Here is a 72,089-nt window from a genome sequence, read left to right on the forward strand (position 1 = left end):
GGGGGGGGGGGTGCTGCCTTATTTATAGGATCTGTCTATTGGGGGGGGTGCTGCCTTATTTATAGGATCTGTCTATTGGGGGTGTGTTCTGCCTTATTTATAGGATCTGTTTATTGGGGGGGGGGGTGCTGCCTTATTTATAGGATCTGTCTATTGGGGGGGTGCTGCCTTATTTATAGGATCTGTCTATTGGGGGGGTGCTGCCTTATTTATAGGATCTGTCTATTGGGGGGGGTGCTGCCTTATTTATAGGATCTGTCTATTGGGGGGGTGCTGCCTTATTTATAGGATCTGTCTATTGGGGGGGGGTGCTGCCTTATTTATAGGATCTGTCTATTGGGGGGGTGCTGCCTTATTTATAGGATCTGTCTATTGGGGGTGTGCTGCCTTATTTATAGGATCTGTCTATTGGGGGGGTGCTGCCTTATTTACAGGATCTGCCAATTGGGGGGGGGTGCTGCCTTATTTACAGGATCTGTCTATTGGGGGGGTGCTGCCTTATTTATAGGATCTGCCTATTGGGGGGGCGTGCTGCCTTATTTACAGGATCTGTCTATTGGGGGGTGGGTGCAGCCTTATTTACAGGATCTGCCTATTGGGGGTTGCTGCCTTATTTACAGGATCTGTCTATTGGGGGGGTGCTGCCTTATTTATAGGATCTGCCTATTGGGGGGGTGCTGCCTTATTTATAGGATCTGTCTATTGGGGGGGTGCTGCCTTATTTATAGGATCTGCCTATTGGGGGGGTGTGCTGCCTTATTTACAGGATCTGTCTATTGGGGGGGGTGCAGCCTTATTTACAGGATCTGCCTATTGGGGGTTGCTGCCTTATTTACAGGATCTGTCTATTGGGGGGGGGGTGTTGCCTTATTTACAGGATCTGTCTATTGGGGGGAGGGGTGCTGCCTTATTTATAGGATCTGTCTATTGGGGGGGTGCTGCCTTATTTATAGGATCTGCCTATTGGGGGGTGCTGCCTTATTTATAGGATCTGTCTATTGGGGGGGTGTGCTGCCTTATTTACAGGATCTGTCTATTGGGGGGGTGTGCTGCCTTATTTACAGGATCTGCCTATTGTGGGTTGCTGCCTTATTTACAGGATCTGTCTATTGGGGGGGGGGGGAGTGCTGCCTTATTTACATGATCTGCCTATTAGGGGGTGCTGCCTTATATATAGGATCTGTCTATTGGGGGGGGGGTGCTGCCTTATTTACATGATCTGCCTATTGGGGGGGGTGTGCTGCCTTATTTACAGGATCTGCCTATTGGGGGGTGCTGCCTTATATATAGGATCTGTCTATTGGGGGGGGGGGTGCTGCCTTATTTACAGGATCTGTCTATTGGGGGGGTGTGCTGCCTTATTTACAGGATCTGCCTATTGTGGGTTGCTGCCTTATTTACAGGATCTGTCTATTGGGGGGGAGTGCTGCCTTATTTACATGATCTGCCTATTGGGGGGGGGGTGTGCTGCCTTATTTACATGGTCTGTCTATTGGGGGGGTGCTGCCTTTTATACAGGATCGGCCTATTTGGGCGGTGCAGCCTTATATACAGGATTTGCCTATTGGGGGGTGCTGCTTTATATACAGGATCTGCCTATTGGGGGGTGCTGCCTTATATACAGGATCGGCCTATTGGGGGGGGGGGGTGCTGCCTTATATTCAGGATTTGCCTATTGGGGGGTGCTGCCTTATTTACAGGATCTGTCTATTGGGGGGGGGGGTGTGCTGCCTTATTTACAGGATCTGCCTATTGTGGGTTGCTGCCTTATTTACAGGATCTGTCTATTGGGGGGGAGTGCTGCCTTATTTACATGATCTGCCTATTGGGGGGGGGGGTGTGCTGCCTTATTTACAGGATCTGCCTATTGGGGGGTGCTGCCTTATATATAGGATCTGTCTATTGGGGGGGGGGTGCTGCCTTATTTACAGGATCTGTCTATTGGGGGGGTGTGCTGCCTTATTTACAGGATCTGCCTATTGTGGGTTGCTGCCTTATTTACAGGATCTGTCTATTGGGGGGGAGTGCTGCCTTATTTACATGATCTGCCTATGGGGGGGGGGTGCTGCCTTATTTACATGGTCTGTCTATTAGGGGGGTGCTGCCTTTTATACAGGATCGGCCTATTTGGGCGGTGCTGCCTTATATACAGGATTTGCCTATTGGGGGGTGCTGCTTTATATACAGGAACTGCCTATTGGGGGGTGCTGCCTTATATACAGGATCGGCCTATTGGGGGGGTGCTGCCTTATATTCAGGATTTGCCTATTGGTGGGTGCTTCCTTATATACAGGATCTGCCTATTGGGGGGGTTCTGCCTTATATACGGGATCTGTCTATGGGGGTGCTGCCTTATATACGGGATCTGCCTATGGGGGGTGCTGCCTTATATACAGTATCTGCCTATGGGGGATTCTGCCTTATATACAGGATCTGCCTATAGCGGGGGGTGCTGCCTTATTCTACAGGATCTGCTTATGGGGGGAGTGCTGCCTTATATACAGGATCTGCCTAGAGGGGGGACTGCTGCCTTATATACAGGATCTGCCTAGAGGGGGGAGTGCTGCCTTATTCTACAGGATCTGCCTATAGGGGGGAGTACTGCCTTATTCTACAGGATCTGACTATGGGGGGAGTGCTGCCTTATATACAGGATCTGCCTATAGGGGGAGTGCTGCCTTATTATACAGGATCTGCCTATGGGGGAGTGCTGCCTTATTCTGCAGGATCTGCCTATGGGGGGAGTGCTGCCTTATATACAGGATCTGCCTATAGGGGGAGTGCTGCCTTATTATACAGGATCTGCCTATGGGGGAGTGCTGCCTTATTCTGCAGGATCTGCCTATGGGGGGAGTGCTGCCTTATTGTAAAGGATCTGCCTATGGGGGGGTGCTGCCTTATACTACAGGGTCTGCCTATGGGGAGTGCTTTAAACTACAGGGTCTGCCTATAGGGGTGCTGCCTTGTGCTATATTGAGGACTATCTGGCACATTATACTATATGGCGTTTATCTATGGGGCCATCATACAGTATGGGGATTACAGTGTTGGAGCCATCAAACAGTTTGAAGGCTACTAAGGCGTCAGTATACTGTGTGGGTGGTACTATACAGTTAAGGGGCATTATACTGTGTATAGGGGAGCTGTACGGGGGGGAGACTCGGGACATTATTAAATGTAAAGTGGGCACTTATTGAAATAGGGGAACTCAGGTTACTGTGACTATCAAAGGGGCACACAGAGGGCATTATTACTTTCTAGGGGGCAAAATGTGGGCTCTGTTTTCTAGGGCACTTGCACCCGGCATTACTATATTATAGAGGGGTGCTTTAGAATTTAGAGGGTACAGAGAACCACAGAGTAGGTGCAGTAATAGGGTTACATACGGCAGCAGCGGCTCAGTATTGGGGTATCAGGTGCAGTAATAGGGACACATACGGCAGCAGTGGCTCAGTATTGGGGTATCAGGTGCAGTAATAGGGACACATACGGCAGCAGCAGCTCAGTATTGGGGTATCAGGTGCAGTAATAGGGACACATATGGCAGCAGCGGCTCAGTATTGGGGTATCAGGTGCAGTAATAGGGAAATATATGGCAGCAGGGGCTCAGTATTGGGGTATCAGCAGGATTAGGGGTTTGTGCTGGTTGAGAATAGATGGTGATGGCTGGAATGTGAGAAGTGAAACGTGTCTGTTGTTTTCTCTGCAGACAAGTTGTAGCTGGAAGAAGTTGTCATGTCGGTCTGGGCTAGATGGAAAAGACGGGAAAAGTGACGATTCCATCATAAAGAACGTCAATGGTAAGTCCTTATCTGTAACTGTGCTGTGATCTCTTATATGCTCTGTAGGGCTGGTATTTACCACTGACCATATGGCGGTAATATCCATGTTGGTCATTATATAGAGATTATCTTCAGTAAAAGCGCGGTCATCTGCTGAGGTTCTCCACTATTAGGGGGCGTCATCGAGTTGTAATCAAGGTTACCTGGTTAGGGGCCCACTCAGAAGCTTCGCCCCCCCTGGACCAAAACCCTAGCTACGCCTCTGCTGAAGGGGTTAACTAGTGGGACAGTTTTATAGGTTGGGTCGTTACGGACGCGGCGATACTAAATATGTGTACTTTTATTGTTTTTTTTTTATTTAGATGAAGAAATGTATTTATGGGAATATTTTTTTTTTCTTTATTTAGGAATTTTTTTTTATTTATTTTTTTACACATGTGGAAATTTTTTTTAAAACTTTTTTACTTTGTCCCAGTGGGGGACATCACAGATCGCTGATCTGACAGTTTGCACAGCACTCTGTCAGATCAGTGATCTGACTAAGGCTAGGTTCACACTAGCGTTGCGCCGCCCTGCGTCGGCGACGCAACGCGCGACGCACGTAAAAACGCGCGCGTTTTGCGACGCGTGCGTCGTTTTTGACGAAAATCGGACGCACAGAAAATGCTACAATGTAGCGTTTTCTTGCGTCCGACGCTAGCGTCGGAAACGACGCACGTGGCAAAAACGCCACCAAAACAACGCACGCGTCCCCTATGTTAAACATAGGGGCGCGTCGCCGCTGCGTCGCCGCTGCGTCGCCGGCGCAACAGCGACGCACATTGGCGGAACGCCAATGTGAACGTAGCCTTACAGCACTGCAGGCTTACCAAGCGCCTGCTCTGAGCAGGCACTTGGTAAGCCACCTCCCTCCCTGCAGGACTCGGATGCCGCGGCCATTTTGGATTCGGGCCTGTTGCAGGGAGGAGAGGTAAGAGACCCTTGCAGCAACGCGATCACATCGCGTTGCTGCAGGGGTCTCAGGGAAGCACGCAGGGAGCCCCCTCCCTGCGCGATGCTTCCCTGTACCGCCGACACACTGCGATCATGTTTGATCGCGGAGTGCCGGGGGTTAATGTGCAGGGAGCGGTCCATGACCGCTCCTGGCACATAGTGCCGGATGTCAGCTGCGATAGTCAGCTGACACCCGGCCGCGATCGGCCGCGCTCATGGGGGGATCGCGTATGACGTACTATCCCGTCGGTGGTCATACGGGCCCACCTCACCTCGCACCTCGACGGGATAGTACGTCATATGTCAGAAAGGGGTTAATGCGGATGAGATTATTGCCCCCCTGAGGTCCATTTTAGAGAACCATTTTGCCCCAACAATTTGATTGAAAAGGTCAGGGATAAGAGGTAGAGGATACGGATCATGGACCGTGATCACATTAAGTTCCCGGAAATCCAGGCAAGGAGGTAACCCGCCATCCTTCTTCTTAACGAAAGAGAACCCTGCAGCAAGGGGAGAAGAGGATGGTCGGATATGGCCTTTAGCCAGACTTTCCATAATATAGTCCTTCATGGCCTGCCTTTCTGGACCTGAGATGTTATAGAGTCTGCTCTTGGGCAGCTTGGCACCAGGAACCAGATTGATGGCACAATCATAAGGACGATGAGGAGGGAAGCTCTTGGCTCCCCTGCTCAGAAAACACATCCAGGAAGTCTGACAGGTAATGGGGCACGGACTGGGTATCCACCCTTGCCAACCGGGTACCCAAACAGTGTCCTTGACAGTATGTACTCCACTTTGCCACTTCTTGTGTCTGACAATCAATTACCGGATTGTGCAGAGTGAGCCAAGGAAGTTCCAGTACCTCAGGTAAGGGCAGGCCCTCAAGCACATAACATTTTAACACCTCAGAGTGTATGGCCCCCACCTGTAGCCGTAAGTCACGGACCACCTGCGTGAAGTGCCCCTGTTTTAGAGGGCCGGAATCGATAGCTATAATGGGTATCGGTCTGGACAAGGTTTGTGAGACAAGGCCTTGGTCCTGGATGAACCTAGTGTCGACCAAATTAAACCTCGCCCCACTATCCAAGAAGGCGGACACGTCAACCAACTTATTTTCACCCACGTATACAATAGCTGGAAGGAAAAAACAAGTCTTTCCCACAGTGGTTATGAGTACACCCAAGTTGCCAACCTCCCCGCATCCCGGGCCCTCTTGTTTTCCGGCGGTTGTTTAAACAAGTGACGGGTAGGACATGTGCTCACAAAATGACCCTTCTTGGCACAACAGAAACACATTCCTCCCTTACGCCAGATTAATGCAAGTTTGCTAGGTTGGGACACGCACCCACTTGCATGGGTTCCACAGTGGAATCAGTACTGGTCACGCTCAAGCTTGGACCTCCTGCCCCCGGAGGTGTCCCCTATGCCTCTGGCAAAGACGGCGATCAACCCGGATCACCAGAGACATGGCCACCTCAAGGGGATCCAGAGTCTCATAGAGAGCTAATGCATCCCTTACTCTTACAGAGAGACCCTCGCAGAACTGACAACAGAGGGCCGGGTCATTCCACCTAGTGTCAGTGGCCCACCGCCAGAACTCGGAGCAGTATTCCTCCCCCAGATGGTCTCCTTGCTGAAGTTGGCGCAGAGATGACTTAACCAAGGAGACACGATCAGGGTCATCATACACCAAGCCCAAAGCCTGAAAGAAGCCCTCTACTGTCTGGAGTGAGTGTGAGTCAGATGGGAGAAAAAATGCCCATGCTTGCGGGTCCCCCTGTAGGAGCGAGATAACAATCCCCACCCGTTGCTCCTCTGTACCAGAGGATACCGGACGTAGCCGGAAATAAACTTTACAGGCCCCCCGGAACACAACAAACTTGTCCCACCCACCAGAGAACCTGTCTGGCAGTGCGACCGTGGGCTCCACAATGGTTTGCCTGGAAGGCGAGATCCCCACACCAGATGTAACAGAGTACTGTGAAACCACCGTGCGTAAAACCGCCACCTCCAGACTGTGCTGCTGTAACTGCCCTGTTAGCGCTGTAATAGGATCCATCATGGATCAGAAAATGCTTTCGGTCTGAGATAATGTCACGATTTGACTGGCGAGTAAACTGGGACTAGGGGCTCCTTTCCTGGCCCTAGCTCGCCCTGTTCCCTGGGATACCTAAAATGGCGAGGATGCCAGGGCCTCCGCCCTTGCCCTGTCTCCCAACTGCAGCCCTGCGTCTGTCCCCTTCCCCACCCTGGGAAGATAGGTACTATCATATATGCCTTACACCAACCCGACAAACAGGGGAACCAAGACCAGGTTAAAAGTAAACTCCACTCACACAAAATATGCTCTCACAAATAACAGAGGTATTCACAAGGGTGTGAAGGACGGGGGAAGTAAATAAGGCAGGTAAGGATGAAGAATTTCCAAGTGTACAAAACCAAACAACTGTCCCACAATACCTCCAGCTCTCCAAACACCAGCTCCTCACTACTCCAGGTCTATCAAGCAAGTGCTATTTCAGACAAGGATCTGACCAGAAGACCTAGCTTTTACAGGAGAGAGGAGTGGCTAACCAAGCACAGCTGAAAGCAGGGATTTCCACATGGCCTATTAACCCCTGTCCTGCTGAAAGAAAACCAACACCTTTAAAGGGACTCAGTTATGACCTGGTGGTTAGGAACACCTGGAATGACCTGATAGTTAAACCTCATACAGGACGAGCTCTGGGATGTGGGAGCTCTGCTGACCGCAAGCCCTAATCCTATCACACACACTAGAAATAGCCGTGGAGCGCTCCTGACCAGACCTACGCGCCTCGTCACAGCCTAAGAACTATCTAGCCCTAGAGATAGAAAATAAAGCCTACCTTGCCTCAGAGAAATTCCCCAAAGGTAAAGGAAGCCCCCCACATATATTGACTGTGAGTAAAGATGAAAGTCACAAACGCAGAAATGAAACAGGTTTCAGCAAATGGAGACCAGACTTACTAAATAGACAGAGGATAGGAAAGGTAACTTTGCGATCAGCACAAAAACCTACAAAAGACCACGCAGAGTGTGCAAAAAAGACCTCCACACCGACTCACGGTGCGGAGGGGCCACTCTGCATCCCAGAGCTTCCAGCTAGCAAGACAAAATCATGAAAACCAGCTGGACAAGAAAACAATGAACAAATAATGACTATCAGGAACTTAGCTTCTGCAGGAGAAGGCAGGTCACCAGAGAGATCCAGGAGCGAACTGAACCAATGCAAAAACATTGACAGCTGGCATGGAGTAACGATCTGAGAGGAGTTAAATAGAGCAGTCAACCAAAGGATAAACCACGTCACCTGTGTAAGGAACCTCAGAAGCAGCAGCTTCACTCACAGCCACCAGAGGGAGCCCATAGAGAGAACTCGCCGAAGTACCATTCACGACCACAGGAGGGAGTTCGACAACAGAATTCACAACAGTACCCCCCCCCTTGAGGAGGGGTCACCGAACCCTCACCAGAGCCCCCAGGCCGATCAGGATGAGCCAAATGAAAGGCACGAACAAGATCGGCAGCATGAACATCAGAGGCAAAAACCCAGGAATTATCTTCCTGACCATAACCCTTCCACTTGACCAAGTACTGGAGTTTCCGTCTCGAAACACGAGAATCCAAAATCTTCTCCACCACATACTCCAACTCCCCCTCAACCAACACCGGGGCAGGAGGATCAACGGAGGGAACCATAGGCGCCACGTATCTCCACAACAACGACCTATGGAACACATTATGGATGGCAAAAGAAGCTGGAAGATCCAAACGAAATGACACAGGATTAAGAACTTCAGAAATCTTATATGGTCCAATGAAACAAGGCTTAAACTTAGGAGAGGAAACCTTCATAGGAACGTGACGAGATGACAACCAAACTAAATCCCCAACACGAAGTCGGGGACCAACACAACGCCGGCGGTTAGCGAAACGTTGAGCCTTCTCCTGGGACAATGTCAAATTGTCTACCACATGAGTCCAAATCTGCTGCAACCTGTCCACCACCGCATCCACACCAGGACAGTCCGAAGGCTCAACCTGCCCTGAAGAGAAGCGAGGATGGAAACCAGAATTACAGAAAAAAGGAGAAACTAAAGTAGCCGAGCTGGCCCGATTATTAAGGGCGAACTCAGCCAAAGGCAAGAAGGACACCCAATCATCCTGATCAGCAGAAACAAAACATCTCAGATATGTCTCCAAAGTCTGATTAGTTCGTTCGGTTTGGCCATTAGTCTGAGGATGGAAAGCCGAAGAAAAAGACAAATCAATGCCCATCTTAGCGCAAAAGGACCGCCAAAACCTCGAAACAAACTGGGAACCTCTGTCCGAGACGATGTTCTCTGGAATGCCATGCAAACGAACCACATGCTGTAAAAACAATGGCACCAAATCAGAGGAGGAAGGCAGTTTAGATAAGGGTACCAAATGGACCATCTTAGAGAAGCGATCACAAACCACCCAAATGACCGACATCTGAGAAACAGGGAGATCAGAAATAAAATCCATGGAAATATGCGTCCAGGGCCTCTTCGGGATCGGCAAGGGCAAAAGCAACCCACTGGCACGAGAACAGCAGGGCTTAGCCCGAGCACAAATCCCACAGGACTGCACAAAAGAACGCACATCCTGTGACAAAGAAGGCCACCAAAAGGATCTAGCCACTAAATCTCTGGTACCAAAGATTCCAGGATGACCAGCCAATACTGAACAATGAATCTCCGAGATAACTCTACTAGTCCATCTATCAGGGACAAACAGTTTCTCCGTAGGACAGCGGTCAGGTCTATCAGCCTGAAACTTTTGCAGCACACGCCGCAAATCAGGGGAAATGGCAGACAAAATTACCCCTTCTTTAAGAATACCCGCCGGCTCCGGAACACCCGGAGAGTAAGGCACAAAACTCCTTGACAGGGCGTCAGCCTTCACATTCTTAGATCCCGGAAGGTATGAACTACAAAATCAAAATGGGAGAAAAAGAGCGACCATCGAGCCTGTCTAGGATTCAACCGTTTGGCAGACTCGAGATAAGTTAAATTCTTGTGATCCGTCAAGACCACCACGCGATGTTTAGCTCCTTCAAGCCAATGTCGCCACTCCTTGAATGCCCACTTCATGGCCAACAACTCCCGATTGCCCACATCATAATTGCGCTCAGCAGGCGAGAATTTTCAAGAAAAGAAGGCACAGGGTTTCATCACCGAGCTATCAGAACTTCTTTGCGACAAAACAGCCCCTGCTCCAACTTCAGAAGCATCAACCTCCACCTGAAAAGGGAGCGAAACATCTGCAGGGGCAGAAGAAAAACGACGCTTCAACTCCTGAAAAGCCTCTACAGCCGCAGAGGACCAATTGACCACATCAGCACCTTTCTTGGTCAAATCAGTCAACGGCTTAGCAACACTGGAAAAGTTAGCGATGAAGCGACGATAAAAATTAGCAAAGCCCAGGAACTTCTGCAAGCTCTTCACAGATGTCGGCTGAGTCCAATCGTAAATGGCCTGAACTTTAACAGGGTCCATCTCGATAGTAGAAGGGGAAAAAATGTAACCCAAAAATGAAACCTTATGAACTCCAAAGAGACACTTTGACCCCTTCACAAACAAGGAATTCGCACGAAGGACCTGGAACACCATTCTGACCTGCTTCACATGAGATTCCCAATCATCCGAAAAGACCAAAATGTCATCCAAATATACAATCATGAATCTATCCAGGTACTCTCGGAAGATGTCATGCATAAAGGACTGAAACACAGATGGAGCATTAGAAAGCCCGAATGGCATAACCATGTACTTAAAATGGCCCTCGGGCGTATTAAATGCCGTCTTCCATTCATCACCCTGTTTAATTCGCACAAGATTATACGCACCACGAAGATCTATCTTGGTGAACCAACTAGCCCCCTTAATCCGAGCAAATAAATCAGACAGCAGCGGCAAAGGATACTGAAATTTGACTGTGATCTTATTAAGAAGGCGGTAATCAATACAAGGTCTCAAAGAACCATCCTTCTTGGCCACAAAAAAGAACCCTGCTCCCAATGGTGACGACGACGGACGAATATGACCCTTCTCCAAGGATTCCTTTATATAACTCCGCATAGCGGCGTGCTCTGGCACAGATAAATTAAACAGACGACCCTTAGGAAACTTACTACCAGGAATCAAATCAATAGCACAGTCGCAATCCCTATGAGGAGGTAGGGCACCAGATTTGGGCTCTTCAAATACATCCCGGTAATCTGATAAAAACTCAGGGACTTCAGAAGGAGTGGAAGGTGAAATTGAGAGCAATGGAACATCACCATGTACCCCCTAACAACCCCAGCCGGACACAGACATAGATTTCCAATCCAATACTGGATTATGGACCTGTAGCCATGGCAACCCCAAAACGACTACATCATGCAGATTATGCAACACCAAAAAGCGAATATCCTCCTGATGTGCAGGAGCCATGCACATGGTCAATTGAGTCCAGTACTGAGGCTTATTCTTGGCCAAAGGCGTAGCATCAATTCCTCTCAATGGAATAGGATACTGCAAGGGCTCCAAGAAAAAACCACAGCGCCTGGCAAACTCCAAGTCCATCAAATTCGGGGCAGCGCCTGAATCCACAAATGCCATTACAGAATAGGATGACAGAGAGCAAATCAGAGTAACGGACAAAAGAAATTTAGACTGTACCGTACCAATGATGGCAGACCTAGCGAACCGCTTAGTGCGCTTAGGACAATTGGAGATAGCATGAGTGGATTCACCACAGTAAAAACACAGCCCATTCCGATGTCTGTGTTCTAGCCGTTCAGCTCTGGTCAAAGTCCTATCACACTGCATAGGCTCAGGTCTATGCTCAGAGAATACCGCCAGATGGTGCACAGCTTTGCGCTCACGCATGCGCCGATCGATCTGAATGGCCAAAGACATAGACTCATTCAGACCAGCAGGCGTGGGAAATCCCACCATGACATCCTTAACCCCTTCATGACCTTGGGATTTTTCATTTTTCCGTGTTCGTTTTTCACTCCCTCCTTCCCAGAGCCATAAGTTTTTTATTTTTCCGTGAATTTGGCCATGTGAGGGCTTATTTTTTGCGGGACGAGTTGTACTTTTGAACGACATCATTGGTTTTAGCATGTCTTGTACTAGAAAACGGGAAAAAAATTCCAAGTGCGGTGAAATTGCAAAATAAGTGCAATCCCACACTTGTTTTTTGTTTGGCTTTTTCGCTAGGTTCACTAAATGCTAAAATTGACTTGACATTATGATTCTCCAGGTCAGTACGAGTTCATAGACATCTAACATGACTTGGTTATTTTTTATGTAAGTGGTGAAAAAAAATTCCAAACTTTGCTAAAAAAAAAAAAAAAAAAATTGCGCCATTTTCCGATACTCGTAGCGTCTCCATTTTTCATGATCTGGGGTCGGTTGAGGGCTTATTTTTTGCGTGCCGAGATGACGTTTTTAATGATATTATTTTGGTGCAGGTACGTTCTTTTGATCGCCCGTTATTGCATTTTAATGCAATGTTGCGGCGACCTAAAAAACGTAATTCTGGCGTTTCAAATTTTGTTCTCGCTACGCCGTTTAGCGATCAGGTTAATGCTTTTTTTTAATTGATAGATCGGGCGATTCTGAGCGCGGCGATACTAAATATGTGTAGATTTGATTTTTTTTTTATTGCTTTATTTTGATTGGGGCGAAAGGGGGGTGATTTAAACTTTTATATTTTTTTTATTTTTTTCACATTTTTTTAACTTTTTTTTTAAACTTTTGCCATGCTTCAATAGCCTCCATGGGAGGGTAGAAGCAGGCACAACGCGATCAGCTCTGCTACATAGCAGCGATCTGCTGATCGCTGCTATGTAGCAGAAATGGAGGTGTGCTGTGAGCGCCGACCACAGGGTGGCGCTCACAGCCACCAGTCATCAGTAACCATAGAGGTCTCAAGGACCTCTATGGTTACAATGGAGACGCATCTCCGACCCCCGATCATATGACGGGGCCGGCGATGACGTCATTTCCAGCCGCCCGGCCGGATGCGGTAGTTAAATGCCGCTGTCTGCGATTGACAGCGGCATTTAACTAGTTAATAGGTGCGGGCAGATCGCGATTCTGCCCGCACCTATTGTGGGCACATGTCAGCTGTTCAAAACAGCTGACATGTCCCGGCTTTGATGCGGGCTGACCGCGGAGCCCTGCATCAAAGCAGGGGGATCTGACCTCGGACGTACTATCCCGTCCGAGGTCAGATAGGGGTTAAGGGCTTCAGAAAGACCCTTTCTGAAAATTGCCGCCAGGGCACATTCATTCCACTGAGTAAGCACAGACCACTTTCTAAACTTCTGACAGTACACCTCCGCTTCATCCTGACCCTGACACAAAGCCAGCAAGATTTTCTCTGCCTGATCCACTGAATTTGGTTCATCATAAAGCAATCCAAGCGCCAGAAAAAACGCATCAACATCACGCAATGCCGGATCTCCTGGCGCAAGGGAAAATGCCCAGTCTTGAGGGTCACCACTCAACAAAGAAATAATGATTTTTACCTGTTGAACGGGGTCACCAGAGGAGCGGGGTTTCAAAGCTAGAAACAGTTTACAATTATTTTTGAAATTCAAGAACCGAGATCTATCCCCAGAAAATAAGTCAGGAATAGGAATTTTAGGCTCTAACATAGGATTCTGAACCACAAAATCTTGAATGTTTTGTACCCTTGCAGAGAGATGATCCATACAAGAGGACAGACCTTGAATGTCCATATCTACACCTGTGTCCTGAACCACCCAAAGGTCTAGGGGAAAAGAAAGACAAAACACAGTGCAAAGAAAAAAAAATGGTCTCAGAAGTTCTCTTATCCCTCTATTGAGATGCATTAATAGTTTGGTCCAGCTGTACTGTTATGACCTGGTGGTTAGGAGCACCCAGAATGACCTGATAGTTAAACCTCATACAGGACGAGCTCTGGGATGTGGGAGCTCTGCTGACCGCAATCCCTAATCCTATCACACACACTAGAAATAGCCGTGGAGCGCTCCTGACCAGACCTACGCGCCTCGTCACAGCCTAAGAACTATCTAGCCCTAGAGATAGAAAATAAAGCCTACCTTGCCTCAGAGAAATTCCCCAAAGGTAAAGGAAGCCCCCCACATATATTGACTGTGAGTAAAGATGAAAGTCACAAACGCAGAAATGAAACAGGTTTCAGCAAAGGGAGGCCAGACTTACTAAACAGACAGAGGATAGGAAAGGTAACTTTGCGATCAGCACAAAAACCTACAAAAGACCACGCAGAGTGTGCAAAAAAAGACCTCCGCACTGACTCACGGTGCGGAGGGGCCACTCTGCATCCCAGAGCTTCCAGCTAGCAAGACAAAATCATGAAAACCAGCTGGACAAGAAAACAATGAACAAATAATGACTATCAGGAACTTAGCTTCTGCAGGAGAAGGCAGGTCACCAGAGAGATCCAGGAGCGAACTGAACCAATGCAAAAACATTGACAGCTGGCATGGAGTAACGATCTGAGAGGAGTTAAATAGAGCAGCCAACCAAAGGATAAACCACGTCACCTGTGTAAGGAACCTCAGAAGCAGCAGCTTCACTCACAGCCACCAGAGGGAGCCCATAGACAGAACTCGCCAAAGTACCATTCACGACCACAGGAGGGAGTTCGACAACAGAATTCACAACAGGACTCTGTCACCTGAATTTGGAGGGAACAATTTTCAGCCGTAGGGACGGGATTTTCGGGTGTTTGATTCACCCTTTCCTTACCCGCTGGCTGCATGCCTTTCCTTACCCGCTGGCTGCATGCTGGCTGCAATATTGGATTGAAGTTCATTCTCTGTCCTCCATAGTACACGCCTGCGCAAGGCAAGATTGCCTTGTGCAGGCATGTACTACGAAGGACAGAGAATGAACTTCAATCCAATATTGCAGCCAGCATGCAGCCAGCGGGTAAGGAAAGGCATGCAAGTATTCTTGACTGTTTTCAGTTATTCTTGACTGTTTTTTGCTCTTCTTGACTGTTTTTATTTTGTGTTTTATCTTTACAACATTAATGTCTTTCTTTCATTTCTAGGTTCCACAACGGGATGAAGAAGAATTCATCGACAAGGACCTCCTTATGACATCGGTGCCGGAGCGAATTCCATTGTGGGACACCCGGGATCAGCAGCACTCAGACACTGTGGTGATTTGGCGGCTGTGGAATTAAGTGGTCCAATCGCTGATGGATGACTGGGACAATGCCACGCCTCAAGTCTGAAAGGCTTTTCGTAAGTATTGCAATGTGGCCTAACGTGGCAGTGAACCTGTAGGCCGTGATCACACAACCGTGTGTGATGCGAGAAACTCCTGTGAGGACCTGAGGACAGGAGGTCCAAGTTTGCAGTGGTGCTGCTGCAAGGATCAGGAAATACAAGTACCACAAGATGTTGTCTTTCCTGAGGCCTGTCCTTGCTCAGTGAACGTAAGTATTTTTGTTTTGTATTCTAATGTGTTGTAATCCCTAATCTGGACCACTCCTGAAATCTGATGTCTATCTGGGTTGCCATTGACACCAGGTCATCCAGTGAGGTGCATATATCATGACTGGCCAGCTCGTCCTTGATTTGCCCAGAATGGCCCTTCCAGAAGGTAGCCATCAGAGCCTTTTTATTCCATGTGAGTTTGGACAACAGGGTGCAAAAACAAACAGCGTACTGGCCCACTGTGAGGTTAACCTAGCACAGTCTGAGAAGAGAAGATGCTGTAGAGGAAGCACTGCTGAGCTCGTCGAAGACCTTACGAAACACTTTTAGAAAGGACTGGAGTTGCGGCACAAGAGGGTCCCCTCTCTTTCCTAGGAAATTGAGCCATGCTATACAGTATCTTCACCAGTGAGATGGGACATGAGGATAGTCACTTTCACCCAGTCAGAAATGAACTGGTGAGCCAAGAGTTCGAAGTGCAGCGTGCACTGATTAATGAACCCCCAACATAGGGCATGGTCACCGCCATAATGTATAGGAGCAGACAGGCAGGGTCCAGAGCCAAGCACATAGCTGACAGGCTGTTGAGTCATGACTGAGATGGTCAGTGCTGGGATAGGTGGGGACACAGCTGGAGTTTACAGGGTTTCTAGACTGGAGGTTACGGTCTGGAGGTAGGGAAGGATTTTATCTTGCTTGTCTTTCTGGTGGAAGACCTCCCGGTACAGGTCAGAGATAGAGGAAGCCTCTAGCCTGAGAGCTAGTGGATTCCATGGCCTGTGCAAACTGTAATGGGAGTGATGGAACCACTGTGCCATGGTCTTAGAAGAGCCTGGAAGGGCATGGTTGGTGAGCACTCAACTTTTCACTAGAGCCCCTAATGATGGGGTTACGCTTGGCTCCCGATAAACACCAGGTGCTACTCCAGGACAGACCATGGGCACATGGCAACTGACCCCGAAGGGCCTGGTAGCTTGAACAGTCCAGAAGGAGGTGACAGCTGATGCAGGTAGGCACTGGCAGAAGCGGACTAGTTTTCACGCACATTGTAGGAAAGGCTAAGTGCAACACAAAGGGATAAGGGAAAGGGAACCAAACAATAGGTCAAGGGAGAGTAGAGATCCCTAGACAGATCTAACATCACCCTGTCTGCCCTATCATCCCTATATAGGTTCCGCACCTATCGTCGAGCAGGATATCTAATCCCTGTCTGACCCTGGCAATAAGCCCTGCATATGGGAAGACCGGATGAACTCTAGTCAACCCCCACTACCACTAAAAACAGGTGGGATACACAAACAAGGGGACCACTTAGCTTGAGTAGGCTCAGAGAGAAACACAGACATCCTTCAGCAAAACCAAGAAGGAAGATAGCTGACTGCTATGGCCCCAAGCCTCAACAGGAAATTGGAAATAGAAATATCAACTGCAACTTCCAGTGGCAAGTTGGAAGTAATATACACCCGGGTCCAGGGGTGTCAACCAGAGCCAGGGGGAGGTTCCCACTGGGCCCTAAAGTCAGAAGGACTAGGAAGGAGCCTGCAAAGCCAACTGCTGAGACCTTCTGCAGCTAGATGCAGTGTGACTATCTGCAGTCTCTAATGTCTAAAAAAGGGAGATTTGTAGTTAAAGTTCTGCGCTGCCGCTAAGATGAATTTCAGGGGAGTATAGTTGATTCACAGTGGTCAATAATAAAAGCACTGTGAATCAACTATACTCTCCTGAAAATGTCTTCTCCCTTTGAAGACATTATTTTCTCTGGTCGGTGAAGACCTGTGGATCTGCAGCAGCCGCTATCTATATGCTCTAATCTCATCCTAACCAGGTGAGCAAATTTGGTGTATATTCTCCTCTGTGCAACGTGGATAAGACCCTATTGCGCTCTTTGTCTCCCCATTGTTTTGCAATAGTTGTCTGCAGTCTCTGACACACTTGTGACACTAGTACAGCTGATATACAAGTTGACATGGCAAGTGCAGACGGGTCCGGATAATGTGCAGACTGGAACAGAAGGTTCAGGCGGATCCAGCTGATGTACAGACTGGCATGGCTGGGGCAGGTGGGTCTGGCTGATATACAGTCTGGGACGGCTGATGCAGATGAGTCCGATTGATGTATAGACTGGCATGGCTTGTACTGGCAGGTCCGGCTGATATACCGACTGGTACGGTAAGTGCTGGCAAAATCCGGCAGATGTACAGACTGGCACGGCAGGTGCAGACTGGTACGACTGTTACAGGTGGACAGACTGATATGGCAAGTACTGGCAATGAGGATAGAGACAGACAGACACTAGCTGGAACTAGCGGACTGTGACCTAAGAACTAGAAAGCGTGTTTGGGAACAGACTAGCAATGTTGCACAGGTACCTCAATGCAGGAGGAGGTTGTCACAGTGTGACCCGACCCAACGGGTGGTCGGTCAACGGATGGCACAACTCACAAACAGCAGGATGGAAAAGGTGAGAGGAAGGTCCTACCTGTAGGGAATGGGGGATGGTCACCACCTGAGCTCAAGCCTGCACTCACCTAACGTCCTATGTGGGTCCTTCCCCCCACCGCCGTCAGGAAACCTCATCCCTAGTAGTCATCTATTACTGCCCTGGCTAGTGCACTAGCCTCACCTCTGCAGATAATGCACACAGGGGGAAGCGACAAACACCAAAGGGACAAGGTTAAAAAACATCACACTTAGCTTATGAACATTACTGCTAAGCTCCACACCGCAGATAACAACAGCAACTGGTCTCCAATCACCAGAAGTGGCTGACTCAGAGAGCTGCTCCTGCTAGGCTGGTCTCCAGAAAGAAACTGTATCACCAACAGTCAGCTGATGCATCAGGTGACCTTTTAAAGGATGGTGGGAGTGGTCACCACTTGCATCAGTTGACCCAGCAGCACTGCAGTAACATCAGACAGCTGGTGGGGGGAAAAAAACTGGCATTAACCCTCGATGGTCCAAAAGAAAAAAGTTTTAAACTGAGTGGAACCAGAGCTGCCACAAATCCAAAAATGGATCGTGACAGAGGTGCCTTTAAATAGTAAGTGTCTCCCAGCCATGGCTGGGGACACTTTAGGACAGCGCAGCCCCTTTCAGAGGCAGGGAGTGAGTGCACTAAGACAGCCGCAGACAAGGAAGGAGGAGGAAGTGCGGGGACCGCAGTGGGGAGTGAGGGGGTGGGTATTCCTGCCGGTGAAGAGCAGCAGAGTGTAGGGATGCCAGTGCTACAGTATAAATATGAAAATCAATTGTTGATATATATACTACACTCTGAACTTGATCCTGGTATACTCCTTTGTAAGGACATATTTTATTAGTCATCTATTAACTGATCTATGTTTTTATGGTTATATGTATCAACTTATTTCATTTGCACATTCAGGACGGTGCTCATCACCACGTATACGTAAAATGCAAATATATTATATACCCCATGTATGATCTTACCATAGCACTATTTTGTTGGTTTTAGAATTTTACAAATGTACTCCTGTTTCCCCCTGGATTAATGTTATGTACAGTGTAGGTCAAAAGTTTGAACACACCTGTTCCTTGTTTTTTTTGGAATGTTTGCATTGTAGATTTAGACTTAAGGCAGGAAAACTACGAAAGAACATTTAAGGAAACAAGGAGTAAAGAAACATATATGAAACAAATCAGAATAAATGTTACACCTTAGATTCCTCAAAGTACCCAGTCTGTATCTACAATGTAACAAATAAAGTAGCACTCGGTAGCGCTATAGCATGCAAACATGAAATATGAAAATTGAACTGCACTACAGCACTAAAAAATATAAAAAAAATTGAGAATACTTAGCATATAAAATGTCCAATTCATGTGTACCCGGCAGCCACGATAAGGTGACTATTGTTGCTGGGACTTGTCTAATGTGAATCCTCTCTTAGACTAAAGTCTACATCTCTATGGGAAGGTAGGATCCTGCTGTAATTAGAAATGCCTGAAGCTGAGGGGTGGAGTGCTCAATCAGAGAGCTAATGCATACAAATATCAAAAGACTGACCGTCACTTCCAAACAGAAATGTGGTGTGAACAGTATTCTCAATTTTTCATATTTTCTAGTGCAGTAAAGCAATTCAATTTTCATATTTCATGTCTGCATGCTATAGCGCTACAGAGTTATACTTTATTTGTTTAGTTGTATATGGAAATGGCTGGCTACTCTTAGAAAGCACCTGTTCACACCTGATTTCTGTTGGATGTGACGGTCAGTCTTTTGATATTTGTATCTACAATGTAATCATGTCAATAAGAACAAGGAAAACCAATGAATCACAAATATGTCTAAACTTTTAACTGATCGTATTCTTCTGAAATTTCTGCATAAATATAGCACCATTGTTAATTACGTTTTGCTCCAAAATGTCACAAAAAAGGTTAAAAGAACAAAATAAAGATTATTTTTATTTTGCACAAAAATCATGAAGAAAAAAACAAAAGTGATTTAAAAACAAATGGAAATTGTGAATTGATATCTTATTTTTGTAATTTCAAAGTCTCATCCATGTTTCATCCATTTTGAACTGGTTAATCGATGGATAAAAAACATTCAGACAATTTGCCTCATTCAGTTTATAAAAATGTTTGAAAAAAATGGATGGAAAATAGAGGCAAAAGGATAACAAATTAGAAAAAAAAATCCTTTTTACACGGCTTTAAGTGTAGTAGCTGTTTGGTTCTGACCCAAGTCAGACTACAGGAGGATTATAAAAATAAATGGCTAATATCTTAATTGAAATATGTGTATATTGAAATATTTCCGCTGGTTCTCAAAACTGGAGGTATGTGAGATAATGAGGGGCCCTTGAGACCCCATATACATCAGATAACTAATGACAGGGAGCTATTTCTCCTGACTCCCCGATATACAGGAGCAATGTCTTTGGGCGAATATTAAAGCCATCCACAACCTGTCTCCTCCATACATCTGTGACCTCGTCTCCCGGTGCTTACCTACCCGCAAACTCCGATCCTCACAAGATCTCCTACTCTACTCCCCTCTTATCTCCTCTTCCCACAATCGTATACAAGATTTCTCTCGCATATCACCCCTACTCTGGAACCCTCTACCACAACACATCAGACTCTCGCCTACCATCGAAACCTTCAAAAAGAACCTGAAGACACCCTCTTCCGACAAGCCTACAACCTGCAGTTACCACCGATCGACCAAACCGCTGCATGACCATCTCTACCCTCACCTACTGTATTCTCACCCATCCCTTATAGATTGTGAGCCTTCGCGGGCAGGGTCCTCATTCCTCCTGTACCAGTTATGACTTGTATTGTTTAAGATTATTGTACTTGTTTTCATTATGTATACCCCTCCTCTCATGTAAAGCGCCATGGAACAAATGGCGCTATAACAATAAATAATAATAATAATAATAATTCCTGTGTTCTCTATAAGAGAGCCTCCATCAGACTCCTCTGGTAGTAGCATCTCCAGAAAGAACAAATGGATCGGCCTCTGAAATTCAGAAGGCTGGATTCTCTCTCTCTCCCCTCACATCATCTGTCGAGGGAGAGTTGGGATGCCTCCATATACATTAGATTGTCAGCCGATCCTGCCAATATAGGAGGGATCAGTGTAATATGTATGGAGCCTTTAGAAGACTTTATTCTAGGCTTCTTATCTATAATCCAAAACATGACAATCAGTCTCTCCCCTGTCTTGAACAGCTACATAATGGAAGCAATATATTGCATGAAAATGCCCAATAAATTGGAATAAGATGTTCTATCGGTTTATCGTCTCTTTTAAATATTATCTCTTAGCTTTATGAAGGTCAATCCAGGATCCCCTGATTTCACAGCTAAATCTCGCAATCATCAAGATGTTTGTGTTCCTTAAATAACCATGTCTATGGAAGTTTGACACACTCATACCAAATACCAATGTCTCCTTGACTTTGAAGCTGTCTCTCCTTAGGTTCCGGAAGCATGGATCTGAACCAGTAGACTTCTTCATTAGCCAAAAAAGAAGATTAATACAATATGATGTGGTGTCCTCCATATGTTCTAGTCTCACGGAATATTGGACAAATATAGTAGAACATGAAAATGTTCTTAAATGTGTTTTTGATGGAATAAGACCATGTTTTGACTTTTCATCCATTAGATATTGCTGTTTAGTTTCTAAAGGTATTTTGCTTTTTTCAGACTTCGGCATAGTCCCTCTTTTCAGAAAAGATGTTCTCTTCTCATCATTTAATACAATGGCTTATTCTATCTAAAAAATACTAAAAAGAAGCATTTAAAAAAAAATTCTGAAAAATAAAATTAGTAAATATACACTATATGGGCAAAAGGTTAAGAACAAACCCCTTAATCATTGAATTCAGGTTTTCCATTCAGTCTCATTGCTACAGGGATTTAAATTTCTGCCCCTAGCCATGCAGTCTGTTACTAACATTTGTGAAAGAATGGGTTATTCTAAAAGAGCTCATTAAACTCAAGCATTGTGCAGTGATTGAACGCCCCCTTTGTAACAAGTTAATTTGTAAAATTTCTTCCCTCCTAAAAATTCCACAATCAGCGGTGAATGGCATTTTTAAATGTAGAAGTATTTAGGATCCACAGCAATTGAGTCAAAAAGTGGCACACCACATAAAGTTACAGAGCGGGATCGCCGAGCGCTAAGGTGCATAAAAGTTACCAGCACTCTGTTATCTAAAAAACTGCGGAATTCCAGTCCTCTAGCATTAATATCAGTACAAAAACTATCCGCTGCGAGCTTCATAGCGAAACAGCTGCATGCAAGCCTTACATCACCAAGCACAACGCAAAGCATCAGAGGGAGTCGTATAAGGCATTCTGCTACTGGACTCTGGAGCAGTAGCATCATGCTCAGTGGTGTGAAGAGTTACACTTCTCTATCTGACAATCTAAAGTAAAAAGGTACCGTCACACTAAGCGACCCTGCAGCGATACCGACAACGATCCGGATCGCTGCAGCGTCGCTGTTTGGTCGCTGGAGAGCTGTCACACAGACAGCTCTCCAGCGACCAACGATGCTGGTAACCAGGGTAAACATACTAAGCGCAGGGCCGCGCTTAGTAACCCGATGTTTACCCTGGTTACCATCGTTAAAGTAAAAAAAACAACCACTACATACTTACCTACCGCTGTCTGTCCCCGGCGCTCTGCTTCTCTGCTCTGGCTGTGAGCGCCGGGCAGCCGGAAAGCAGAGCGGTGACGTCACCGCTCTGCTTTCCGGCCGCTGTGCTCACAGCCAGAGCAGGAGGAGTGCAGAGAAGCACAGCACCAGGGACAGACAGCGGTAGGTAAGTATGTAGTGGTTGTTTTTTTTACTTTAACGATGGTAACCAGGGTAAACATCGGGTTACTAAGCGCGGCCCTGCGCTTAGTAACCCGATGTTTACCCTGGTTACCAGCGAAGACATCGCTGAATCGGTGTCACACACGCCGATTCAGCGATGTCAGCGGGAGATCCAGCGACGAAACAAAGTTCTGGACTTTCTTCCCCGACCAGCGATCTCCCAGCAGGGGCCTGATCGCTGCTGCCTGTCACACTGGACGATATCGCTAGCCAGGACGCTGCAACGTCACGGATCGCTAGCGATATCGTCTAGTGTGACGGTACCTAAAGTCTGAGTTTGGTAAATGCCAGGAGAACATCACCTGCCTGACTTCAGTGTGCCTACTGTAAAGTTTGGTGGAAGAGGGAGGATACTATGGCATTGTTTTTAGGGACTGGCCTTCATCTCAGCTCTAGTGAAATTTTAATGCTTCAGTATGCCAGCACATTTTCGACAATTGTATGCTTTCAAGTTTGTGGAAAAAGTTCGGGGAAGGTCCTTTTCTGTTCTAGTCTGTATTTACACAAAGCTTGGTCCATTAAGTCGTGGTTGAATGAGTGTGATATGGAAAAACTACACAGAGTCCTGACCACAACGCCTTCAAAACACTAGAATGTAGACCCTCCCATCTAACATAAGCGTCTGATCACGCAAATGCTCTTCTGTATGACTGGCCAAAAATTCCCACGGAAACGTTCCAAAATCTTGTAGTAAATGTTCCCAGAAGATTAGAAGCTGTTTTAGCTGCAAAGTGACAACCAGCTCAATATTAATGCCTATGGATTTAGACTGAAATGCCATTACAGCTCCAATATATGTAATGTGTATATGTCCTAAATACTTTTGTCCATATGTGTCTTTGTATCCAATCAGCAGAGCGAAGGGAGAAGAGTGATGTTAGCACATACAGTACTTTAGATCAGAATAAAACTTTGGTCTTGACTTCCACTTTTTAATCCTTTTGTTCTACTCTGTGATAGGACAAGACAGACACCAATGGGATCTGAGCGAAGCCGTTTTTTTTTTTGCTAAGCCTCCAATGCAGATGCAAACATTGGCTAGCAATATATAAAGTGAATGTGAGTCACCCAGCCAGGGCAGTGGGGTACTCGGTACCGGGTCTGGTCTCAAGGGAGATGTCATGGTGGCTGCTTGCGACCCAGTCCGTGGCCCTGGGGCTCAAGGTTAAAGGGGAATGGTCTTCAAGGGGAAAATGTTCAAAGTCTGTCGTGAGGACACGTGTCGTGTTCGGTCAGTAGTGGGACCAACGCTGCGTTGAAGGGGTCACCTGGGGGATGTTGTGGCAGCATGGGTGTTACACTTCCTACAGGTGAAACGGGCTCCCCAGGGGTCCTATGGTGTGTGGCCAAGATGATGGTATGTGCCGATGAATAAATGGAGGAGACAAGTTGTAAGTCTTTACCTGGTTTACTGCAGGTGGTAGGCCACAGTCCAGGGCACCGTCAACAGGTACATTAGGAGTCCAGGCAGTCCAGAGACAAGTGGAATCCCCTTGGCAAGTCAGGTTGGGGGCCTTCCACTCTGCGTTTGCTGTGTCTGAGGTCCCTGCTGCCACTAGGTGCTCCAAACAAGGTCCAGTTTTTTCCCCTGTCCTGGGACAGGTACCTGTATGGTAGGCAGCTTGAGCCATACGTACTGGGGGTCTCCGCACCGTGACGCCAGGCTCCAGGGTGCTGCTGTACCACAGGTGTGAATGGGCAATGTCCGTGTAATCCTATGCCCTCCGGTTCTGCTCTGTGTCTTAGAATTTCCACAAAAGCCTCGGGTTCCCGGTACCCGGTTTCTACGCACTGACTCCTTGGAGGCCTACTTAGCCTCCTTGAGTCCTGTATCTCCTCTCTGCTCCCTTCCTGTCTGTCCTCGCTCACAGACTCCCTGTAGAGACTGAACTGCACTCACTGGTGTCCTGGAACCAACTATCTGACTCCTCCTCCAAACCAGGATCTTTATTGAGGGAAGCTGCCCTAAAACAGGGTTTTGAGCTCACCCTCCTGGCCTGGATTTGGAAGGTGTTGTGTGTGTGATAACCTGCCAAGGGGTCTCTCACTTGTCTCCAGGCATAGCACCACCCTCCCCGAGAGGAAGGCAGCACTACTGTGGTACCCGAACTCCTGGGGTGCCACAAATGTGTCATCAGAAAATTACATATTGTTTAAATCTTTAGACTTTTCCATATAATGATCTATATTCAAGAAATTATAAATGTTGCAATTTTCACACTGGCTACTATAAGTCCAAGAAAAACCCTTTAAAAATGTGGGGCTATTAAAAATGACTTGGTAGTGCTAGGACAGTGGGTGTAGCTTCATTCACACACCCAACCTTATAGTGCTGGAATAACACCATGTAGATGAGCTCTGATGCAATTTTTTTGCATTTGACTTGTTAAAGATAAAATCACTTTCTAATTGGCTGATATTAAAAATTCTGTCTGCTGTATTAATTTAGTGCCAATTCTATCATTATTAACAGAAATGTGGCAGTCACACTGAGTCTTTGTCAACAGAAGACTCCATACCATATACTGGGAGAGAGGGCGGGCCATGTGTTGACTGATGCATGACTTTGAATTTTATTTGCTAGGTAAACTCAGAAGTAGTAAATGGTACAGAATTTTTAATAGAATCTCTTAGTATTTCTCTAGTAACATGATCAAAAGAAAATTTGGCCATTGTGTCCCAGTTCCTGTAGCTGCTGCATGTAAAATGCAATATTACATGGCAACAATTTAAGTAAAAGGCTGTCAATTAATACAAGAATGTCTCCAGTTCACCAGGATAGGATCTGCTCATACAGAAGGGTCATGGACTTCATGAGACAATCTCTTTAAGGCAGTGGTTCTCAACCTTTCTAATGCCGTGACCCTGCAATACAATTCCTCATGTTGCGGTGACCCCAAACCAAAAAGTAATTTTGGTGGCTACTTCATAACTGTAATTTTGCTACAGCTATGATTCAGAATGTAAATACCTGATATGCATTATGTATTCTCATTGCTACAAATCAAACATAATTTAAACATAGTGATTAATCACAAAAACAATATTTAATTACCTATATGTTGAGAAATATTTATTATTAATTCCAATAAATAACATTTCACCATGGCATAGCATGGATTTAAATATAACAACAGTAATATAACAGTAAACAACAGTGCAATATTTTGCAACAGTATGCTGCCGCTGATTTCAGCAATTTGCTCATTCAGAATATGGGAAAATAGTGGGAGATATGGGAGATAATTATACATTGGGGAACAGTGTGAACTACATCTCATAGTGGTCTCTTGTAGTATAAGACCGATGTAGTTCACACTGTGTAAATGTATGGTGCTTTGTGTAAGTGTAAGCTGCTTTGTGTACTGTGTAATGATTACACACAAAGCACCTTACACTTACACAGTATTGTGTGTATGGTGTGTGTACTGTTTTTACATTATTAACCTTTTTTACACCAGCAGGCTGTCTCGCAGGCTCTCTTGGCTCTCCGCCTCCTAGGCTTCTGTCCTCCGGCGCTTGCTGCGTCCGCCCACTGATGACGTCAGCAAGCGCCGGACACACGTAATGCGCTGCTATGGATGAGCAGGTGCGCTGCTATGGACTGTGGAGCGTTCCCCCCGCTTCCCCTGCCCCTTAGGCCCCGGACGGATGATGCAATCACGTCTGCGCATGCATTCAGTTTGGAACGCACGTCCATAACGGCGTGCGTTCCAGCTGAATAGCGCTGCTGCAGATGGTAGCGCAGCTTCTCAGCGGCTAAAGCCATCGGAAATATGTATTTTCCGATGGCTTTAGGTGACCCCTGTGTTTTGATCGTTCCACCCCCGCCGGGGTCGCGACCCACAACTTGAGAGCCGCTTCTTTAAGGTGTCCCTCCAGTTTCAATTAACTTTAAGCACATACTATGACAAGTATGTGTAAAATATTACAGGTATTATAGGTCTTTGCCTCAATTGTAAGAGCTGAGTTTAAGATGCTATGTGTAGCCAAAAAAATGGACTTGACTTTCAGGCTCATTACTACAAACTGCAGAAATGCAACAGAGTGCCTGTCACTGATTACACAGTGTTATGCCTCACAGGGCATGGGGAAATATAGTGGACTTACTAGATCACTGAAGGAGCAGTGGTAGCTGTATACCCGGTACATAAGAGACAGGAGAATGTGCTTCCAAAAAGCAAAGGTATTTATTTAACCCTTTCACGACATGCGCCGTACATGTACTGCGCATGCCGTGAATCCCCCTTTGATGTGGGCTCCGCGGTGAGCCCGCATCAAAGTCGCGACATGTCAGCTGTTTTGTACAGCTGACATGTGCGCGCAATAGCGGCGGGTGAAATCGCTATTCACCCGCCGCTATTAACCTGTTAAATGCCGCTGTCAAACACAGACAGCAGCATTTAACTACCGCTTCCGGCCGGGCGGCCGGAAATGACGTCATCGCCGACCCCTTTCATGGTTACTGATGCAGGCCTGCTGTGAGCGCCCCCCTGTGGTCGGCGCTCACAGCACACCTGCATTTCAGCTACATAGCAGCGATCTGATGATCGCTGCTATGTAGCAGAGCCGATCAGTCTATGCCAGCTTCTAACCTCCCATGGAGGCTATTGAAGCATGGCACAAGTAAAAAAAAAAGTTTTTAAAAATATGAAAAAAAATATAAAAAATATAAAAGTTTAAATCACCCCCCTTTCGCCCCATCCTAAATAAAACAATAAAAAAAAAAATCAAACATACACATATTTGGTATCGCTGCATTCAGAATCGCCCGATCTATCAATTAAAAAAAAGCATTAACCTGATCGCTAAACAGCGTAGCGAGAAAAAAATCAGAAACGCCAGAGTTACGTTTTTTTGGTCACCGCGACATTGCATTAAAATGCAATAACGGGCGATCAAAAGAACGTATCTGCGCAAAAATGGTATCATTAAAAACATCAGCTCGGCACGCAAAAAATAAGCCCTCACCCGACCCCAGATCATGAAAAATGGAGACGCTACGGGTAACGGAAAATGGCACTTTTTTTTTTCTTTTTTTTTTTTAAGCAAAGTTTGGAATTTTTTTTCACCACTTGGATAAAAAATAAACTAGACATGTTAGGTGTCTATGAACTCGTAATGACCTAGAAAATCATAATAGCAGGTTAATTTTAGCATTTAGTGAACCTAGCAAAAAAGCCAAACAAAAAACAAGTGTGGGATTGCACTTTTTTGCAATTTCACCGCACTTGGAATTTTTTTCCCGTTTTCTAGTAAAAGACATGGTAAAACCAATGGTGTCGTTCAAAAGTACAACTTGTCCTGCAAAAAATAAGCCCTCACATGACCATATTGACGGAAAAATAAAAAGTTATGGCTCAGGGAAGGAGGGAAGTGAAAAACGAAAACGCAAAAATGAAAAAGGGCCACGACTTGAAGGGGTTAAATGAAGATTAAACAAACAGAAAGAGGTGCCTGAGAGAAGAACCCTCTGGACCACAACACTGAACCACATAGTTGAGCATCGGGCAAGGTGTACCCCTATACAGGGATTTCCCCGTCACAACACCAGATGGCCTAAATGCCGCAGTACCCAGACCAGAGGGACGACCCGTACAGACCGTATTAACAAGACGGTGGAATTCAGGCTCTGTCAGTGAAGAGAATCCAGGAAGCTCTGTGTAGTTTTGGAAAGGCAGATCCAGCCGGCAGCAATATCTGGATGGTTCCGTGAGGAGCAGCTTAGTCAACCAGGAGTGGAAACCGGAGAGTCCAGAAGGATCCAGAATAGGGAACTGCCAGCGGAAGATTCTGAGGAGACAGAGGAATTAGAAAACCAAAAGTAATAAACTACACTTTGCAGAGCAGAGCACAGCAGAGTGTGGCCTGAGCAGAATGAACACATTGCCCAGGCACCTCCCATAATGGAAGGATGTCTTTTATGCACAGAGCATCATAGCACAGAGAGCCTTAGTAGAGAACAGGTGCTCTGCTGTTTTAAGTATGTGCAGGAAGCGGGGCGCGCCTCCTAAGAGCATTTCCAGGAGACCTGCCAAGAGGATGCAGGTTCTTAGCAGAGAAAGGAGCCGCTGATTGTCTGGAGCCACGGACAGGGTGAGTAGTACCAGTGGAGCTGCGTGAAAGGTGCCAGTCTCCCTTCACAGCGGAGACCGGACCTGCAGCTGAGGGCATGACACACAGGTATGTAAAATTTGGATTTATGAAAATGTATTCAAATCCCATGACTGATTCCTATGTTTTCTTATACCCAGATTTAAAAAAAAAATCAATTTTTAACCATCATGTATGGATTTTGCACAAAACATACATGAAATTACGTACAAGTGAGACGAACAAGAAAAATACTTTTGTAGCCAAAAATGTACACAATATTATGTATAAAAATGTATTGAACATTTATTCTGCAACTTTATTGGAAATTAATTTTTGCGCCTTTTCCTTTTCTCTTCACAGTTTCTCTTGATACCTTTTCTCATATAGAAGGCCTGCGGATCTTCTCTGTGAAGCCTCAAGCAGTAGTCCCCCATCATGCTCATGTTACATCTACCTTGGTATTGTCATTCCATATCCTTGATATCCTGATGATATCTTTCTCCTTGCTCTTTGCTAACAGCTCCATGTTTTTGAGGAAAGTAGTCCAAATGGGAATGTAAAAAATGTAACTTCAAATTCATCAGACAACCCAAGGCCATGTTCTCCACGATGGACTTAAAGCTTGCATCTTTGTTGTTACATAGAAATTTCTTCATGAACTTTAAAAGAATCCCAAGTCCCTTTGTCCACAGCTTTCATTTTTGGTTTGAACACGTCATCTTACAAGAGTTTCCGAATATCCGGACCCCAAAAATGCCTTCCTTCATTTTTGCATTGGACAGTCCCTGAAACTTGGTACACAGGTACTTTTTATTATTATTATTATTATTATTATTATTATTTATTTATGTAGCACCATTAATTCCATGGTGCTGTACATGAAAAAGGGGTTACATACAGAGTTATAGATATCGTTTACAGTAAAGATCTCTCCTCCTTAGAGCTTTCAGAAACTACTTCATCAGTCAAAGCTAATGTGGAGTGGTGACAGGAGGGAACAACTAAACTTTCCACAACCATGAGTCCAGGTTGCAAAGATGTTCTCGTTGGCCAACTTTTTTTGCTCCAGTAATGAGTCTATCTCGGCTGGCCCATTCACACAAAAAGCATCAGTACTTTGTGTATCCTCCTTGCTGCCCAATAAGCAAAGAGAGAACTTTCAGGTCACCATATATTGGCCATCCTTGAGTCTTATAGTTAATTTTCTTGAGAATAAAGTCTACATTCTCATAGCTCTCCTTCAAGTGTACAGAATGCTCTGCAGGCACTAAAGCATATTTGCTGTCATTGTGCAGTAGCACAGCTTTCAGACTTTTTTGAAATGAATCAATAAAGAGTCTTCCCTCGCTCACATCATCCCAGCAACATCACTACAATACACTTGAGAAAAGTTTGAAAGGAATTCATGTTTTCTGCTTCTGTACCATAAAAACAGGTATCAGGAGCTAATAGGTTGTTTTCATTTAGTCTAGAGCCTAAACGTTCAGCTGAATTTTTATGAAGGTCCAAATCCCTGACTAAATCATTTAACTTGAGCTGTGAGAAAAGCTGTGGCTCATTGGGACTAGCATGAAAGTCTTCATCAGAATCCTGCTTTTCATATTTTGAACCTTCTGAAATAGGTGTATCTTCAAGTTTTTCTGGAGGTGAAGGGACAGGTATTCCTGGACAGTGAGGCACAGGGCGAATCACTGACAGGAGTTTTTCCGAAACGCGCTTCGGGGTGCGCGGTTACGGGATGTGACGACCCTTAAAGGTATATTACTAACATATTGCTGTGCCTCCTCCTTGCAAGTTGCACTTTATTTGTTGTGTATTTTTTGGATTGATCATTTGGATGTGGCGACCGTAAATGGTCTTTTGTATCCCTTGCCTTGCACCTTGAACTTTTTGAGGTACATTTTTGTGATTTTTATCTTATATATTAACCATACTGATTGATCTATTTACATTACTATCACTTTTTATCATTAATTGTTGACTATTTTATTATACCACTATGAATTTATTTATTTTTTTTGTATTGCACAACTGAGGAATATATTTTTAAATAGTCTGGTCTGCCGTTTTCTATCTAGTTTGCTATATATATATATATTGTAGCGTTTCCCTTACTTCAGGCCTTGGGGGACACTCGCTTTGCACGGGAATAACGCATACAGGCACGATTTCTCCACAAATTAAGTCTATTCTGGTTTATTAAAACGTCATTAACCGCACCGTAAGCCAGGTTACACACAGTCTGTTACTTTAACACGTGTGGCTTTACAAAACCTTCGGTAGTCACGTCTTTTCTCTCCATTACAGTTCATTACATGCATAAACGGAACATATTAACAAACGGAACATATTATGGACAGTCTGTTCCAATGGCAGATACGTCTCTGCCGTATATTACAGGTTTTTCCCATACCAGGGATTATCTCTCAGGAGCTTCGGCTCTACACACTGACTTCTGCGAGTACTGGTTCACAGGGAAACTGCCTCACTGGGATCACCGTCCTTGTGCCCAGGGCCCTCGAATAGTCCAGACCCACAGTAGGAACTGTAGCTTCCCCAACACAGAAACCGTCTCAGGCTCTGCAGTTGCAGCCTTTTCATGTGCTTCCAGGAAGTCCAGTCACAGGCACTTCCAACACACAGGCCATCAGTCCATAATCTTACCAAGTGCTTACATGACTCCAGTCCATCCCAGGACAATCCAACACTCTGACCATTCCAGGACTCACACTCTTACCAGGTGCTTGCAGGACTCCAGTCCATACCAGGACAATCCAACACCCTCGAGCATTCAGTACATAGCCTCAGCAGTGCTTCCAGGACTCCAGCCCTCTTCAGGACAATCCAACACTGACCGTCCACTAGGTCCACGGTCTGAGGTGCTTGCAGGACTTCTCCAATTGTCAGGAGACTCCAATACCGACCGTCCAGGACCTTGCACACTCCAGTCCACCCCAGGACAATCCAACACTCTGACCATTCCAGGACTCACACTCTTACCAGGTGCTTGCAGGACTCCAGTCCATACCAGGGCAATCCAACAAATCCTCAAACATTCAGTCCATAGCCTCTGCACTCACCGCACCACAATATATATATATATATATATATATATATATATATATATATTGTATCCATTCCAATCACGTTGTTAGAAACAGAAGCTAAATCCACCACAACCACTAAATACAGAAAGGAATCGTGATAAGCACAGCACCACACTCTTATGAACTCAGTCTAAAATAAAATCTGCCTTTGCTTCCCTTAAGGTACCGTCACACTGAACGATATCACTAGCGATCCGTGACGTTGCAGCGTCCTGGCTAGCGATATCGTTCAGTTTGACAGGCAGCAGCAATCAGGATCCTGCTGTGATGTCGTTGGTCGCTGCAGAAAGTCCAGCACTTTATTTCGTCGCTGGACTCCCTGCAGACATCGCTGAATCGGCGTGTGTGACGCCGATTAAGCGATGTCTTCACTGGTAACCAAGGTAAACATCGGGTTACTAAGCGCAGGGCCGCGCTCAGTAACCTGATGTTTACCCTGGTTACCAGCGTAAAAGTTAAAAAAAACAAACACTACATACTTACCTTCCGCTGTTTGTCCCCGGCGCTGTGCTTCTCTGCACTGGCTGTGAGCACCGGCCAGCCGGAAAGCACAGCGGTGACGTCACTGCTCTGCTTTCCGGCCGCTGTGCTCACAGTCAGTGCAGGAAAGCACAGCGCCGGGGACAAACAGCGGAAGGTAAGTATGTAGTGTTTGTGTTTTTTACTTTTACGATGGTAACCAGGGTAAACATCGGGTTACTAAGCGCGGCCCTGCGCTTAGTAACCCGATGTTTACCCTGGTTACCGGCATCGTTGGTCGCTGGAGAGCTGTCTGTGTGACAGCTCTCCAGCGACCAAACAGCGACGCTGCAGCGATCGACATCGTTGTCGGTATCGCTGCAGTGTCGCTGAGTGTGAAGGTATCTTTAGCAACTAATCACAGTGCAGCTCTCAGTTCTTACATACCTCCAAACTTTTGAAGATGGGAAAGAGGGCGTTGCGCGCCGCAGCAAATTTTAGGCCATGCCTCTGACCACACCCATTCATAATTAGTCACACCCATATCCACGTCCCAACCACACCCATTTAGCACTGCTGATCACACTGTTTCATATACAATAATTATAAGCAAAAAAATATGGCCACACAGTGCTCCATACTGTATAACGACCGCACATGATGCTCCATACTGTATAATGACCGCACATGATGCTCCATACTGTATAATGGCCGCACATGATGCTCCATACTGTATAATGGCCGCACATGATGCTCCATACTGTATAATGGCCACACATGATGCTCCATTCTGTATGATGACCCCACATGATGCTCCATACTGTATGATGACCCCACATGATGCTCCATACTGTATGATGGCCGCACATGATGCTCCATACTGTATAATGGCCGCACATGATGCTCCATACTGTATAATGGCCGCACATGATGCTCCATACTGTATAATGACCGCACATGATGCTCCATACTGTATAATGGCCGCACATGATGCTCCATACTGTATAATGACCGCACATGATGCTCCATACTGTATATTGGCCGCACATGATGCTCCATACTGTATATTGGCCGCACATGATGCTCCATACTGTATAATGACCGCACATGATGCTCCATACTGTATATTGGCCGCACGATACTTCGTACCATATAATGGCCACACATAGCTACTCCTACACACGCGGCTGCGCTCCGTACACTCTGCATACTGCTCCGCTCCGTACACACGCGCTCCGCTCCGCTCCATACACCTCGCACACACACAGCTCCGCTCCGTACACCTCGTACACACACGGCTCCGCTCCGTACACCTCGTAAACACACGGCTCCGCTCCGTACACCTCGCACACACATGGCTCTGCTACATGCACACTGTAAACACCTCCTGACCTCACACAAGGAATTACAAGCCTTGTCAGCTCTACAGCACTGTATCCGTGAGACTCGTCGGTGGTCCTGGCACAGGAGGGGTAACATCATTCTGTCCTCTGCCTTTGCCTATAGGGACCCCGCACATGTCACTGGCTGCAGTAATGTCGCAGCGATTGTTTCTCTCTAGTTGTGAATATCACCATTGATTTCGGTCTCTCTGTCCATTCCTGAGAGTTCAGGGCACACAGCACACAGTCCATCCACCACCTGCTCTGCTGCTCTGTGTTACCAGCACATAGGAATTACAGCAATGGAAAATGTCTCTGAACTTCACCTATTTGTTGCTGTGTACGGACAGTGCTTTCTAGATTATTCAGCAATAATAAAGTGATTGTATTGATCGGCAGCACATTACCTCCTGCAGGACCATGGGTCACATGATCGGCAGATCGGGACCTCCGTGGATTGCAGGACTGAGGCAGCCATACGGAAGGGTAAGGGCCTGGGGCATGGCTTAACTACACAAGGGGGCGTGTCGGTCCTGCTGTCTGCAGGATCAGAGCGTCCCGTGCGGGAGTGTGGGGCAAAGGCTGAAAACCGGGACAATCCCGCACAATGAGGGACGGTTGGGAGCTATGGTTCTTATACTACTGAGGTAAACTGAAAGATATGCTATGATTGGATGCTATGGACACCATCACCCTCTTTGGCAGCGGGGTTAAGAAAATCCTCTCTGACCACAGCAAACAATCGCAGCACAGCGTCCATTAATTTCTAACCAATCTAATGACACCAAAATCATCCACCAAAGGTCACGCAAAGGGGTTAAAGTATGGTGTAAGAAAAAGCCTATGGAGTCAGCGTTTGTGAAAAAACTGTACGTGATGGAATTTTTTCAATATTTTTACTGAGTTCAGCGATCAAAAGTATATAAAAATCACATCATACTTTTCATACAATTTTACCCTTTCAGATTCAGAGAAACAATGACCTGAAATGGACTATACTACATCAATCAAAGGATCTACAAAATGGCAACTCTTGATGGCATTTACCAAGCAATTATGGAAATATAAAATGCTATTTGTGAGACTAAATCATATTTCAGCACTAAAATCAAGAATTCATGAGATTCCATAATGGCAGTGTATGTAATAATAATAATTTTTATTTATAGGCGCCAACATATTCCGCAGCACTTTACAATTAAGCGGGGACATGTACAGACAATAAATTCAGTACAAGTTAAGACAATTTAAACAGTGACATTAGGGGTGAGGCCCCTGCTCGTAAGCTTACAATCCACAAGGAAATGGGGGGACTCAATAGGTGAAAAGTGCTTGTTATTTCAGGTCCGGCAATTATAATAAACTAGATGGTGGCCCGATTCTAACGCATTGGGTATTCTAGAATATGCATGTCCACGTAGTATATTGCCCAGCGACATAGTATATTGCCCAGCCACGTAGTATATTGCACAGCCACGTAGTATATTGCCCAGCGACGTAGTATATTGCCCAGCCACGTAGTATATTACCCAGCCACGTAGTATAATGCCCAGTCACGTAGTATATTGCCCAGCCACGTAGTATATTGCCCAGCCACGTAGTATACTGCCCAGTCATGTAGTATATTGCCCAGCCACGTAGTATATTGCCCAGCGACGTAGTATATTGCCCAGTCACGTAGTATATTGCCCAGCCACGTAGTATATTGCCCAGTCACGTAGTATATTGCCCAGTCACGTAGTATGTTGCCCAGTCACATAGTATATTGCCCAGCCACGTAGTATATTGCCCAGTGATGTAGTATATTGCCCAGCCACGTAGTATATAGCAGAGCCACGTAGTACGGTATATTGCCCAGTCACATAGTATATTGCCCAGCCACATAGTATATAGCAGAGCCACGTAGTATATTGCCCAGGCACGTAGTATATAGTCCAGCACAGAGCCACGTAGTATAGAGACTTGAAAAAAAATAAACATATACTCACCTTCCGAAGGCCCATTGGAAGTCCTGCTATACTCACCATCCGCCGCCTCTGCCGCTCCTCACCACGCTTCCGGGACCGCTCCATTGCAAGCGGCAGCTTCCGGTCCCAGGGCTGGTGTGAGCAGGACCTATGATGACGTCGCGGTCACATGACCGTGACGTCACGGCAGGTCCTTGTTGCACACCAGCCGTAGGAGCGGAAGCTGCCGCTTGCAATGGAGCGGTCGCGGGAGCGTGGCGAGGAGCGGGAAAGGCGGCGGAGGGTGAGTATAGCAGGTTATTTTTTTTTTTAACTATTTTTAACATGACATATTTTTACTATTGATGCTGCATAGGCAGCATCAATAGTAAATAGTTGGGGACACACAGGGTTAATAGCAGCGGTAACTGAGTGCGTTACACCGCGGGCCGCTACCGCTGCCATTAACCCTGTGTGAGCGGTGAGTGGAGGGGATTACGGAGCGGGCGCCGGGCAGTGAGTGCAGGGGAGTAAGGGAGGGACTAATCGGACTGTGGCCGTCGCTGAGTGGTCCCAGCAGCCATGACAGGCAGCTGCCGAGACCAATCAGCGAATGAATAACCGTGACAGAAGGACAGACAGACAGACGGAAGTACCCCTTAGACAATTATGTATATAGATAGGGATTTTCATATGAAGCTGCATGATCCAGTCATCAGGCCATGTGTTTAAGTGCAATAGTCAAGTATCAAGTGCAGTTATCATGTGCATGGAGGGTGTGGAGACAGATGAATAGTAGGGTGCAGATTCACACACAGATAATATTTGGAAGGAGGGAACAGGACAAAGTTAGTTTACTGAGTAGTTGATGTGGTAGGCTTGTTTGAAGAGATGGGTTTTTAAAGCGCGCTTGAATAGGTCGGGGCTAGGTATCAGTCTGATCATCTGGGGAAGTGCATTCCAGAGAGCTGGCGCAGCACGAGAGAAGTCTTGGAGACGGAGGTGCGAGGTTCGGATTACGGGGGATGTTAGTCTTAGGTCATTTGTAGAACGGAAGGCACGTGTAGGGCGATAGACAGAGATGAGAGAGGAGATATAAGGTGGTGCAGAACTGTGGAGAGCTTTGTGGGTGAGAGAGATGAGTTTATACTGGACCCTGTAGCGAATGGGTAGCCAGTGTAATGACTGGCACAAGATGGAGGCATCGGTGATGCGGCTGGACAGAAATATGAACCTGGCTTCCGCATTCAAGATGGATTGGAGAGGAGAAAGTTTGGAAAGAGGGAGACCGATCAGAAGAGAGTTGCAGTAGTCCAGACGAGAATGAATAAGAATGACAGTAAGAGTCTTAGTAGTTTCAAAGGTGAGAAAAGGTCGGATTCTGGAGATGTTTTTAAGATGCAGGTGACAGGAGCGAGTGGGTGATCGGATATAGGGAGTAAAGGAAAGTTCGGTGTCAAATATGACCCCAAGACAGTGGGCATGCTGCTTGGGAGTTATGGTTGAACCCTCCAGGGTAATTTCGATGTTGGGTAGATTGAGGTTAGTAGAAGGGAGAGACACAAGTAGTTCAGTTTTGGAGAGATTTTGTTTCAGATAGAGGGAGGACATGATGTTAGAGACAGCAGACAGACAATCCTTGGTATTTTGAATTCAAGTGGGGGTGATGTCAGGGGTAGAAGTGTATAATTGGGTGTCGTCAGCATAGAGATGGTACTGGAGCCCAAATCTGCTGATTGTTTGTCCAATAGGGGCAGTGTATAGAGAGAAAAGGAGGGGGCATAGGACTGAGCCCTGCGGAACCCCAATAGTAAGGGGACGTGAAGAGGAAGAGGAGCCGGCAAAAGATACAGTGAAGGAGCGGTCAGAGAGGTAGGAGGAGAACCAGGAGAGGGCTGTGTCCTTGAGGCCTATGGAGCGGAGCATAGTGAGAAGGAGCTGATGATCCACAGTGTCAAATGTGGCAGAGAGATCCAGGAGAATCAGCAGAGAGCAATGATCTTTGGATTCAGCTGTTATTAGATCATTAGAGACTTTAGTGAGGGCAGTTTCAGTGGAGTGTAAAGAGCGGAAACCAGATTGTAAGGGGTCGAGAAGAGAGTTATCTGAGAGATAGCGGATTAGACGGAAGTGGACCAAGCGTTCCAGGAGTTTAGAGATGAAGGAAAGGTTAGAGACAGGTCTGTAGTTAGCAGTGCAGTTCTGGTCCAGGGATGGCTTTTTAAGTAAAGGGGTAATGATGGCATGTTTAAATGAGGAGGGAAAGATACCTGAAGAAAGAGAGAGGTTAAATATTTTAGTCAGGTGAGTAGTGACCACTGATGATATAAACACACAGGTCTTAGTACAATTCAAATTTCTCAACTTCGCTGAATTTTCACAAAAAATTTAATCCACAGTGAGTTGAAAGTGAAGAAAAGCCTATATGTGCACTGAAGAAACATGTATGCAGGCCCGGACTGGCCCACAGGGTAACAGGGCAATCCCCCGGTGGGCCCCTATGCAGATCTGAGCCCCCAATCCCTCTGTATGGGCAGTACTTGGCATAATTCACTTGATTCACTCTGTACAGAAAAAAGCAGCATCTCATCATTCATTAACTAAACTACCTAGTTTATTATTATTATATAGAGATATAGGTAAATTTGTGAATGGGAGTAGTGTAATATTTGTATACAGATGAAAAGTGGGCCCCCCTTAAAGTCAATGTTACTGGTAGGCCCTTGGCACCCCAGTCCGACACTGCATGTATGGGACTCTCTGAGGTCTCCTATGACTTTGTGTCCTCTTGTTCTTTAATACAAAGTATCAAGTGACTTCAACATATATGGCCATGGGGAAATGGATAGTAAGCCTTCTTCACTGCAGTGCAGTACAATTTGTTGAATGTTTTATTGCTTTTTTCCATATCTATGCGGCTAAGCTGTGAGCTATGTCATCCTCTCACTATCCAGATTTTCTCCAAAATGGCTGCTACATTCCCTGCCTGTGCTTTTATACTCTGATAAATTCTCCTGATTGGTTGTGCTGTACAATATCATGTGCTAGCATTATGGCAAAGTATGCCGGGCGGCACCCAAGATCATGTGAATCTTCTCTAGCTGATGTTCTATTCTACAATGTGTAAAATGGCAGTGGCTAATTTATGTAACTCACAAGAATTGAATCAAACATTATTTGAATTTACTGGGTTCATCTAATTCCTCAAAAATTCGATATGACCTCAATTTCCATCCAATCAATTTGCTTACTACTAAAATTATATCCTGAAGAACCCCTAAATGTTGTAGCCATGTCACAGATTTATTTTCTCATCGTACTGCTTCTGCCTAGGCCTTATTCCTCTTGTTCATCGTCCCGTCACTATACCTGACTGTAATATTAATATCAATTAATGATGGCTCTTGCACTCTATGTTGTGCACATTGCTGATCTTTTCCTCTGATCCCTCTTCTTTTCTTGCTCTTTCTCCTCTCTCCCCAACTTCTCTACATCTTTGAGAACACACACAGGAATTTGTTCTCCCCCTGCGCAGATGCGATCTCTTGATAGCTTCACATTTTCATTCCCCAGAGCATCAAATTAACCAAAAAACATAAACCAGAGCCCCTCATCGCTCCCCGCCCCCCCCCCCCCCCCGTCTTGCTCCCCATATATCACTACCCCTACACATACAGTGCATCCTCCTCTCATCCCCCCGCCTGCTGTTTCCCCCTTCATCCCAGGCATTCTTGTAACTGACTGTCACAGACAGCTGAAAAATGTTAAAATATAAAATAGAAAGCGGGAATAGGAGACCCCCATCCTCCACTAAGCCACACATCCCTCCCCTTCGTTTTCCCTCTCTTCCAGTCAAATGTGCAGCATGTAGGAATCACAGAACGTGTGTGCATGTGTGTAAGCCATTCATTCATATCGATGTCCAGTGACCATGGTCCATTATGTAGTGGCCATGCCCCAGGGCCCAGGTAGAGCCACAGTAATGGCGTCTGCAGCCCTGGCTTTAGAGAACACCTCACACCTGCATACATAGCACAACCCCATGTCCCGTGACACACGCTCTGATGCGCAGCCAACATACTAATGGAAACCAGGGAAGCCAGGAGAAATTTACAGCTCCCAGGACAGAACTCACCTCCATTCTCACTCTCACTTCCTATACTGACTCCATCCACAACCCCCTCCATCCCTTCCTCTCTCCCTCCCCCAATAATTTCTGCTTCATCCTACTATTTATCCCCTTACTTTCCAGCACTCATTTACATTTCACTATTCTGTTCTTTCTCAACTACTTTACCTCTCACTTTTCTTGCGCTCATTTCCACGCGCTTTACCCACTGCCCCACCAATAGTCTGCCATTATTCTATGTCGATACATTTCTGTCCTTTCTCGTTTCACCATTGTCTTTCCTTTGGTCTGTGTTTCATTTTGCTATAAACTAAAGGTTGTACACAAATCAGAAAAATGTGGATCTGCAAAGTGAATGCAGATTTGCAAGTTTATCGGTGCTATACCTCTTTACAAGCTTTGAAGACTATGTATTCTGTGTAGTGATTCAGTGATAGTGGAGTAACACAAAGTTGAGTAACAAAGAATTTAAAGGACATCTGAGCCTCTAGTAATTCTTAGCAAGATGTATAACATTTCAATATATCCATGATAAGGCAATGTAGAGGGACCCCATCTCCAAACTCCTTTTTAGTAGCCAGAGAGACGAGCCTGAAAGAGTTGGAGCTCTAATATAGCGGACACCTGGAATATTGCATTCCCAGAACTTCACACAACAGTTCTCCATTCACAGTTAGAAGTTCACTCAACTTCAAGCAATTTTCTCCATAGGAAGGTAACCGTCCATTACACTTAAACAAACCTCAACTGTGCATAATGGCCTGACAGCCACAGTGGGGGTAGTACAAGTTAACTCATTGCCTGCCACAGAGGTATGGTCACAAATGGTACTCAGAGATGGAGGTTTGCCCGTTTTTGACTCTCTCTTCTTTACACTCAAATTGAAGAGTCATCATTCTTTTTCTGGATTGGCTTGTATCAGCCTTGTACATCAGCATCTATTAAAAACAAGAAATGTCCACCACACAGCTTCCTCTCAGTGTTAGGCAGGATTCATATGTCCGTATATTTCTGGTACCGGAAAAGACGGTACCGGAGATATCCTTGTCTGTGTGTGTACTACGTGTGGCACACGTGTAGCAACCGTGTGCCGCATCAGTACCACACGGACAGCAGCCAGGGAAGAAGCGCTACAGTAAGCGCTGTTCCCCAGTGGCAGGTGCTGGAAAAAAAAAAAACAACATAAAAATAAAAATCAATATATATACCCCTCCTTCCAACAGGACCCAAATTAGAAAGGTTAAAGTTGTTTGTAGAAGCCTGTAAATAATAAATCCTCATTCAAACCACGAGGAGACTGGCTTTGAAGTTAAAAAATCCATTTGGATTCACAGCGAAGAAGGGCTTGTGTAATATTGCCACCCCTGATGTTTGTGTGGACAGACTGTAGACCCATCACTTTAAAGGAAGCTGCTTTTCCTCCATGTGCATCCAGGAAATGGGAGGCCACTGAGGTAAGTATTTTATTCTTCTCGCGGTCTTTGGATGCTGTAGAGATACTCGATAGATGCTGTTGCATCCTCCTCCGCAATTCCTGGGTAGTTTGTCTCACAGATTTTGGGGCAACCACAAAAAATTGCATATACGACATTCTGTGACCTGCACGTAAAGAATTCCTTTGGGCGAATCTGAAATGATAAAACTGAGGTTGAGTAGCCATCCTGTGCTATCATAAATTGACAAATATTACAGCGACCACATGGATATGAGCCAAAAGTTTTTGTTCCCCGATTCAGTTTAGTAGTTGGTCGCTGATAATGGCTACAACATAAGTTGTCCCTTTTTAGCTCTTCTTGCTACCATGTTGGGAGACATGGAAATAAAGTGAAGAATCTTCTTATCATTTGCAAGGATAGCCCAGTTGTTTGATAAAATGTCCCGAACATCAGACCACTGGTTGTTATAAGTGGTTATCAAACCCCTTACTAGTCTGAGAATAGCAGCCACTAGCTGTGAGCTTTAGCAAGGCTGGTTGTCAAAAATGGGGGGACCCCACGCCGTTTTTTTAAATTATTTATTTAATAATTAAAAAAACAGAGTGGCGGCCCCTCTATTCTTGATAACCAACCTTGCAGAAGCTGACAGCTGGGGGTTGCAGCCCCCCGCTGTGAGTTTTATCTGGTTGGTTCAATCAAATAGGGGGGAACCTACGTCGGTTTTTCATTCATTTATTTCCGAACGATCGCAGGTGGCAGCTGTGGAATACCCCCATCCTCCTCACCTACTGTCACTGTTATTAGCGACAGCAGGTGTCGGACGATGGGGGTAACAGTCCTAAAAGCCATGCTGATGGCAAAAAACGGACATGTCAGCGTGTTTTGCCCACGGACACATGGTCTGTGGATACATGTGCATAGACCCATTCATTTGAATTGGTCTGCATGTGTACGTGTCTCCGGTACGTGTGAAAACTGTCACCACACGTACCAGAGACACGGACGTGTGAAAGGGGCCTTATCCAGCTTTCACAATAAGGCCGGGGTCACACTAGACCGTAATACGGCCGAGTGCAATGCGATAAAAAATCGCATTCCACTCGGACCAATGTTACCATATGGGGCAGCTCCCACCAGCCGACTTTTTGTTGGCCGTTTTCCTCGGTCTGAGACAATCGCAGCATGCTGCGATTGTCTCGGACCGAGGAAAACTCTCGGCTCACTCGCACCCATATAAGCCTATGGGTGCGAGTGAAACAGCGCACACCACTCGGATATCATCCGAGTGATGTGCGCTATAAGCGGACCCCAGCAATGGAGGAGATGGAGAAATTCATTTCTCCGCCTCCTCTGCAGCTGTGCTCCGATCCTCCCTGTGCGAGAGAATCGGAGCACAGACGCATGACACTTGGCTCCTGCTCTGTTGCAAGCAGGAGCCGAGTGTCATTAGCATATTGCATCCGATGCTATCGCATCGGATGCAATACGCTAGTGTGACCCCGGCCTAAGACTTTCAGTGGCTATAGCCAAACCTGGACCTCTTCACTTACTAATTAGGGTGCAGCATGACCGTAACACATACCCCTCTCATGCCTTGTTACTAACTTTCCCTTTTTGTTTTAAGTCTGCCTAAGGCCAAGTTCACGTCTGTGTTTCAAATGAGCAGCACATGGATGGCATTCTTGTGCTGTTTGTTTGAAATGCGGACCCAATCATGGCTTTATTAAGGCTTATTCTCATTTTTCTCTTTAGATTATTTTTGTAATATACAGACTTACAGTATACTGTATGTGACTTTATTTTGCCTTTATTTTACCAATTTTAACATAGTTTGTCTGTTCCTTGTCAACCCTCCTACATCTCATTGTCCCCAATCGCTGTCTCCTTACCCATGCTGCGAGCTCCAGTCTTGCTTTTAACCAATAAACCTCTCAGAGTGTTAAATCTCCAGCCTCTACCTCTCAGGTCAAGCATGAACACAGTGGGAATGATGCTAACGAGAGATGGCTGCTAAATGGATACAAGTGACCCTGCTAAATGCCAGTTCTTGGTTAGCTAAATCCCATTGTTTACTAGGTTTACAGTAACTACCAGGAGAGCTATAAACTCACAAACTCTAGGACTAGGATACAATAAATTTTTCTGATGTCATGGTATGGTAGAATCATTTCAATAGAGTTCTTAGTTAATAAACTTCAAAACCCAAGTTGAATTCTTAAAAAATTCTGTGATTAGGGACTTCATACTAATAAATGTCAGGTTCACGTGACACCATGGTTTCCTTCCTATGTTGCTTTGTTCCCCTCTGACCCATTCTGCTATGTCCCAAATGACAAACAAGAAAAGGAATTTTTCATAATTATCATCTTATGTTCACATCTATAAATGTAGAAGATAAAGGTTTAGCTCATAGAATCATTGAATGTTAGAGCTGGAAGGGATCTCCAGGGTCATCATGTTCAACCTGATGCTCAATGCAGTATTCACTAAACAATTTCTGACAGATGTCTGTCCAGCCTCTGTTTGAAGACTTCCATTGAAAGAGAACTCACCATCTCTCATGGCAGCCTGTTCCACTCATTGATCCCCCTCATTGTCAAAAAGTTTTTTCTAATATCTAATCTGTATTTTCTCCTTTTTTGTTTCATTCCATTGTGTCTCGTGTTTCTATTTGCAAATGAGAAAAAGGATGATCCCTCTACACTGTGACAGCCCTTCAGATATATTTGTAGATAACTATTATGTCTCCCCTTAGCCTTTCTTTTTTGCAAGCTAAACGTTCCCAGATCATTTACCTGTTCCCTGTAGGACATACTTTGCAGTCCGCTCACCATTCTGGTAGCTCTTCTCTGAACTTGCTCCCATTTTTCATTTTCTTTTTAAAAATGTGGTGCCCAGAATTGTGCACAGTATTCCAGATGAAGCGTGACCAAGGAGGAGCAGAGGTGGATAATTAATTCACGTGACATCGATGCTATGCTTCTCTTACTACATCTTAGAATGGTGTTTGCCTTTTTTGCTGCTGCATCACACTGTTGACTCATGTGCAGTCTGTGATCTATTAGTATACCCTCATAGACGGTGTAATTATTCTTGGGTACACAGAAAGTGGTGGAAGTCCAGATACAAACATTTGAAGAAAGACCAGCAGCACTGGATAAATTAGCAAAAAGCAATGTGTTTCAAATATAGGTTAATTTTCAAGCCCTTGGAAATGAACTATATAGGCTTGAAACAGAACTGTCTTTTCAAAACGCATTGCCATTTGGAATGCAAGTGACTATGATAGATCTTTCACTGTGTTGCACATATCAAGTAAAGTCGCTACTTCTGCAAGTTTATATTCAAATTTCTACATCTATAAATGTACAATATTACATTTTACTATATATATTACAGTTTAATATTTTCACTATGTGAATATACTCAAAAGTTCAAGGTGTTGTCCATCTCAAAACATATAGCCTTTAAGTTAGGGCTATACAGTGCCTTGTCATTGTGTCACATTGCAGCATCGCACTTAATGATTTCTTAGGGTGCTTCATTGAGACCTGCCACTTATCTGTGACAACAACACATACCATAGTTCCCAGTGTGCTGGATTTTCTGTTGTTGGTCACAAAATGCACATGACTCAGTTGCCATAAGCTTCAGTGCAAGTCATATGCAACTGCGACTTGCATACATCTTGAGTGCTACTTTGATGATTTTTTTACCTCCAAATCTCAACTCCAAAAAAACAAATGCCAAGTTGCACAAATGATTTTAGCTGACTATCGTGTTTGAAAATTTCAACACATGTCTCTATGGCATTACCCTAAATGTGCTTGAAGTAGCAAGTTACAACTAATTAATATCCTATGATTATCCAAGGTCTCTATGACAACGTAATCTGAAGATATTCTCTTTAGTCCTGGCAGCTCTGTTTCAATCTTGTTCTTGACACAGGCAGAATTTGTGTTGGCACATCTACAGAGCTGTGTGTGAAGGAAGTTGGTAGACTAGCTCATTTAAATATCTAAACCATCCCCCTATTGTCTAAGGGTCATCTGTGACAGATAAGGGGGCTGGGTCATGTTGCTCATCTTACTGTGAACAGCCTACACGGTCTAAACATATTATCATGGTCTACAGTGTCTCTAGACTGGTCTCCCATTGTGTACATCTGGGACACCATTGGTCAGCAATTGCAAAGGTTGCTGCCAGCAGTGGATCTTGATTATTTCCAATGCCCAAGTGCATTTAGCGTGGCATAACATTCATCAGACAACCATTAATAACTTCATTGATAGCATCCAAGGCCTGTAAGTGCGTGTATTGCTGCATGTGTCGTTCATGCTCAATAACTCAATATAGATTAAATCAAAATGTTTAAAAAAAATTGTTTCCATTTTTCAGGATATTGATATAATTAAAATGTCTATCTGTCTTTCATAATTCTACAACATTTCTTTCTTTGTGTTTCAATTTCAATGTTATGAAGTGTATAATAAGGGTTAAGGCCAGTTTCACACGTCAGTGGCTCCGGTACGTGAGGTGACAGTTTCCTCACGTACCGGAGACACTGACTCACGTAGACACATTAAAATCAATGTGTCTCTGCACATGTCAGCGTGTTTTCACGGACCCATTAAAGTCAATGCTGTCCGTGTGCAGTCCGTGTGCCGGGCAGGAGACAGTGCTACAGTAAGCGCTTGTCCCCCCAGTGTGGTGCTGAAGCCGCCATTCATTTCCTCTCTCCAGCAGCGTTCACTGGAGAGAAGATATGAAAAATCTTTTTTTTTTTTTGGTGTTTAAAAAAAAGACCCCTGTCCAACCCCCTGTGCGCCCCCCCCCGCTGTTAATAAAATACTTACCCGGCTCCCTCGCTGCTTCCTCTCCTCGCCGCAGCTTCTCCTGTATGAGCGGTCACGTGGTGCCGCCCATTACAGTGATGAATATGCGGCTCCACCTCCCATAATGTATCATTATAATTATGACTTTTTGAGCTCACTCACATCTGAGTGAAAAAAAATCACTCCGATGTTCATCCCGAGAAGATGGACAAGTGTCATGCACATGTCATTCCGTATGTCATACGAGTGCTATGCTAGTGTGCGATTTTTTTTTTATCTCTTAGCATCCGTATGATATAAGTATGATATGCGTTTTTAACATCATACTTTGTATACTATAATACTCTATGTAAATTAAATCTAGTTGTCATGCTGTTCCTATTTTCAAAAAGGGGAAGAAGGTGGACCCAGGGAACTATAGGCCGGTGAGTCTGACGTCTATACCAGGAAAGATCTTTGAACAAATTATTAAACAACATGTATGTAAGTACCTGGATAAGAATGAAGCAATTAAACAGCATGGGTTTGTAACCAATAGGTCATGTCAGACTAACTTAATTTCCTTCTATGACAGAATCACTGACTGGGTGGATCAGGGAAATGCAGTAGATATAGTATATCTTGACTTCAACAAAGCATTTGACAAAGCATCTCACCCAATCCTTATTGAAAAAATGACTAAGTATGGAATGGACAAGGAAACTGTTAAATGGATTCATAACTGGCTTAGTGATCGGACACAAAGAGTGGTCGTAAATGACTGCACATCCAATTGGAAGAATGTCTCAAGTGGGGTACCACAGGGCTCTGTCCTGGGCCCTCTACTGTTCAATATATTTATCAATGATTTAGATGAAGGAATTGAGGGTAAACTGATTAAATTTACTGATAACACAAAGCTAGGAGGGATTGCTAATACTAGAGAAGAGAGAGAGAGGATTCAAAAAGATATAAATAAACTGGAGCAGTGGGCAGCAACTAAGGGTATGTGTCCACGTTCAGGATTGCATCAGGATTTGATCAGGATTTGACGCAGGTAAAATCTGCACCAAATCTGCACCTGAGGTCACTGGCAGGTAACCTGCGTTTTCATGCGTTTTTTGACGTGTCGCCACATTGTAAGGACATGCTGCGTTCTGAAAAGACACGCCGCATGTCCGTTTACGCGGGTCTGCTGCCTGCGTGTTTTACCACATAGTGGAGACGGGATTTCATGAAATCCCCTTCACTATGCATTAACATCTGGACGCTGCATGTTTGACGCTGTGGCTCTACGCAGCGTCAAACATGCATCATTTCCTGAACGTGGAAACATACCCTTACAAAATTATTTTTAACAGGGAAAAATGCAAAGCACTACATCTGGGCAATAAAAATGAAAAAACATATACAGAATGGGAGGAATGGGCTAAGCAACAGTACATGTGAAAAAGACTTGGGTATACTAATAGATCACAGACTGAACATGAGTCAACAGTGTGATGCAGCAGCAAAAAGGGCAAATACAATTCTGGGATGTATTAACAGAAGCATACAGTCTAGATCACGTGAAGTCATTATTGCCCTTTACTCCTCATCTGGAATACTGTGTCCAGTTTTGGGCACCACATTTTAAAAAAGACATCAACAAACTGGAGCAAGTTCAGAGAAGAGCGACCAGAATGGTGACTGGTCTGCAAACCATGTCCTATGAGGAATGTTTACAGGATTTGGGAATGTTTAGCTTGCAAAAAAGAAGACTGAGAGGAGACTTAATAGCCGTCTACAAATATCTCAAGGGCTGTCACATTGTAGATGGATCATCTTTATTCTCATTTGCACAAGGAAAGACTAGAAGCAATGGGATGAAACTGAATGGGAGGAGACACAGATTAGATATTAGAAAAAACTTTTTAACAGTTAGGGTGATCAATGAGTGGAACAGGCTGCCATGAGAGGTGGTGAGTTCTCCTTCAATCGAAGTGTTCAAACAGAGGCTGGACAGACATCTGTCTGGGATGATTTAGTGAATCCTACTTTGAGCAGGGGGTTGGACCAGATGACCCAGGAGGTCACATGAGATGCTCCAATTCTGGCACTCTGCTTTGGCTTTTCCCGATTGCCCTAGTGCCTTGGCAATTGGGGCAATGGCCAGAGCCGTATTTGCCACTAGGCACTTGAGGGCACGTGCCTAGGGTGGCAGGATGCGGGGGGGCGCACTTGAGCAAGGTTTTTTCTTTTTTTTTATAAAAGTCTGGGGTCAAGTGCCCGAGGAGCATGTACCATAAGAGGGACAATGTGTGGGTCATATTTTGTGCAGACAATATAGTGAGGGGCAATTTTTTTATTCAGGAGCATTATAATGAAACTTGTATCTTTAAGGGTGTCATGTGGAGATTTTCTGCAAAAGAGCGGAGAAGATGGAAGTCTGCAGAGAAAACTCATTATGGGATCTGAACAAGATGAAGAAAAGGAGAACGGCTCCAGAGGCGACATCATCTATAAGGTACCTGGATGTAAATGTTATTTGTGATACTAACTCTCATGTTTTTATTTGTTAGGAGCATTAAAGGGGATGTCCAGGTTTGTGATGAGTCTGCAGTCATTCTTTGTGACTGCAGACTTCTGACTTCTCACAGTGCGCACTGCACGCTGTCACGATTCTCTCGTGCTGGCGATTACATTAATGTGGTCACATGCTGACTAGACATATGTGGCCTCCATCAATGAAAATGAACTGAGCGAGGCTCTGCACGTCTTGTCAGAATGTGGCCAGAAGTATAAAAATCACATGCTTGTGCTGACATGACTGTCCACCGGCAAGGGAGAATCCTAAAAGTGTGCAGTGCATCAGCTGTGAGAATTCAGAAGCTGCGATGTCAGGATTCAGCTCTGCAGGTTCCAGTAGTCGTCACATGGACACTTCACTCATATGCGACTTTCATACTCATGGTCCTGTGACAACGAGCTTCTCTTCCCGCTTCTCTCAGTTTTTCACTGAACATTGAGAGCATTAGGGAGAGGAGCTTGTCGGTACATGACTGAGTGTGCAAATCTCATATGTCCTTGGGGGGCGCCAAAATGAATTCTTGCCCCCGGTGCCAGAAAACCTAGATACACCTCTGCTGGTATGCTACTGCGAGCGGTGATTACCGGGTCCGGTAGAGTGAGGTCTGTGCACAGGCAGTGAGGCAGGGACTGAGGGTGTGCACGGAGAGAATGGAGACCCGGACTGCCCGTCCTAGTCTACGCTGTAGCCTGGAGCCTCACTATCATAGGAATATGTCAGTTAATTGTTTTTCTAAAGCTTTATAGTGTAGTTTTAGATCAGGGAGGGATGGTTAGGGATGAGCTAGGAAGGTGCATGGACAGGTAGTGATGGCTACTTGCGGACATGTGCAGCAATTGCGCTTTTGCACTTGCGATGATACAAAAAACACTGCTAGCAGTGTTTTTTTCCATTGCTGCAAGTACCGCATTTGCCGGATCGCGGCAAAACCGCAAGTGCCGCACATGTCCGCAAGTCCCATAGGGAATAAATGAGGCCGAACGCAGTGTTGCCGTAAGTGATCAGTTACACGGCAGATGCGGAAAAACTGCCGGATCTGCTGCAAAAGGCTACTTTCACATCAGCGATTTATGGCAAAGTCACTGCCGATAGTGTCATACTCACCAAAGGGGGAGGCAGCACTAAAAGTGCCTAGGGCAGCAGAAACTCTAAATACGGCCCTGGCAATGGCATTGAGGTTGATGTAAACCGTGAATTGCCCCAAAACATATCTGACATGGCCCCCATTAATAACCAAGTAAGTAAAAAGAAGAAACCACACACCCAAAAAATACTTTTTAAAAAAAAAAAACACTCCCCGACTCTTTCCCTGATTTACCATTTTATTTGTAAAAAAAGAAGAACAGAAACAGGCAGGTCCGATGTAGTCCAGGGAATCTGACGTAGTCCACAAATGGAAACCTAAGAAACATAAAAAGAAAGAAAGAAAAGCAAGATACTGCCCCTCTTTCACCAATATAATATAATAAAAAAGTAAAGCTGTAGAATTTTCATCACCTGGTCTTTCCTACCCATGTTAGCAAACAAGCCATAACCCTAATAGACTAAATAAAGACGTTTTACACTACTTGGGAAACTCTCATAGCCACTCGCTTTGCCCCATAAAATAATAAAGCTTATACTCACCTCCCACTGTTTCAGCACTCGGTCCAAATTTAGGCTTTATTATTCTATGGGGGCCAAACATTTTGATCAAGAAGGGGTTGTCCTAGTAGTGGACAACCCTTTTAATGTCTGAAACCTTTGTTAAAGTTAAACGAGCACACAAATCTACAAGGGTACCAAACTTGACCGAATATTACAATGCTGATCATTATTAAAAACCACAGTACTAACAACACTGTTATTACCACCTGTTACATTATACACAGGAGCTCTGTATATAGTATACAGTGTAAGTGTACAGGTAATACAGTGACACACCAATGATAATATACACAGGAGCTCTGGACATAGTGTACAGGTAATACAGTGATCATCAGCAACATTATACACATGAGCTCTGTGTATAATGTACAGGTAATACAGTGATCACCAGTGACATTATGCAGAGGAGATCTGTGTATAGTGTAAGTGTACAGGTAAGGCTGCTTTCACACATCAGTTTTTTGCCGTCAGTCACAATCCGGCGAATTCTGAATTCCGTTTTTTCTCATAGACTTGTATTAGCGACGGATTGTGACGGATGGTCTCACGTGTCATCCGTTTTTTGCTGGATTCGTCGAAAATTGGTTTTTCGGCGGCTGGTAAAAACGGACATAGTAACTTTTTTGTATCGGTTGAAAAAACGGACAGCGATGGATCCGACGCCATCCGTTGTTTGTTATAATGGAACCCTATGGCGCCGGATCAGTCAAATTATGGAATCCGGAGACAGATTCTGTTTTTTAACTGAATATGCTCCGATTTTTTTAGGATCCAATTAGCTCGATCGGCTAGTCGGATCCATCGAAAAAACAGATCCGTCGCATCAGTTTTTCACAATCTGCAATGGATCCGTTTTTTTCAACATTCGACGGATTGTGCCTGACGGCAAAAAACTGATGTGTGAAAGCAGCCTAACACAATGACTCACCAGTCACTTCTCTATTTGAAGTCCTTCATTTTCATTTTTCTTCTTCATCTGGCACAGACCACCATCACTTGTTTCTGCAGAAAATAACACACAGTTATCAATAGCTGATTGCTTCTAGAACACATTCCCTCACTTAATCACTATGCCAGATGAAGAAAAAAGGCAGCAAAGTGCCTCCCTGCACAATAACAAAACCTCCCTTTTGTTCCCGTCATGGAAAACATACTGGCCCCTATGTCCTTGGTTCTGGCCCCATGAACCTGGTCATGGCCCTATGTCCCTTGTGCTGGCTCCATGTCGCTGGTCCTGGCCCCATGTCCCTGACCCCATATCCCTTGTGTTGGCCCCTATGTCCCTTGTTCTGGTCCCCATAACCCTTGTGCTGGCCCCTATGTCCCTTGTGCTGGTAACATGTCCCTGGTAAAGGCCCCATGTCCCTTGTGCTGACCACTATATCCCTTTTGCTGACCCCTATGTCCCTTGTACTCCCCCCATGTCCCTAATGCCCCCCATGTCCTTTGTGCTGGCCCCTATGTCCCCGGTCCTGACCCCATGTCCCCGGTCCTGACCCCATGTCCCCGGTCCTGACCCCATGTCCCCGGTCCTGACCCCACGTTCCCGGTGCTGGCCCCATGTCCCTGGTCCTGGCCCCATATCCCTTGTAATGGCCCCATGTACCTTGTGATGGACCCATGTCCCTTGTGATGGCCCCATGTCCCTTTTGCTGTCCCTTAAATCCCTTGTACTCCCCCCTATTTCCCTTGCGCTCCACCCTATGTCCCTTATGCTGGTACCATGTCCATAGTCCAGGCTTCACGTCCCTTGTGATGACCCCTATGTCCCTTGTGCTGGCCCCTAGGTCACTTTTGCTGTCCCTTCTATCCCTTGTACTCCCCCTATGTCCCTTGTGCTCCACCCTATATCCCTTGTACTAGTACCATGTTCCTGGTAAAGGCCCCATGTCCCTTGTGCTGGCCCTTATGTCCCTTTTGCTGGCCCCTATATTCCTTGTACTCCTCCCAATGTTCCTTGTGCTCCCTCCATGTCCCTGGTGCTGGCCCCATGTCCCTGGTCCTGGCCCCCTGACCCTTGTGCCTGCCCCATGTCCCAGTTCCTGGCCCCATGTCCCTTGAGCTGGCCCCATGTCCCTGGTCCTGAACCCATGTCCCTGGTCTTAGCCCTATGCCCCTGGTCTCATTCCTCTGATCCCATGTCCCTAGTCCTGGCCCCGCATGTGATCCACAGAAGAAGAAAAAAAGATTCTTCTTACCTGCCTGCGCTCCCAGGGCTGCGTGGTGTCCTATGAACCCAATTCAGTTCCTAGGCAGTGCCCAAGCACTCTGATAGCCAATCCGTGCAATTGGGCATATTACAGCAAAAAATCATTGTGTCTCATAAGAACATAATAAATAAAACATAGATCATGATTCATCAAGACTTTTATACCTTCTGGAGTAAAACACTTTGAAAAGTCGAAAAATTGCTGCATTGCACAGACATTTTGTTACTTTGACCACGTGCACATGTTGAGCATTTGGTGAGTTTTTTTGCCTCAGTATTTGTAAGTTAAAACCAGGAGTGGAACAATCAGAGGAAAAGTACCGTATAATTGAAAAGCGTCACTACTTCTGCATTTTTCATTTACTGGTTTTTGCTTCCAAATCTGAGGTAAAATAGTGACCAAATACTGAAAACATGTGAATATGGCCAGACTTCGTATATTAGAACCATAGAAATTGAAGTTTTTTTTTTTTCATATCTTAGGGTGCATTTGTAAGAAGAGGGACCGGACCAGGGGTACCTTTCTTGCGCTGGGTCCGGAACTGTCGGAACTGTCACCTTTGTTGTCTGGTGGAAAGCTTAAAAACCCGGGCCAACCTTTTTACTTGACAGCATGGGGCGTAGCTAGGATAAAAAGGGAAGAGTGCGCAAAAGAGTAGACAGACTTGGCGGGAGTAAGCAGCGCGCAGCAGGGAAAGTTTGGGGCTCCGTCCTCTGAGCACTGTGACAGCGCAGGCCCGCACTATAGTAATCCTGCTGCCACTTATAGAGACTGTGACCGGAGAACAGTCTTTTGTCTGTTGGCCTCTGCTGCTGAAGGTAACCAACGTAACAGGACAGTAAATACCACGCGCGTGTTTCCTAAGAAGGACCGGGTGACTCACCGAGAACTGTACCATCTCTCACCCGCATACGTCTGCTGAGCTTCATTAAGCACCAGCAGTATTGGCACCTGGTCTTCACTCTTTAACCCGAACCCGGGACTCAGTACCCCGGGCATGACAACAAGGACTCTACGTCACCGCAGGAACCGGATCATCAACCCCTGCAGGACGACACCGGATTCAACACGTGCTAACCGCGCTGGCAGCAACGTGTGAACCTAAGACTCTGCAGTCAGGAAGCCGTCAGACTGATAAGTTGATCTTTCTGAACAGTTGTTATACCATTGCCCCCATTACCTCCCTCAGCATACTTTTTGTGCCAATATCACTTGCCATACCCCTGTCTCTCCTTCCCCCTCCCTGCGTGGAGTATTCTATGTTTGAGTAAAAGTTAATGTTAATCCTTGCTCTGCCTCCTGTCAGTTACTGCATCCCGCAACTTGCTCTCACATTTACAGTGTATGTCATATGTATACACAAGAAAAATTTCCAAAGGTTTTGCTCGTAAGGATTCCTCTGACATATCCAGACTCTCATGTTAAAAAAAACCCTTTTACCAAGTGGTAAACATTTTTTTACATAAACGCTCTGTAGTCACGTACATTATTCTATACAGCAGAACTATACTAGGTAGGCAGATGTGGATCGCCCCGGCAGGGCAGCGGGGTACTCTGTACTGGGTCCGGTCTTAAAGGGGATGTCACTGTGGCTGCGACCAGGTCCGTGGCCCTGGGCGTCCAATAAAAGGGGAAAGGTCTTTAAAGGGATTTGTAATGTCTATTGTTCGTGACTCCACTTGTGGTATTCGATCAGTAAGGACCGACGCTGCTTAAAGGGGTCCTCTGGGGTGATGTTGTTGCAGCAAGATGGTAACGCTTCCCACAGGTGAAGCAGGGTCCCCAGGGCTTCCCAAATGTATGACAAGATGGTGTAAGCCGACGAATAAGTGGAGGACCCAGAGTTTGCAGTCTTTTACCTGGTTTACTGATGGCAGCATTCCTCAGTCCAGGGTACCAGGTGTAGGGTAGCTGCAGTCTGGCCGGCTTACAGGCAATAGGAGATCCCTCTCCCAGGTGAGGTCCGTAAGCCTTTCCTACTTGCGCCAGATGGTGAGGTCCCTGCGGCTTAAAGCTTGCTGACAGGGTCCCCTCTCTCCTGTCCTAAGACAGACATCTGTACGATAGGCAGTTTGAGCCTGTTTATAGGATCTCTTAGATGACCCGGCTCCTAGGGTTCCTGCTTCACCTCAGACTTGTTACAGGCAATTGACATATAGTCCTATGCCCTCCGGTTCTGTCGCTTGTCCTGGAGAACAACACGACCTCGGGCTCCCGGTACCCGGCCTCTGCACTCTGGCTCTGAGGGTGTCCTTCTGCTGTTCCCCTCCTGAGCCCTTTCCTCCACTGTGCTTCTTCCCTCTCAGCTCCTTCACAATTCAACTCTCCTTCTGCTTCTCACTCTTTCCAGGGGTTGCAGCTCCCTCGTGGCTGCTCGGCCCCCACATCTGCTCCAGACGTCCTTCCCCTCTCCTCTCTCAGACTCACTACTAACTGCCTAGCTCCTCCTCCAGACCAGGATACAAATAACTAAGGGACGCTCCCCTGAATCCGGGTTCAGAGCTCCCCCTCCTGGTCTAGATTCGGATGTGTTGAATGTAAATGCCTTACCTGATAGAAAGAATCCCCCTTGCCTCCAAGAGTGACATCACCCTCCCCGAAGGGAAGACAACATCACTGCAGCAACTGGTTACCTGGGGTGCTGCAGATGCATCACGTAGTATACAGTATGTAATGCAGTGTGACTGCAGCCGGGTGAATTTGGCAATTATTCGGCAATTGCCCACTGCCATCACATTACATGGTGCCCATTGAAATCATTGGGGTTTCTGAATAAGCTGGGTCCCCTCTGGAGAGTGAGACATGCTGTTTTACCACTCCTCACACCATTAGCTAAATTATGAGTCCCAAATGAGAGACCCCCATCTATTACCTCAGAATTTCCTAGTTGATGTTATATGGGGTTTTCTAAAGCAGAAATAATACACAGAACGAGACATCTTTCTGACTCTAATAAGATATGACTGGAATACACCCGTGACTTTGTGTGTATTACAGCTTTTTAGACAAACACCTGGGTAGGGGGGATGTTTTATGAATTTTTTTGTTATTTGGTGACATAAAACTTTCTGGTTGGACAGGAAATGACTTTCACTTTCTGTTCATTTCTAGAGGCTGAGGAGGGATTTAAAGATCTGAGAGGAATGTATGAAATGATGCAAGTGGGAGAAGGAGGGAGAGCAAGATGAGCAGGTGGAGAGGCCGAAAGGAAAGGGGGAGTAAGAAGTATGAATGGAGAGGGAAGTGGAATACAAGTGGGAATAGATCGTTGTATGGAAGAAGGAATGAATAGTAGCAGTAAGCCATGAACGGATTTGGGAACAGCATAAAGAAAACTGGACATGGTTTCATATTGTTACATGGATATGGAGAGATACTTTCTAAAGTTGTCCATAAAGAACACATATTCAGTGCACATTATTTTCACATTTAGTCTTTAAGGAGATGCATACCTTTTCAACCATTTTTTTTTAATTAATCTGAAAAAATAAAAGAAAACATGTATTCTTGGTTAGAAATATCCAACTAATTTGTGTCTACAGCATCTAGGCAAAGGTATGTTTCTCCATGGTTACAAACAACAAACTGTGTAGTCTGATACCACCATGTCACCACCTTTTATCTTCCCCCTACTACCATGTCACCACCTTTTATCTTCCCCCTACTATCATGGGAAAGATTTCAGCTGCAGGATGGAATATTATATCGGAAGATATTCCTACAACCGGAACTCAGTGTTACATGGCAGACAGTGATCCCCTCATCCTTGTTGTTCCAGATAGCTACAGAGGCTCATGAAAGAGGAGCTCACTTCGGACCAGAAAAGACCTTCCAATGGTTGCAGCGTCTGGTTTATCATCCAAATCTGAAAAGTACGGTAGAGAAAATCTGTTGACAGTGTCGGAGCTGTGAATTGACTATAAACCACCTGGACAGCGGGCTCCCACGCAGACTGTAATGTCATCCGCCCCTCTGGAGTTGCTAAGGATAGACTATCTGACAATTTGGCCAGCACATCAGGGCTATGAACACTGCTTAGTGATGGTAGATTGCTTCATGAAATTTGCTGTCGTAACCTCAACGCAAGATCAGACTGCTGAATCTGCTGCTCGTGCCATTTGTAAAAACTTCATCCAGGTGTATGGATGCCCCAAGCATATCCACTCTCACCAAGGTACCTGTTTTCTCGGCAAAGTGATGGAGGAACTGCACCAGTTATACAGGATCAGAAAGTCTCGGACGACGCCTTACCATCCACAGGGAAACGGAGCCTGAGAGCGATACAACCATACTCTGATCCAAATGCTGATAACCCTGGAGAAGGAGAAGAAAGCACAATGGCTTGAATACGTACAAGAGTTGATATGGGTGTATAACAACCGGAAGCACAGCACCACTGGCTTTACACCCTACTCCCTTCTCTTCGGGTGGCCAGGAAAAGAATTAACTGAACTAGAGTTAGAGTTAGTTAGCCGTGCACAGAAAAGCCGGTCTATGCCGCGTGTCCACATTGGATATTACCTTTCTGAATCCTACTCATACAGATATTATTCATATGACCAGGTTTTTAAATACATCAGATAGGGATTACATACTTAAGCTAGGACTGCTCTAATATGGGTATACCTTGACGTTTGGTAGAGCTTCTTTATATGCATTTTTTGCAAAAAAATTATTAACCAAATACCCTGTGTTTTTTTCCATCTTTTTACTAGCACTTGCTGTTTACTGTTATTTTTTTGCAACAGAGTATTTTTTGGTTTTACTGTGCCTTTTTCGTGTGGTTTGAACTAGAGTTAGAGCCTGAGGAGGACTACCCACGGACGTGGGTGTCTTCCTGGGTTTGAGAACACCTCCATCGGCTGCAGACTCTCTATCTTCTGGTACGGACCAGATTACAAGAGCTAGAACATCCTCAGGTCACCCCTCTGCACGGGACGGCCGGAGACCGAGTTTTGGTAAGAGAGAAGCATCCCCATGATAAATTGGAGTACCAATGGGAGAAGAGCCCTTACAGAGTGAAATGACGAGTTAAAGCCGAAGGACCCGTTTATGAGGTCCAGCCAGAAGCAAAGAAGGGTGCCCCCACTTGTACACTTCACCGAAACATGTTGCGGCCTTGTCTGTCCCAGGATTCCGATCAAAAACAGGAAGCAACGGATGCCCCACAGGTAGTTCCATCAGCTGTCGTTGATTTTGAGGATGAGAAAGACATACAGCTTCCCCTGAGGGACTCTGAAGAGAGACTGGTGCCTGAGGCTGACAGCCCTACGAGAGAGACTGAGTCTACTATTTCTCCCATGCAGCCTGACTTGATTACTCCTTCTGATTTACTGCCGGCATACCCCCCCAACCGCTATAATCAAGACCAGTTTATTTGGCAACAGATTGCGCAAGTGCTGGAAGAATGTCAACGGGAGTTATGGAAGCTCTTGCCCGTGGAATGGCAAGTGAAAAGAGGGGGAATGCAAGGGGTGAAGAGAAGGATAGACTTAAATGGGGTTGCCTCTTTTGCTCTGTGTCTGGACCCACCGGGGCAGATACCAGTGTTCCTGGGGGGAAGCTTACCTAACCTCGACCGACCTTCCCATATGACAGGAAGGGGAGGGTACCAGTTAAAAGGCGCTGCACGCGAGAAGCTGACAGAAGCCTGGGCGGGAAAGTGCAGAGGACAGGAGAATGACCTACGCCACCGTCACTGAGCATGAGGGCCCCCCAACTGAGAACTCTCGCAGAGAGGCTTGACGCTGTGAGCGCCCCCCGAATTGATGCTGACCTTCTAACCTCCGTGACTGGAAGAGACTCCCCTGACAGATTAGAGGCAGACGCTGGTGTGGACAGGCCTGGTGAACTGAGTAGTAGGCCTGAGCCCCTGAAAGGAGTGATTGGACTGACCGAGGAGCGCAGTATCGTTTCTGCGGTGACTCGTGCTAGACGGAGCTTTGTGACTAAGACCGGCGAGAGCAGGACCTCGTCTCACCCAACACCGTCTTGTTGTTTGCCTTGGGGACCATGGCACGGTGGCAGTGTTGGAGAATTAGACCCTTCAATCAAGCCTTCTACGGACTGATAAGTTTATATCTGGCTTTGTTTATTTCTTGAGAAAAACGTTGAACCCTTTACTGTTGCATTTATGCGTGGAATGTTTATACCCTATAATAAACTGTTAACTCTTGGTCTACCTCAAATCCGTGGCGACATCCTCCGTGCCTGCAGATTATTACACTACTACTGTGTCTGCACCTTTTATCTTCCCCCTACTACAATGTCACCCCTTTTATCTTCTCTCTACTACCATGTCGCCACCTTTTATCTTCCATCTACTACTATGTCTCCACCTTTTATCTTCCCTCTCTTTTATTAGCATGGGGTGCAATCATTAAGGTAGCAAAAAGTAGGGGACAACATTATTATCCTACATTACGACCTAGGTCTCCATTATTGATGTGGGGAACATCACGTGTATTTTTTATTATTAAATTCCCTGATTTAGAATAGAAGCCAGAGCAAATTATCCATTTCAAATAAAGCTGCAGCACTGCACATATTCTCTTCACATGTGCATTTTGCACTTCTCTTTTCACTGACCTCCTTTAGAATTAAGCATCTTTCCTTTTTACAGTTTGTTGGCTCAACGTTACAAAGGAGATGGTGGAAACAGACATAAAACAGGCTGTTATGGGATAAATCCTTGCATATGCTACAAGTAATTTGAGACACTTTATTGAATTACAGAATGCTCTCTAGTAGTGATGAGCGAGTGTGATCGGTTAAGGTGTTATCTGAGCATGCTTGAGTGCTAATAGAGCACCTTCGGTGTGCTCAAATGCTATGTTTGAATCGCTGTGGCTGCATGTCTTGCGGCTGGTTGACAGCTGCAACACCTGCAATGATTGCCTAACAAACAACGCTAGATATGCAGCCACAGCGACTGAAACAAAGTATTAGGCTATGTGCACACGTTCAGGAATTCATGCAGAAAATTCCTGTGAAAATCCGGACATTTCTGGCAGATTTCCGCATGAAATCCGCATGCGTTTTTTTGCGCGGTTTTGACGCGGTTTTGATGCGTTTTTTGCGCGTTTTTTTTCCGGACATTTCCCGATGCATTAGACAGTCGGAAAACCGCAAAAAAACCCGCAAAATTAATGAGCAGGTTCATTATTTTTCCGCAGTGTGTTTTTCATGCGGAAAAACGCACATCATGTGCACAGAAATTGCGGATTTCATTAAAATGATAGGATGCTTAATGTATGCAGATTATTTGCGGTTTTATAGCGTTTTTATAGCGCAAAAACGCTAGAAAACCGCAAATAATCTGCAACGTGTGCACATAGTCTTAGAGTTCTAGCACTACTCTTGCTCATCACTACTCTCTATCATACAGTATGTTTATATGGTGTATACATGCTATATATATATATATATATATATATATATATATATACGTATGAACGGTACAAATAGAGTAGCAGCCCAGAGCGAAGGCTAATCATAATGAGGTGTGCTGAGACAACTTACACACGTGGTCTAAATTATTGGTACCCCTCGTTTAACCCCTTAGTGACAGAGCCAATTTGCAGCTTAATGACCACACAAATTTTTACAATTCTGACCACTGTCACTTTTTTGAGGTGATAACTCTGGAACGCTTTAACGGATCCAGCTGATTCTGAGACTGTTTTTTCGTGACATATTGTACTTCATGTTAGTGGTAAAATTTCTTTGATATGACTTGCGTTTATTCATGTAAAAAATGAAAATATGGCGAAAATTTTTAAAATGTTGCTATTTTTTTTAAATTTGATTTTTTATGCCCTTAAATCAGAGAGATATGTCACAAAAAATTCTTAATAAATAACATTTCCCACATGTCTACTTTACATCAGCACCATTGTGGAAACTATTTTTTTTTTTGTTAGGAAGTTAGAAGGGTTAAAAGTTGACCTGCGATTTCTCATTTTTACAACACCATTTTTTTTTTTTAGGGACCACATCACATTTGAAGTCACTTTGAGGGGTGTACATGACAGAAAATATGCAAAAGTGATACCATTCTAAAAATTGCACCCCTCAAGGTGCTCAAAACCTCAAGGTGCTCAAGAAGTTAATTAACCCTTTACATGCTTCACAGGAACTGAAGCAATGTGGAAGGAAAAAAAAATAACATCATTTAACTTTTTTTCACAAACATTTTATTTCAGAACCAGTTTTTTTATTTTCACAAATGTAAAAAGAGAAAAAGAACCACAAAAGTTGTTGTGCAATTTGTCCAGAATACGCTGATACCCCATATGTGGGGGTAAACCACTGTTTTGGCACAGCGTTTGACTTTTTCAACGCAGAATTTAGATCAGACGCCATGTTGCGTTTGGAGAGCCTCTGGTGTGCCTAAACACTGGAAACGCCCCACAAGTGACCTCAAGTAGATGGGATGGGCTCAGAGCAGAGCAGCATTCAGCAGGGGGAGATAGGAGAAAGACTTAGGCCGGCTTCACACTCAGCGTATGAAAATACGGTCCGTATATTACGGCCGTAATACGCTGAAATGTCCCGAAAATAGTGGTCCGTAGCTCCTCCGTAGGCAGGGTGTGTCAGCGTTTTTTGCGCATGGCATCCTCCGTATGTAATCCGTATGGCATCCGTACTGCGTGGTTTTCTCGCAGGCTTGCAAAACCAACATACCGCTATAGAAATGATCCATGTGTCCCAAAAAGAAAAAAATATATATATATACTGTCATATATATATATATATATATATATATATATATATATATATGTCATTAGACACATATATGCATATATATTAATATTTTTTCCAGCGCTATACAGCTTGAAAGCCGGTAATTCAATTACCGGCTTTTTCTTTCTCCTTCCTAAAACCCGACATGATTTGAGACATGGTTTACATACAGTAAACCATGTCTTCTCTCCATTTTTTTTGCAGATTCCACACTACTAATGTCAGTAGTGTGTATCTGCAAAATTTGGCCGTTCTAGCTCTTAAAATAAAGGGTTAAATAGCGGAAAAAATTGGCGTGGGCTCCCGCGCAATTTTCTCCGCCAGAGTAGTAAAGCCAGTGACTGAGGGCAGATATTAATAGCCTGGAGAGGGTCCACGGTTATTGGCCCCCCCCCTGGCTAAAAATATCTGCCCCCAGCCACCCCAGAACAGGCACATCTGGAAGATGCGCCTATTCTGGCACTTGGCCACTCTCTTCCCATTCCCGTGTAGCGGTGGGATATGGGGTAATGAAGGGTTAATGCCACCTTGCTATTGTAAGGTGACATTAAGCCTAATTAATAATGGAGAGGCGTCAATTATGACACCTATCCATTATTAATCCAATTGAATGAAAGGGTTAAATAAAACACAAACACATTATTTAAAATTATTTTAATGAAATAAAAACAATGGTTGTTGGAGTATTTTATTCTACGCCCAATCCAGTCACTGAAGACCCTCGTTCTGTGAAAGAAAAAACATAATAAACCAACAATATACTTACCCTCCGCAGATCTGTAACGTCCAACGATGTAAATCCTTCTGAAGGGGTTAAAACATTTTGCAGCAAGGAGCTTTGCTAATGCAGGCTGCTCCTCGCTGCAAAACCCCGGGGAATGAGTCTAAATATAGATCAATGAGCTATATTTAGCTTCATTTGCGGTGAGGCGCCCTCTGCTGGCTGTTTATAGATCGTGGGAACTTGCCTAGAAAGCCTGGGAGCTTTCTAGGTCTTTCTAGGTCTTCAGTGACTGGATTGGGCGTAGAATAAAATACTCCAACAACCATTGTTTTTATTTCATTAAAATAATTTTAAATAATGTGTTTGTGTTTTATTTAACCCTTTCATTCAATTGGATTAATAATGGATAGGTGTCATAATTGACGCCTCTCCATTATTAATTAGGCTTAATGTCACCTTACAATAGCAAGGTGGCATTAACCCTTCATTACCCCATATCCCACCGCTACACGGGAATGGGAAGAGAGTGGCCAAGTGCCAGAATAGGCGCATCTTCCAGATGTGCCTGTTCTGGGGTGGCTGGGGGCAGATATTTTTAGCCAGGGGGGGGGCCAATAACCGTGGACCCTCTCCAGGCTATTAATATCTGCCCTCAGTCACTGGCTTTACTACTCTGGCGGAGAAAATTGCGCGGGAGCCCACGCCAATTTTTTCCGCCATTTAACCCTTTATTTTAAGAGCTAGAACGGCCAAATTTTGCAGATACACACTACTGACATTAGTAGTGTGGAATCTGCAAAAAAAATGGAGAGAAGACATGGTTTACTGTATGTAAACCATGTCTCAAATCATGTCGGGTTTTAGGAAGGAGAAAGAAAAAGCCGGTAATTGAATTACCGGCTTTCAAGCTGTATAGCGCTGGAATAAATATTAATATATATACATATATGTGTCTCACTGACATATATATATATATATATATATATATACCTATTCTATGTGTACACATTTATTCTACCTATTCTACTGTAAGCTGTCAGTGTGATTTTACTGTACACCACACTGAATTACCGGCTTTTCTCTCTAACAGCGCTGCGTATTTCTCGCAAGTCACACTGCTTGTCCGTGTGAAATCCGTATTTTTCACGCTTCCATAGACTTTCATTGGCGTATTTCTTGCGCAGTACGGTGACAAACGCAGCATGCTGCGATTTTGTACGGCCGTAGAAAGCCGTATAATACTGATCAGTAAAATACGGCAGATAGGAGCAGGGGCATAGAGAATAATTGTGCCGTATTTTTTGCGAGTTTTACGGACGTAGTTTCTGCGCTCTTACGTCCGTAAAACTCGCAAGTGTGAAGCCGGCCTTAGGGTATGTGCACACGATGCAGATTTAGTGCAGAACTGCAGCAGATTTTTCTGCAGCAGAAACGCTGCAGAACTGCACTGTGATTTACAGTACAATGTAAATCAATGTGAAAAAAAAAAAGCTGTGCACATGGTGCAGAAAAATCTGCGCAGAAACGCTGCAGATTTCAAAGAAGTGCCTGTCACTTCTTTTGTGCAGTTCTCTAGCGTTTCTGCACCCCTCCATAATAGAAATCTGCAGGTGCGTTTTTGATGCGTTTTTTATGCGTTTTTTGTGCAGATTTGTGCTAAAAAAACGCATCAAAAACGCATAAAAAACGCATCAAAAACGCATAAAAAACGCACCTGCAGATTCTGCCAGGAGATGCAGATTTAGTGCAGAACTGCAGCAGATTTTTCTGCACCAAATCTGCATCGTGTGCACACAGCCTTACTGGTTAGTGAGGAGTTCCTGGGCAACCTGCCCGAAGGCAAGATGCCTGTAGAATATAGGATCTATACAGCCGGCAGAATGAAGCGACTATGACCGGAGGGAACTGGTCAACTCAAGGAGAATTCGGGGTTTATGACTGGGGCAGGTGAAGCTGAGAGAGCTATCCTAGTACCTCTTCCTTAGGAAGCCAGACCTTGGTCATGAGTAGAACTGGAGGGCCAGAGCAAGTGTGGAACAAAGTGCTGGAGATGGAAAAATTTGTCAAGAAGAATCAGGTCTGTCTGAAGGACAGGGAGAGTGAGGAGATGCCACTCTGTGTGAACTGTGCTGCTGATTTGATGGATGCTTTGCTGTTTATTAAAATTCAACTTTTGGAAAAAGACCACTTCTCTGAAGTGACTTGCAGAGCCTATGTGATAGCAGACAAAAGGAATTTGACAGAGCTTGAGAGTATGCTGTGGTGCATGTTACACATGCAGTACTAAGAACTTTACGTGACTTTTCAAGAGCAAGGTGCCAGGGTGCTCACTGAAAGTTGCTTAGTGGACTCACCCATGGCTACCACCCTGGGCCACCTTGTTACATATCAAGGTGCAGCGGGTTCGCCGCTGGGTGTATCACTGGGACAAACCGCCTCATTCCCAAATGTTCGACCTGTTGCACCTGGTCCAGAAGTGGCTGCAGCCAGAGTCCTCTATGCCTGTGCAGATGGTAGAACGGGTGGTGAAGGACCATTTGTGCACTCCCCGACGAGACCCACACAGACTTAGGTTGCCCAGGGTGATCTCCGGAATGCAGATGAACTGGTCGGACTGGTCAAGAGATACCAGGGGATGGAAAGCTCCTTTGGAAGGCAGCCCACTCAATACTGGGGGTTAAAACAGGGGGTGGAGTCCTAAAAAGGGGTGGGGTGTCCAAAGTCAAAAGGAGCAGGGGAGGTGGTGCCCAAGGTCCTCACGGGTGATGTTATTTGCTGGAGGTGCCATGGACCAGGACATATAGCTGCCCGTTGTCCTATGGCCACTGATCCAATGGACTGCAGCACAGGATGGCGCTGCTCTTATTTTGCCTTTCTGGTCTGCAGTGCTGTTCCCCAAACAGGAGAGGGGCTGCAGGTATGTCCTGGGACAGTAAATGAGGTACAAGTGACTGGTTTGCTGGACTCGGTAATTTTGGTAAACCTAGTAAGGTCCACAATTCCACATCGGCTGATTCCTGGAAAGAGGATGGGCGTCCGCTGTGTCCATGGTGACGCGAAAGACTACCCTGTGGCCCAGGTGGTCATAAACACAAGCTGTGGCACCAAGTCCCATGAGGTCAGCATGGTCAAGAACCTATTGCACCCTATCAAAATAAGGCGGGACTTTGTGTTGTTTTGGGACTTGTGGGGAAAAGGGAGGACGTCCGGTTGCCCGGACAACAGCCAGATCGCTCCTAAAGAAACCTCTTCGTAAGCAGCAGATTAGAGGTTTCTGTTGTGTATGCTTGTTGGCAAAGAGGATGAGGTAGCATCCACTGAGGCCAATGTCCCTGAGCTGGAAGTGTCTGGGAGAAACTTTGGGACCGCCCAACTTAGGGACTTAACTCTAAAAGGGGCTTTTGAAAATGTAACAGTAGTTAATGGTGTTGCTCAAGACCCAGGGGCTGATACTCGATACCCACATTTTGCCATGAATGGGGAGATGCTATACCGCATCACCAAGATGAGGGGAGGAAATTGAGCAATTACTGGTGCCAGGGCCATACCGACGCAGAGTATTAGACATGGCCCACACACATGTGTTAGGTGGTCACCTGGGCATAGAAAAAAAACACAGGAACAGATCCTCCAGAGGTTTTACTGGCCCGGTTGTCACCGTGATATTGTGAATTTCTGTAGGTCCTTTCTCACCTGCAAGTTCACATCCCCAGTGGCCCATTTTCATAGCCCCTTGGTGCCGTTGCCCATAATTGAGAGTTAGTCCAGGTCTTCTCTAGAACAGGGATGCCTAAAGAGATTCTGACTGACCAAGGTACACCGTTTATGTCAAAGGTGATGAAGGAGTTGTGCAAAACCCTGCAGATCACACAGCGTCTGACCTCAGTCTACCATCCCCAGACGGATGGCTTGGTAGAAAGGTTCAATAAAACCTTGAAGGCCATGCTGAAGAAAGCAGTGGAGAAAGGACGGTCGAGACTGAGACTGTCTGCTTCCTTACCTGTTAGGCTATGTGCACATGTTGCGGATTTTGCTGTGGATCCGCAGCGGTTCTGCAGCAGTTTCCCATGCGTTTACAGTACAATGTAAACCTATGGGAAACGCAATCCGCAGTGCCCATGCTGCGGAAAAAAACGCACAGAAACGCAGCGGTTTATATTCCGCAGCATGTCAATTTTTTGTGCGGATTCCACTGTGGTTTATACTTGCTCCTCAATAGGATTCCGCAGGTGTAAAACCGCAGTGGAATCCACACTAATTCCGCAATAAATCCGCAGTAATTCCACAGGTAAAACACAATGCCTTTTACCTGCGGATTTCACAAATCCATTGCAGAAAAATCCGCAGCGTTCCAAAATACGTCTGCACATACCCTTATTCTCCATCCGGTAAGTTCCCCAAGCTACCATTGGCTTCTCCCCATTTAAACTGCTCTATGGACGACACCCTCGAGGGCTCCTGGATGTGGTGAAGGAATCCTGGGAGGCTGAAACCACCCCTTATAGAAGCGTTGTAGAGCATGTCGCCCAGATGCAAGAAAGGATTGCCAACGTGATGCCCATTGTGAAGGAGGACCTCCTCAAGGCTCAAGAAGCCCAGTCTAGGGTGTATAACAGGTCAGCCAGGGTAAGACAGTTCAACCCAGGGGATCGAGTACTTGTGCTGGTACTCACAGTGGAGACCAAATTCCTGACCAAGTGGCAGGGTCCCTATGAGATGGTGGAGAGAGTTGGTGAGGTCAACTACAAAATTCACCAACCGGGGAAGTGGAATCCCAACCAGGTGTACCATGTGAACCTGATCAAACCATGGCAGGACAGATAACCCGTGAAAGCTCCTTGTCTGGTGGCAAAGTCTGAGATCGGGGTGGAAGATGTTAAGGTGGCAGACACCTTGTCTCACTCTCAGAAGCAGCAGTGCCGAGAATTGCTACTGCGCAAAAGAGACCTGTTCTCAGATCTTCTGGGTTGTACCATAGAGCATGACGTCCTGATGGAATCTCATGTCTGGGTCACCTTAAAGCCATACTGGATTCCCGAAGGATGCTGAGAGGTGATCTCCAAGGAGGTAAAGCGGATGCTGAGCTTGGGAGTCAATGAGGAATCCAAGAGTGGCTGGTCGAGCCCAATAATCCCAGTGCCAAACCCAGATAGGGAATGGTGATTCTGCAATGACTATAAGAAGCTGAATGAGGTTTCTAAGACCGATGCCTAACTGATGGCCCGGGTCGATGAATTAATTGAGAGGCTAGGGCCAGCTGGGCACATTACTACCCCTTGACCTCACAAAAGGGTATTGGCAAATTCCCTAGTCCCAGGGAGCCAAAGAAAAAACTGCGTTCTCAACACCAGATGGATGCTTCCTGTACACAAGGATGCCATTTGGGTTGCAAGGTGCTCCAGCAACGTTCTAGAGAGCCATGGATCAGATCCAAAAGATATACAGCGGCCTACCTGGATGATATTGTAATCTTCAGCCAGGATTGGGGAATCCATCTGAGCAAGGTCCAGGCAGTATTTGATGCTCTATGGAAGGTGGGGTTTTCTATAAACCCGAAGAAGTGTGCCTAAGAAGTGAGATACTTGGGATATGTGGTAGGCAGGGGCGCAATAAAGCCCCAGATAAATAAAGTTGAGGCGATCCAGGGCTGGCCACAACGCCTCTCGAAGAAACAGGCCAGGGCCTTCCTGGGCATTCTGGGATACTACCGCAGATTCATCCTGAACTTCGCCATGGTAGCCACCTCTCTGATGGATCTTCTTAAAGGGACAAGTCGGCTATGGCCAAGTGGTCTCCAGATGCTGAGACGGCCTTCCAGGAATTGTGTTAATAGCCGGTGCTGGTAGCACCTGATTTCTCCAAGAAATTTGTGGTCCAGATGGATGCATCATATGTCGGGCTGGGAGCTGTCTTTTTCCCAAGAGGTGGACAGGGAAGAGCACCCATAATGTATCTCAGCCGAAAGTTGTCATCCTGCAAGAAAAACTACTCCATAGTGGAGAAGGAGTGTTTAGCCATCAAGTAGGCATTGGACTCTCTAAGGTACTACCTCTTGGGCAGGGCATAATGGTGTCAGACCATGCCCCTCTGAAGTGGATGAGTGAGAAAAAAAGGGAACACTGCCCAAGTGACCAGGTGGTTCCTAGCACTTCAGGATTTTAACTTCCATGAGGAGCATAGGTCAGGGAAACTGAATGGCATTGCGGATGCTCTGTCTAGGATCCACTGTTTGTTGGCAGAAGGTCCCAAGCCCCCGGCTTCGGGCACAGAGGGAGGTTATGTAAGATGGCCTCCGATCAAGTCCTTGAGGGGAAATATGTGTAATCACGGCTATTAGCTGTGGTGATGGGAGCTCGGAGGTATGCTTCAGCGCATATAGTGCTGAGAGGATTATTTTGGGCCGCTCCAGGGACAGGTTTTACAATCGGTCATAAGAGATGGGTGGGAATGACCGCTCACATATTCCACCCCAGGGGCGTGTTTTGGTAAATAAAATGGAGGCCAATTGCCTCATTCAGGATCTGTGCCCAGAGGTGTGCAGACTTCCATTGTGTGTGTTGTGAAAGACACTGACCTGTGCGGACAAACCCGCTATACTACCAGGACTGTGTTCATTTTTTTCCCCTGTTTGTTACTTTGTGCTGGAAAAGGCTATTCATTTTTCTTTCTAACCAGAGCAGTTTATGCCTTTTGAATAAACTTATTTGAACACGTCAGTGATTCTGCTTCATGCGCTTACTTCAACAACAGCCGATTGACTACAGATCCCTACATAATGCAGAGTGATTCAGGAGTGTTCTGCTTGATCAAGAGGACATATTTTTTTTCTCAGCTTCGATAGTATCTGAGGTGCCTTCAGCGCAACAAAGATGGAAAAGTGTTACCAGTACTTTGTTTCTGTACTGTAGAGTATTGTACAGGAGATTCAATAGTATGTTTATGGACTTTATCCTATTGCGTTTTGATCATCTGCTGAAATGCACTATAGGAAATGTCCATAAGACCAGACAGATGTTTAAGCATCGTCCATTACTGTGGAACTGATGTCATTCTAAGATTGTTACCTGTGCTCTAGGAGGCATTACAGGCTTCCTGCAAGAGAAATAATATAAAATCCCAAGCATCTGGTCTTGAGATCTTGAACTCTTGCTTTAGTCTCAGAGAACTGCTAGTTATACAGTATGTAGGATTATTGGTATAGCAACTCCGCATTTACATAGTTTCCCTTGTGTTACAGCTTAGCTATAGGTCTCGAGTGAGTTCTTAGTTTTGGGCTTACACTGGTTTAGTGTCAAGGTCTTAAGAGGAACATTGGAAAGGGATTTGTGTAAAACCAGTAGCTGAGCTTCTAAGAGCTGTGTCCACCCCAAATGTGCATTTGTCACTTCTTCCATACAGTAATAATATTACCTGTTGCATTAGGTAATATAGGTATCATAACATCACTGTAATTTGTTAAAGCTTTTCTGGTTGCTGCGAGAACATCACTAGCAATGTTGACTCCATAACACATTGGGCCACCACTTAGCAAACAGCAAATTATGCATAGGTGTAAAGTATTAGAGTTCCTCTTAAATAGAAAAGCTAAGAAAACTGATCATGTAAGATGTCATAGATACATGATATACGGTAGTATCAGAGTGCTGAAATCTGATCTCGGACCACCATTGATTTCCAAAATAAAAGGGATCATAATACTGCTTACATATTTCAGGCTCTTCGATATACCGTTCTCAGATTTCTAGTAATATCTAGTCCAAAAAGGCTTAAGAGTTCTGATATACTGAACCTCTGACATATGCGTACATACAGTGGCATGTAAAAGTTTGGCACCCCTGGTCAAAATTACTGTTATTGTGAACAGTGAAGCAAGCTGAAGATTAAATGATCTTTAACCCAGAGGCGTAGCTAGAGCTTTTGCCGCCCGGGGCTGTTCCCGAGTTTGGCGCCCCCCCTCCCCCGGCTCAATACACACAAAGGTTACCAAAAACGGTTTTCCTGTTTTGTAGAACTTAAACTGGGCCTAATGGTGTCACCCCCACATGCCACACCTGTGACTTAATACCACCACACCATGACCAGGCCACATAGTGACCGAATAATACTACATACAAGGGACAAATACCACAACACCATTTCCAGACCACATATTACCACCACATAGTGACTGAATACTACAATACTGATCAGTAATAAAAAAAAAACCACAATACTATCACCATAAGTGCCAGTATTCACAGGAGATCTGTACTTAGTATGCAGTGTCTGTGTAGAGGTAATACAGAGATCACTGGTGACATTATACACAGGACCTCTATATAGTATACAGTGTATAGTGTCAGTGTATAGGTAACACTGACTCACCAGTGACGTCTCTAGGTGAAGTCCTTCATCTTTCATCCAGCACAGACCGCCATCATTCCTTCCAGCCAGGACTCGTTTCTGCAGGAAATAACACAGTTATCTCGAGCTCCGCTTGCAGAACACATTACTTAATTTTTCACAACTTCTACATTACATCACATGAAGAAAAAAAGGTGATATAGTGTCACTCTGCACAGTAACAGGACCGCCCCCCCCATTTAAAACAGTATACTCAAAAAATAAAATAAATACATCACTGCAGTAATAATATCCCTTAATTAGCCCCTATGGTAATAATATTCCCCACCCTGGCCCCGTTTCTCATTCCTGGCTCCAGCCATATGTTCTCGCATCCTGCCCTCATGAGTATCCATTCTACCCCATATGATCTCCACATCCTGCCCCACCAGCCTCCATCGTATCCGTCCTGCCCCATGATCCAATCCTGCCCCGTGTCTCCAATCATGCCCCGTATCTACATTCTGCCCATGCCTCAAGTCCTGCCCCCAGTGTGTCCAGCATATTACCCCCATGTTGTCCAGCAATCTGCCCCAGTGTGTCCAGCATATTACCCCCATGTTGTCCAGCAATCTGCCCCAGTGTGTCCAGCATATTACCCCCAGTGTGTCCAGCAATCTGCCCCAGTATGTCCAGCACTGCCCCCAGTGTGTCCAGCAATCTGCCCCAGTGTCCAGCCTTTCCCCAGTGTGTCCAGCAGTCTGCCCCAGTGTGTCCAGCATATTACCCCCAGTGTCCAGCATTGCCCCAGTGTGTCCAGCATATTACCCCCAGTGTGTCCAGCAATCTGCCCCAGTGTCCAGCATTGCCCCAGTGTGTCCAGAAGTCTGGCCCAGGGTCTCCAGCATTGCCTCAATGTGTCCAGAAATCTGCCCCAGGGTCTCCAGTATTGCCCCAGTGTGTCCAGCAATCTGCCCCATGGTCTCCTGTATTGCCCCGGTGTATCCAGCAATCTGCCCCATGGTCTCCTGTATTGCCCCAGTGTGTCCAGCATTCTGCCCCATGGTCTCCAGTATTTCCCCAGTGTGTCCAGCATTCTGCCCCATGGTCTCCAGTATTGCCCCAGTGTGTCCAGCAATCTGCCCCATGGTCTCCTGTATTGCCCCAGTGTGTCCAGCAATCTGCCCCATGGTCTCCTGTATTGCCCCAGTGTGTCCAGCATTCTGCCACATGGTCTCCTGTATTGCCCCAGTGTGTCCAGCAATCTGCCCCATGGTCTCCTGTATTGCCCCAGTGTGTCCAGCATTCTGCCACATGGTCTCCTGTATTGCCCCAGTGTGTCCAGCAATCTGCCCCATAGTAGTCTCCTGTATTGCCCCAGTGTGTCCAGCATTCTGCCCCATGGTCTCCAGTATTGCCCCAGTGTGTCCAGCAATCTGCCCCATGGTCTCCTGTATTGCCCCAGTGTGTCCAGCAATCTGCCCCATGGTCTCCTGTATTGCCCCAGTGTGTCCAGCATTCTGCCACATGGTCTCCTGTATTGCCCCAGTGTGTCCAGCAATCTGCCCCATGGTCTCCAGTATTGCCCCAGTGTATCCAGCAATCTGCCCCATAGTCTCCTGTATTGCCCCAGTGTGTCCAGCAATCTGCCCCATGGTCTCATGTATTGCCCCAGTGTGTCCAGCAATCTGCCCCATGGTATCCTGTATTGCCCCAGTGTGTCCAGCAATCTGCCCCATGGTCTCCTGTATTGCCCCAGTGTGTCCAGCAATCTGCCCCATAGTCTCCTGTATTGCCCCAGTGTGTCCAGCAATCTGCCCCATGGTCTCATGTATTGCCCCAGTGTGTCCAGCAATCTGCCCCATGG

This window comes from Ranitomeya imitator, chromosome 2, assembly GCF_032444005.1.
Source record: "Ranitomeya imitator isolate aRanImi1 chromosome 2, aRanImi1.pri, whole genome shotgun sequence".
Classification (NCBI taxonomy): Eukaryota; Metazoa; Chordata; class Amphibia; order Anura; family Dendrobatidae; genus Ranitomeya; species Ranitomeya imitator.